The sequence below is a fragment of the Ammodytes marinus genome (assembly GCF_949987685.1).
Source record: "Ammodytes marinus genome assembly, chromosome: 16".
In the NCBI taxonomy this organism is placed as follows: domain Eukaryota; kingdom Metazoa; phylum Chordata; class Actinopteri; order Uranoscopiformes; family Ammodytidae; genus Ammodytes; species Ammodytes marinus.
The window spans coordinates 24,018,935-24,091,023 of record NC_137220.1 but is presented as its reverse complement, the minus strand read 5'-3'; the positions used below and the strand labels follow the sequence as shown (position 1 = coordinate 24,091,023).

General features: G+C 43.8%; 2 protein-coding genes across 3 annotated transcripts in view; both read right to left on the bottom strand.

Annotated features, from left to right (window-relative positions):
* Window positions 1–40,991: 40,991 nt before the first annotated feature.
* On the bottom strand, window positions 40,992–61,635 carry tbc1d16 (TBC1 domain family, member 16; the record flags this gene model as incomplete). Its single annotated transcript, XM_080043143.1, has 12 exons — window positions 40,992–41,954; window positions 43,025–43,171; window positions 45,077–45,256; window positions 45,822–46,008; window positions 47,123–47,257; window positions 51,929–52,077; window positions 52,760–52,924; window positions 53,078–53,225; window positions 53,328–53,522; window positions 59,334–59,669; window positions 60,177–60,339; window positions 61,455–61,635. The coding sequence occupies 12 exons, from the start codon at window positions 61,633–61,635 to the stop codon at window positions 41,655–41,657; spliced, it is 2,286 nt and encodes a 761-aa protein (XP_079899269.1). The 3' UTR covers window positions 40,992–41,654.
* A 5,493-nt stretch (window positions 61,636–67,128) lies between these two features.
* The window catches only part of gaa (alpha glucosidase), a 9,317-nt gene continuing 4,356 nt past the window's right edge, over window positions 67,129–72,089 (bottom strand). The window contains exons 9-19 of one of the 2 annotated variants that reach the window (XM_080044348.1): window positions 72,059–72,089; window positions 71,455–71,539; window positions 71,132–71,249; window positions 70,405–70,538; window positions 69,662–69,813; window positions 69,345–69,493; window positions 69,080–69,221; window positions 68,718–68,816; window positions 68,092–68,256; window positions 67,732–67,884; window positions 67,129–67,509 (exon numbers count right to left, since the gene is read on the bottom strand). The exon at window positions 72,059–72,089 is cut by the window's right edge and continues 83 nt beyond it. In XM_080044348.1, the coding sequence (XP_079900474.1) occupies window positions 67,444–67,509; window positions 67,732–67,884; window positions 68,092–68,256; window positions 68,718–68,816; window positions 69,080–69,221; window positions 69,345–69,493; window positions 69,662–69,813; window positions 70,405–70,538; window positions 71,132–71,249; window positions 71,455–71,539; window positions 72,059–72,089 (1,294 nt within the window). In that variant the 3' untranslated portion in view covers window positions 67,129–67,443. The remainder of the gene's footprint in view (window positions 67,510–67,731; window positions 67,885–68,091; window positions 68,257–68,717; window positions 68,817–69,079; window positions 69,222–69,344; window positions 69,494–69,661; window positions 69,814–70,404; window positions 70,539–71,131; window positions 71,250–71,454; window positions 71,540–72,058) is intronic. The other variant, XM_080044349.1, reaches the window with a different exon arrangement.

The window sequence follows — 72,089 nt, the reverse complement described above, 5'->3', positions numbered from 1 at the left end:
AGATTTGGAGGGGAGGGGACGGCCTGTGAAAAACCATGCATGTAATCATCTCTCTTCCCCTCTCGGTTTATCTGCGAAGGATTTGGAGGAGGCTTTGGTTTGCCCACCCACCCCTCCCTGCCTCTCAACCTCCCCCCTGTACCACACATTAATATTCATAGAGAAGATTCTCTGTCTGTTGCTGCCTGTAGCCCCACAGACTTGGCTTATTAGGAATCAAAAAATATGGCTAGCAGAGTCTCTGTTGGGAGAGAGGCTATTGTGCGTTGGATAGAGCGCCTGTGTGGACTGATAATGTGAAGTGGATACACTTCCCGATCCATGTCACCAATCCACCAGCGTCTGTATTGTTGTCATTTCTTTTTTGTCAATACTTATTTGCAGATTTTAGACTGTATTTGCCCTTATTGGCGTGTTGTGTGTTTGTTCACAGGCTGACCAGTTGATTTTTGTGGCTTGTTTTAGTCCAAGCCGCGGTGTGGTGGAGTGAGTCAGAGTGAAACTGAATGCTCCACTTTGCCTTTCCTGCTCTGTTTGGTGATGCACTTCAAAGGGTGAGAGAAGGAGGTGACTCATGCCTCCTGTAAACAGCCCCAGTAATGACATGCTTAAAGTCATTAAGTCCACCTTTACAGACCTCGGAACAACAAACTCCACACCGACTATACACATTACAGCATTTCCTTTCCTCTCTGGCGCACCGCCATGTAGTGTTATTCAAATTCCCACACTGATTTAATATAAAGAGTGTCTCTCATTTCCAGGTTCACCACTCTCCTCCACATCTCTCTCTTGCTCAGAGGATCAGGTGTGACAGGGTGCCAGATGTTGGCCTACATGCAGTATGCAAAACTTCCACCTGTCTCACACTGACAAGTGTCAGACAGGCATGCACACACGCATTCACGCACACACGCATTCACGCACACACACACACACACACACTATATGTGTATACAAATGGATACCAAGAAGATCTACATTTTTAGATATAAAGCAAACATTTTAGTCATGGTACACTCCCATGAATACAATTTATAGGATTTTTTCAAAGCTAGTTTTGTGGTTTTACAGGAAACTCGTGATGACAAAGTGTGCGTCTCAAACCACAAGCAACAAGAATGCACTGCACAAACATACACGCCTTCATGCACACTTATGGACAAGGCACATGTATTTCATTCCATTAAAATTGCATTAAAATATGACATGCCGATAGCACACATCGATGTACAACATACTCAACTGGTCAAATTGTTGGTCAATGCTCCTGCAAACATTTGCCTGTGCCTCGTCTGACCCTCTTCTCAGTTATACACTAAACTGAGCTGAGTGCAACAGAGTGCAGTCTCTCTCTCTCTCTCTCTCTCTCTCTCCTCTTTCACATGGAAATCAGTCTTTAATCTCCGCTGTTCTAATAGACAACCATGGCAACGGAGGCAGGCCTAATGAGGCAGAGGCGCAGGTTAAAATACAAACCATTGGCACGATCAACAGTTTAAATGCACACACACTCACTCAGGCGCACGCACAACTTCTCACATGCAAACACACACAAGCGAACATTGCACACATGCATATGTTCACTCTTGCATGGTATCTCCGCACAAGATAATTACAGTTTAAATGAACCTATCACTTACATGCATGGTGAACTTCTTATGCTGATAGCTATATTAACAGAAAAAAAAACTCATCAGAAAGGGGCAAAAAGATTCCATCCTTATTAAGTCTCTGCTTATGAACTGGGGGGAAAAGGGCAATGCAGACAGGTTGAGGTTGACATTCACAGCAGGAGCCTTGACAAGCTACATGTGTTGTGATGAACAATTAAACAATCCATTCAAATCAAGCTCAGAGTTAATCATAGACTGATCCGTATGAAACTGAGGATGACATGGAAGAAATCATGAGAGCAAGTCACTTTAAGAATACACACACACACACACACACACACACACACAAGCACACAAACACACACACACACACACACACACACACACACACACACACACACACCATAGATAAAGCATTGAATACGGTGTTAAAAGGCACTCGAGTAAAGCTCATTTCCATGTGAGTGTTAGGCCTACTGATGCTCCAGCACTCTGTTGGCTGTAATTTACAGCCATATTAAATCAATTAGACCAACACGTGTTTTTCAGAAGAGCTCTACCCACAGACAAGCTTTCCTGCGCGCGGCAGGCCCAAACCTCAAGCACAGAGACACATGCTTTGCATATAGGCGACGAGTAAAGAAGAATGTGTGTGACGTGTGCGTGTTGGGCTGAGAGCTACATTAGATGTTTTTATCCGCCATGCACTGGTTTTATGGGAAGATGTTTGTTGGTCTTAACTTGAAAATCTTGTTCTACAGGTTACTTGTGGAACATTGTGGGTTAGCTGCAGAAAATTCCTGACGGTCACATGCCACACACAGACGCACAAACACATGTTTTAAGTACATTAAGGTCATCTTGTAAAAGACCATGTCTGCAGCACAGTGATCCAATTGTGCTCTGGGAACATGACATATCCTAATAAATTGGTGGTTTTCAAAGCTGACGCATGTGCTGAGGACAAATGTTGCCATGGGCTTTCCCCAAACATTGCATTAGTTCAGGGATTCCTCTAGCCAAATCCGCATCAGCATTGTATTTAACACACATGTGTGTGCGTACGACGTCAAGCCGGCCGCATAGTGTAGTGGGCGAGACAATAAGTGGCTTCACTGTGTTGATTAGCTATTATTGTCTTATAATACCCAAATAATCGGCAAAATGCCAAATATCGGTCAGGCCGATAATTGGTTTGGCCCATAATATTTATAGAAGCTTTGTTTTAAACTTGTTCTGGAGAAATCTGTAAACTTGGTCATATAAATTAGAAAAATAATAATATTTTTTGAGAAGCTTACTTATATAAACACAATTGATAAACTTAAGTTACTTCTTAATACAAGTTGAAAATAATTAGTATTTCATACTCAGCCAACTTGATTCGCAGTAAAAAATGATAATCCAAGTTCAGCCAACATCTTTTATAGTTCTCCTGAATTATTTATTATTATTTTCGGATAATTTGACATATTAAGTTGAGTCACAAACAATATGTCAGATCAACACATTTCTTTGAGCGTAGTAGACGAGACACTTTATGTTGACTAACTTGACTCAGTCAAAGCAACAAGATGAGTAGACCCAGTAATCCCATCCCAAGTGTATGCAAAATGTGGTATAAAACATAGATACAGTATTTAAATGACACAGCTTACATGAAGTAACACAGGTAGTTATTGTAGAGGCTTCTCTGTCAAGGAATGACAATGCTGTTTATTAGGAAAGGGCGTATACAGTGAAACATTTTTCTCATTTTTTCTTTAGAAATCCACTGTACTGCAGAAGGGCAGTTTCCAAAATGCACTGTAAATGGTCTTGTATAGCGCTATATCTCCGTTTATCACAGACTCAAAGCGCTTTACATTGTTTTTGTACACATTCACCCAGTCACACACACATTCATACACCGATAGCAGCAGCTACCACGCAGGGTAGGCTTAGCACTACGGTGCTAAGCTAACTAAGCTAACTATCGGGAGCAATTCGGGGTTCAGTGTCTTGCCCAGGGACACTTCGACAGAGGCGGGGAGATGGGGGATCGAACCTCCGACCCTGCACACCAGAGGCGCGCTCCCTACCCACTTCGCCACTGCCGCCCAACTGTGCCAACAAGTACAACCTGACACATTTGTGAGCATTTCTCTCACAAAGCTGTTCAACCACACGGGGAGCAGATGTCGATGTGCTCCTACAACACCTTTCAATGTAATTATTCTGTGTACACCGACACAGTGCTATCACCTCACCCAGGGGTCTGTTGCTACACTGGCCTAATTAGCAATTAATAGTCATATAGTCATGAAAACACTGTCTGTTGGGGGATACAGGCTGATACTATGAAAATGGAAGAACATTTGAAAAAGAACAGTAGGTGTATTTTCCATAATGTATATACTATACAATGAGGAGGAGTCATTTCTTCATTAACAACAGAGACACTGTTATGTGTGTTTTGTTACCCTAACATGATGGTGTCGTTTTGTCTTGATAGAGAGGCGAAGGCTGCTGAAAGACAGAGCACACTTTGTCTCTCTGTCTTTGGTGCAATGTTATTTTTGCCCTAAGGCCCAACACAATTAACACCTACTGCCAACTGGTAAGGCTGTGTGTGTGTGTGTGTGTGTGTGTGTGTGTGTGTGTGTGTGTGTGTGTGTGTGTGTGTGTGTGTGTGTGTGTGTGTGTGTGTGTGTGTGTGTGTGCGTGCGTGTGTGTGCCAGTGTGTGTGTGTGTGTGTGTGTTTGTGTGTGTTTGTGCATTGCATGTGTGTGCTTTCATGTGTCTGCTCTAGATACATAAACTGCTTTAATGTGTTTACTTATTCAAGCAAAAACGTCTGTTGTTTTAATTTTTTCTGACAAATTGTGTGTTTTGCCGTGATTACCAATGCGCATTACATAGATGCAGAAGCACCATGAGTGTTGTGGTCACAGCAGCCCGCTGTGTTTTCCTCGTCTGTATCTGCCACTCCCCCTGTCTGTCTCACTTCACACCTGGTCCTCATCTGCAATCACGCTCACCTGGTCTTCACCTCCAATCAACTCCCCTTCATAACCCGTGGATTCCTCGCTGTTGGCGCCGGATCGTCCTATGCGCTACCGTGGTAACTATAACGTACCTGGCTCCAGTTTTCTGTTCCCTCGCTCTCGCTTACTCGTCTCTGGTTTCTTGTTGCCTGTAGCTGTTGACCACAACCTAACTTTTTGTTTTCCTCTGCCTGCAGTATCCGGACCACTCTCTCCAGCTTCCCGGCTTTGGTCTCCCCCTGGCTCCCTCACCCACTACCTGCTTCCCCTCACCCTATATATAATAAACCTTTTTTATATATATAAATCCTACTTCGTCTCTGTCTGCTCTTGGGTCCAGCATCGTATCATAACAGAACGATCCGGCCAAGATGGACCCAGCGGACATCGGAAACATTCGTGGAGCTCTCGCCGCCCAAGGCACTCAGGTGGCGGAGCACAGCCAAGCTCTCCGGGACGCTATGGAGGCTTTTAAGAATCTCGCTACCCGAGTCACACAGATGGGTGACCAATTGGACTTACTGGTACCTCCCACCACAGCGCCTCCACTACCAGCGGCACCCCCGCCTGCTCTCACTTCCCCGTTACACCTGCCACGAGCTCGTGAGCCATTTATTCCTGCGCCAGAGCGCTATGCTGGGGACATGGGTACGTGCAGAGACTTTTTGATTCAGTGTTTCCTAGTTTTCAGTCAGCAGCCTCTCACCTATCCCACAGAAAAGGCTAAGATCGCTTACATTATGGGGTCACTTAAGGGTAATGCACTAGCGTGGGCTTCAGCATTATGGGACAGTGATTCCCCAGCTAATGACAATTTTGACCTTTTTGTAGCAGAGATGAGGAAAGTGTTTGACCATCCAGTAGAGGGAGGGGACGCCGCCAAGCGGCTTATTTCTTTACGTCAGGGCTCCCGCAGTGTAGCTGAGTTCTCCGTTGAGTTCAGGACCTATGCAGCCAGGTCAGGCTGGAACGACAAGTCACTACGTGGGCTTTTTCTTTCCGGTCTCAGTGAGACAATCAAGGATGAGCTGGCTACTAGGGAGGAAGCTGACACTCTCGATGAAATAATTTCCCTCTCTATCCGGCTGGATAATCGCCTACGAGAGCGGCGTAGGGAGAAGGCGGGCAGCTCCGTGCCTCCGGTTTTCGCTGCTTCCTGTTCCCCACTCTTCCCTAAGACTGCCCTCTCTGCCCCCGTGACGCGTGCTGTCACTGAAGAGGAGCCCATGCAGCTGGGTCGCACACGTCTCACCCAGGCAGAGCGGCTTCATCGGATTAGGACCGGAGTGTGTCTGTACTGTGCGCTGCCCGGGCATCTCATCTCCACCTGTCCGTCACTGCCAAAAGACAGGGCTCGGCAGTGAGGCTCGGGGCCCTGCTGAGCCACGCCCCCTCCGTCCCCGATTCTCACTGTTCTCGCTCACTGCTGGATGCCACTCTCCTGTCCCTCGGGCATTCCTTTCCTGTGTCAGCCCTGGTGGATTCTGGAGCGGATGAGAACTTCATTGATGCGGGCTTCGCGTCTCAGGTTGGCATTAAATTGGAACAATTACCCTCTCCCTTAAATGCTAACGCCTTAGACGGCCGTCACCTGGCCCTTATTACCCACCGTACTAAGCCCCTTGAATTAATTGTTTCTGGCAATCACCACGAGATACTTCAGTTTCATGTCATCCTGTCTCCCCTCACTCCCCTGGTGCTGGGGTACCCCTGGCTCAAGCTTCACAATCCCCAATTTGACTGGTCTTCTGGCAAGGTGGTGAGTTGGAGCACGTTTTGTCATTCCACCTGCTTACAGTCTGCCCTGTCTCCGGCAGTGGGAGATGTTCTCTTGCCCAAGGAACCTCCCGACCTCTCCTTGGTTCCCCAAATTTATCATGACCTGGGAGAGGTATTTAGTAAGTGTCGTGCGCTCACCCTGCCTCCTCATCGCCCCTATGACTGTGCCATTGATCTCCTCCCCGGCGCCCCTTTGCCCAGTAGTCGCCTTTATAACTTGTCCCGTCCTGAGAGGGAGGCCATGGAGAAGTACATTAAGGATTCTCTTTCGGCTGGCCTCATGAGACCCTCCTCTTCTCCTGTTGGTGCAGGTTTCTTTTTTGTGGCCAAGAAGGACAAGTCACTTCGCCCATGCATTGATTTCAGGGGTCTCAATAACATTACTGTGAAGAACAAGTATGCATTGCCCCTCATCAGTTCCGCATTCGAGCCACTGCAGGGCGCCACAGTCTTCTCCAAATTGGACCTACGTAATGCCTATCATCTGGTGCGCATCCGTGAAGGCGATGAGTGGAAGACGGCCTTTAACACCCCCCTCGGCCATTTTGAGTATCTCGTCATGCCTTTCGGCCTAACTAATGCCCCTGCTGTGTTCCAGAACCTGGTTAACGACGTCCTCCGGGACTTTCTCAACCGCTCAGTTTTTGTCTATTTAGACGACATCCTGATTTTTTCCCGCAATCAGAAGGAACACGTCCAGCATGTCCGGCAAGTTCTTCAACGGCTGTTGGAGAACAAGCTATATGTGAAGGCCGAGAAGTGTGAGTTCAGTGTCACCTCTGTATCCTTCCTGGGGTTCATCATTGAGAGCGGGCAAGTGAGGACCTGCCCCGAGAAGGTCATTGCAGTGACTGACTGGCCCATCCCCGATTCCCGCAAGAAACTGCAGCAGTTTCTGGGGTTTGCCAATTTTTACCGGAGGTTCATCCGTGACTACAGCAGGGTGGCAGCCCCTCTCACTCACCTCACCTCCCCTGCCCGCCCTTTTGCCTGGACGCCTGAAGCGGAGGCTGCCTTCTCTAGGCTTAAGGAGCTTTTTTCGTCTGCCCCCATTCTCATCCAACCGGATCCCTCCAGGCAGTTCATTGTGGAGGTTGATGCATCTGACACTGGGGTGGGGGCGGTCCTGTCCCAGCGCTCGGCCTCGGATGAGAAGATTCACCCCTGCGCTTTTTTCTCTCGCCGGCTGGTTCCTGCTGAGCGGAATTATGATGTGGGTAACAGAGAGCTGCTGGCTGTGAAACTGGCGTTGGAGGAATGGCGGCACTGGCTTGAGGGGTCAGAACAGCCGTTCGTGGTATTGACTGACCACAAGAATTTGTCTTACATCCAGACAGCCAAGCGATTGAATTCCCGCCAAGCCCGGTGGTCCCTGTTTTTTGGGCGTTTCAATTTCTCCCTCACCTACCGGCCCGGTTCCCGTAACGTCAAACCTGACGCCCTCTCCCGCCAGTTTGGCACTGTGGACACACCGGGTCCCCCTGACACCATCCTCTCTCCTTCCTGTCTCAGGGTGGCTGCGGTTACCTGGGAGATAGAGTCCCTCATCCGGGAGGCCCAAATCACTGAACCAGACCCGGGCAACGGCCCTCCTAACCGCCTCTTTGTCCCCAGTTCGGTGCGCTCCCAGGTTCTGGTGTGGGGTCACACATCGCGTTTTGCCTGTCACCCTGGCGTGGGTCGCACCCTGTCACTCCTTAAGAGGTACTTTTGGTGGCCAGCGATGGACGCTGACACCCGGGCTTTCGTGCTGGCCTGCACGGTTTGTGCTCGGGCCAAGTCCTCCCATCAACCCCCTGCCGGCCTGCTTCGCCCGCTTCCTGTTCCTGGTCGGCCCTGGTCTCATATTGGCCTGGATTTCGTCACTGGTCTTCCCCCCTCTAATGGCCATACAGTCATCCTCACAGTTGTGGATAGGTTCTCTAAGGCTGTTCATTTCATTGCCCTCCCAAAGCTCCCCTCTGCCACCGAGACTGCCCAGCTGCTCGTGCAGCATGTGTTCCGCCTCCACGGGATTCCCACGGACCTCGTCTCCGACCGCGGCCCCCAATTCATCTCCCAGGTGTGGAAAGCCTTCTGCCGTGCGCTGGGGGCCTCTGTCAGCCTGTCATCAGGGTACCAGCCGCAGACTAATGGGCAGGCGGAGAGAGCGAATCAGGATCTTGGAACCGCGCTGCGTTGTGTGGCTGCCCGCAACCCCTCTGCCTGGAGCGACCATCTCTCTTGGATCGAGTATGCCCACAACTCCATGTCCTGTGCAGCCACCGGCATGTCCCCGTTTGAATGTTCCCTGGGGTACCAACCGCCCTTGTTTCCGGCTCAGGAGGACGACATCTCCGTTCCCTCAGTACAGCACCATCTCCGCCGCTGCCGCAGGGTGTGGAAGGGCGCGCGCACCGCTCTGCTGCGCTCCGCTGAGCAGAACCGGCGCACGGCTGATCGCCACCGGGCTCCCGCTCCTGCCTATCGGGTGGGTCAGCAGGTGTGGTTGTCCTCCAAGGACCTTCCCTTACAGACTGGCTCTAAGAAGTTAACCCCTCGTTTTGTGGGGCCCTTCCCTATTGTCTCCGTCATCAACCCCTCTGCGGTCACACTCAAGCTGCCCCCAGCCATGCACGTCCACCCAACCTTCCATGTCTCTCGTCTAAAGCCAGTCTCCACCAGCCCTCTCTCCCCCCCGGCCGTTGCCCCCCCTCCTCCCCGGGTGATTGACAACCACCCAGCATACACCGTCCGGCGGTTGCTGGACATTCGGCGTCGGGGCAGAGGGCATCAGTACCTCGTGGATTGGGAGGGTTACGGTCCGGAGGAAAGGAGCTGGGTTTCGCGGGGTCTCATTCTCGACCCCTCCCTCATCCGGGATTTCCATCTGGCTCATCCAGAGAAGCTTAGGCCGCCTGGAGGCGTCCATTGAGGGGAGGGTACTGTTGTGGTCACAGCAGCCCGCTGTGTTTTCCTCGTCTGTATCTGCCACTCCCCCTGTCTGTCTCACTTCACACCTGGTCCTCATCTGCAATCACGCTCACCTGGTCTTCACCTCCAATCAACTCCCCTTCATAACCCGTGGATTCCTTGCTGTTGGCGCCGGATCGTCCTATGCGCTACCGTGGTAACTATAACGTACCTGGCTCCAGTTTTCTGTTCCCTCGCTCTCGCTTACTCGTCTCTGGTTTCTTGTTGCCTGTAGCTGTTGACCACAACCTAACTTTTTGTTTTCCTCTGCCTGCAGTATCCGGACCACTCTCTCCAGCTTCCCGGCTTTGGTCTCCCCCTGGCTCCCTCACCCACTACCTGCTTCCCCTCACCCTATATATAATAAACCTTTTTTATATATATAAATCCTACTTCGTCTCTGTCTGCTCTTGGGTCCAGCATCGTATCATAACAATGAGGGGAAATTTCAGTTTGATTGATTTGGAAATATTCATCATTTCCGGCCCTCCTAATTAATTGCTCTTCAGAAGTTAATTTCTCGGTAAATGTAAAATAAACACGCGATAAAGCTTTGTTTAATTTGGCACACAAAGGAGAAAATTACAGGGTAACACTTTACAATAAGGTACACAAAATTGTAGTAGCTACTACATACCTACTACATAGTTTTTTTTTTTTTGTGCTACCTATGTGTTAGGTAGCACAAAAAAAAAACCCCTATGTGTTAGGTAGCACATAGGGTTTTTTTTTTTTGTGCTACCTATGTGTTAGGTAGCACAAAAAAAAAAACCTTATGTGTTACCTACTACATAGTTTTTTTTTTTTTGCGCTACCTATGTGTTAGGTAGCACAAAAAAAAAAACCCCTATGTGTTAGGTAGCACATAGGTTTTTTTTTTTTTTGTGCTACCTATGTGTTAGGTAGCACAAAAAAAAAACCCCTATGTGTTACCTACTACATAGTTTTTTTTTTTGTGCTACCTATGTGTTAGGTAGCACAAAAAAAAAAAACCCTATGTGTTAGGTAGCACATAGGGTTTTTTTTTTTTTGTGCTACCTATGTGTTAGGTAGCACAAAAAAAAAACCCCTATGTGTTACCTACTACATAGTTTTTTTTTTTGTGCTACCTATGTGTTAGGTAGCACAAAAAAAAAAAACCCTATGTGTTAGGTAGCACATAGGGTTTTTTTTTTTTGTGCTACCTATGTGTTAGGTAGCACAAAAAAAAAAACCTTATGTGTTACCTACTACATAGTTTTTTTTTTTTGCGCTACCTATGTGTTAGGTAGCACAAAAAAAAAAAACCCTATGTGTTAGGTAGCACATAGGGTTTTTTTTTTTTGTGCTACCTATGTGTTAGTTAGCACAAAAAAAAAAACCCTATGTGTTACCTACTACATAGTTTTTTTTTTTTTGTGCTACCTATGTGTTAGTTAGCACAAAAAAAAAACCCTATGTGTTACCTACTACATAGTTTTTTTTTTTTTGCGCTACCTATGTGTTAGGTAGCACAAAAAAAAAACCCCTATGTGTTAGGTAGCACATAGGGTTTTTTTTTTTTTGTGCTACCTATGTGTTAGTTAGCACAAAAAAAAACCCCTATGTGTTACCTACTACATAGTTTTTTTTTTTTTGTGCTACCTATGTGTTAGTTAGCACAAAAAAAAAAACCCCTATGTGTTACCTACTACATAGTTTTTTTTTTTTTGCGCTACCTATGTGTTAGGTAGCACAAAAAAAAAAACCCTATGTGTTACCTACTACATAGTTTTTTTTTTGTGCTACCTATGTGTTAGTTAGCACAAAAAAAAAAACCCTATGTGTTACCTACTACATAGTTTTTTTTTTTGCGCTACCTATGTGTTAGGTAGCACAAAAAAAAAAACCCTATGTGTTAGGTAGCACATAGGGTTTTTTTTTTTTGTGCTACCTATGTGTTAGTTAGCACAAAAAAAAAACCCTATGTGTTACCTACTACATAGTTTTTTTTTTTTTGTGCTACCTATGTGTTAGTTAGCACAAAAAAAAACCCTATGTGTTACCTACTACATAGTTTTTTTTTTTTTGCGCTACCTATGTGTTAGGTAGCACAAAAAAAAACCCTATGTGTTAGGTAGCACATAGGGTTTTTTTTTTGTGCTACCTATGTGTTAGGTAGCACATAGGGGTTTTTTTTTTTGTGCTACCTATGTGTTAGTTAGCACAAAAAAAAAACCCCTATGTGTTACCTACTACATAGTTTTTTTTTTTTGTGCTACCTATGTGTTAGTTAGCACACAAAAAAAAAACCTTATGTGTTACCTACTACATAGTTTTTTTTTTTTTGCGCTACCTATGTGTTAGGTAGCACAAAAAAAAACCCCTATGTGTTAGGTAGCACATAGGGTTTTTTTTTTTTGTGCTACCTATGTGTTAGTTAGCACAAAAAAAAAAAACCCTATGTGTTACCTACTACATAGTTTTTTTATGTAGTAGGTAACACATAGGGGTTTTTTTTTGTGCTAACTAACACATAGGTAGCACAAAAAAAAAAACCCTATGTGCTACCTAACACATAGGTAGCACAAAAAAAAAACCCTATGTGCTACCTAACACATAGGGTTTTTTTTTTGTGCTACCTAACACATAGGTAGCGCAAAAAAAAAAAAACTATGTAGTAGGTAACACATAGGGTTTTTTTTTTGTGCTAACTAACACATAGGTAGCACAAAAAAAAAAAAACTATGTAGTAGGTAACACATAGGGGTTTTTTTTTTTGTGCTAACTAACACATAGGTAGCACAAAAAAAAAAAACCCTATGTGCTACCTAACACATAGGGGTTTTTTTTTTGTGCTACCTAACACATAGGTAGCGCAAAAAAAAACAACTATGTAGTAGGTAACACATAGGGTTTTTTTTTTTTGTGCTAACTAACACATAGGTAGCACAAAAAAAAAAACTATGTAGTAGGTAACACATAGGGTTTTTTTTTTGTGCTACCTAACACATAGGTAGCGCAAAAAAAAAAAAACTATGTAGTAGGTAACACATAGGGGTTTTTTTTTTGTGCTAACTAACACATAGGTAGCACAAAAAAAAAAACTATGTAGTAGGTAACACATAGGGTTTTTTTTTTTGTGCTAACTAACACATAGGTAGCACAAAAAAAAAAACTATGTAGTAGGTAACACATAGGGGTTTTTTTTTTTGTGCTAACTAACACATAGGTAGCACAAAAAAAAAAAACCCTATGTGCTACCTAACACATAGGGTTTTTTTTTTTGTGCTACCTAACACATAGGTAGCACAAAAAAAAAAAACCCTATGTGCTACCTAACACATAAGGTTTTTTTTTTGTGCTACCTAACACATAGGTAGCACAAAAAAAAAAAACCCTATGTGCTACTTAACACATAGGGTTTTTTTTTTTTTGTGCTACCTAACACATAGGTAGCACAAAAAAAAAAAAACTATGTAGTAGGTAACACATAGGGGTTTTTTTTTTGTGCTACCTAACACATAGGTAGCGCAAAAAAAAAAAAACTATGTAGTAGGTAACACATAGGGTTTTTTTTTTTGTGCTAACTAACACATAGGTAGCACAAAAAAAAAAACTATGTAGTAGGTAACACATAGGGTTTTTTTTTTTTGTGCTAACTAACACATAGGTAGCACAAAAAAAAAAACTATGTAGTAGGTAACACATAGGGTTTTTTTTTTTTGTGCTAACTAACACATAGGTAGCACAAAAAAAAACCCTATGTGCTACCTAACACATAGGGGTTTTTTTTTTGTGCTACCTAACACATAGGTAGCGCAAAAAAAAAAAAACTATGTAGTAGGTAACACATAAGGTTTTTTTTTTTGTGCTACCTAACACATAGGTAGCACAAAAAAAAAACCCTATGTGCTACCTAACACATAGGGGTTTTTTTTTTTGTGCTACCTAACACATAGGTAGCACAAAAAAAAAAAACTATGTAGTAGGTAACACATAGGGGTTTTTTTTTTGTGCTACCTAACACATAGGTAGCACAAAAAAAAAAAAAACCTATGTGCTACCTAACACATAGGGTTTTTTTTTTTTGTGCTACCTAACACATAGGTAGCGCAAAAAAAAAAAAACTATGTAGTAGGTAACACATAAGGTTTTTTTTTTTTGTGCTACCTAACACATAGGTAGCACAAAAAAAAAAAACCCTATGTGCTACCTAACACATAGGGTTTTTTTTTTTTGTGCTACCTAACACATAGGTAGCACAAAAAAAAAAAAACTATGTAGTAGGTATGTAGTAGCTACTACAATTTTGTGTACCTTATTGTAAAGTGTTACCAATTACAGCAACTCACACACACACACACATACACACACACACACACACACACACACACACACACACACACGCGCGCGCACACGCACAGCAACACAAACAAAACATGCTCCACTTGTCATTCCGCATCTGTTAAAGAAAGAAAAACGCAAATCTCCTCAGATTGATCGCTCAAAAGCAAATCAATGGCGTTTGGACATTTTGGAATGTATCAGTAAATCAATTCAACCCCCTGCAACAAGAAACCATAAACCTTTCTTCAGTGGTAATAAAAGAGTGCAGCCCATTCCATTAATTTATTGACCCCCTGTGTGTGTGTGTGTGTGTGTGTGTGTGTGTGTGTGTGTGTGTGTGTGTGTGTGTGTGTGTGTGTGTGTGTGTGTGTGTGTGTGTGTGTGTGTGTGTGTGTGTGTGTGTGTGTGTGTGTGTGTGTGTGTGTGTGTGTGTGTGTGTGTGTGTGTGTGTGTGTGTGTTCTTGAGTGCAGAGATGAAATATGAGTGGATAATCACACAGGCCAGGAATTCTTCCGGCGGTCCAGCAGGCAGGTCGGAATGCCGTGCGGAAGAATGCGGAACTCGCTGTGTCAAAACAATGTTGTTGGGTAAAATGGAACGAGGGGAAAAATGACGAAAGGGAGTGAGGAGGAGAGAGAGAGAGAGAGAGAGAGAGAGAGAGAGAGGGGGGGATAAAGCAGTGTGGCCCAGAAGTGGAGGAGGAATGAAGGTTTGTGTATCACTCTGGAATGAAAAGGTTCCCCACCATCTTCGCAGCATCCACATCTGTCAAAAGTAATGGGAGAGCTATAGGATTTAAGACATAGCTTTAGAGTTTAGACACGTCATAGAGCCAATCTTTTTTTTCTTTTTAAAATAAATCCAACCCGCCTTGACTGAACAGGCTTTTCAGGAACCAAAATACGTACAAAGGGCTCTGTTTAGGTGATCTGTTTATTATGAGGCTCCAAAAATCCCCCTATATGAAAAGGGGTTTACCACAATAATCACTCCCCCCCCCAACCCACACCCCATCTTCCCTCATGCCTCAAACCTCATCCATGTCAGAGCCTCCCCATGCACCATCCAGAATTGCTCCAAATCTGTGTAAATAAGGAAAATTCTCCCATTTGGATGCGTGCCCCGCTAAAAGGAAAGATGCATGAAAAGATGCGTGAGCCCCCCCCTTAACACAATACGATTCAGAGGTGTGGAAATCTCCCCTCCGTAATCCAGAAATCAGTGCTGTGGAAAGAGGGATTTGGGGCTGTCACTTGCTGCTAAGCTTGCTTGTCCCTGGTGTATTATTGGAGCCGTGTGACACTTATAGAGGAGAAACACTGGAGTAAGGATGACGTACGCCCCTCACTGCATTGTAAACAGGTTTCAGTGTTTGGGATATAAGCGTCTTGCCACCATCACCAAATATTTCCAGGAGCAACGTGGTGGGAAGAATGATGGCATCACTGTTATCTCTGTGCTGCATCTGCGCTACGTACAAGCAGCTTCTAAATGCAAACGCTGACTGCTCAACCGCAATCTCAAAATGAGTGTTGTGTTGGGAGTCTGTTGGGGGGGAAAAGTGGGAGTAAATTGTGAGCAGAATGCAAGTGAACGCAATTATTTATTAGAAGTGTCACACTTTGTATCACCTTTTTTTTCTTTAAGCTGGTGAGCCGAGATGATGCACATCGTCACCTGAGAGAGAGAGAGAGAGAGACACCCACTTTCAGACACGTAAGATAAACAAACTGCGTGCCTGTTAATTAACTGGGAGTTGTGTTGATGTGTGAAGATTTGAGGGCTCTATTTTTACTTACAGTGCTCCAAAAACAGTGTTAACATTGTTTGGAGCACTGTAAAAATAGAGCCCTCGAATCTTCACATTCAAAAAGCATTATCAGACACTTCAATTGGTGTGCAATCCCCTAAACTATTCAGGATTTCTCCACCTTACATACATATATATATATATATATTTTTGGAAACTAGATGTCGTAGCAGAACTACAGGCGAGTAAATAGAGCTTGAGAGATTCTACACGCAGGAGCGATGCATAAGACATGAGCTATGTCAGGGAGGTGAGTGGGTCGCTGTGTGCTATTCATAGACTCTGCCGATAACAGGTTGACTTCTCTGGGAAAGCAGCAGGGAAAAGGGGAGAGGGGAGAGTGGGGAGGGGGGGGTGGTATAGACCAGAGACAAAGGAGCGAGGGAGGCAGGAGAATTCACCTGTGAGAGAGAGAGAGGGGGGGGGGGGGTATATGCTTTAGGGTTGAAAAGCAAAAGTGTCAAACGGAGGATATTGACGAAGACGAAGCAGCGAAGAATTGGATGGATTTTGATGGAGGTGCAGAGGAAATAATGAAAAAGAAATGGGGGGAGACTGGAGGGTTTCCAACCAAGCCAACAATATACATCAGTTTCATTTCAGCATGTAGGCCAGGAGGAAAGGAAAACGTAAAAAATTTGGAATGTTTTCCCCCGACGCTGTATGATGTATGAGAAGTGAGGTAGGCCGAGGACAAACGTAAATAGGCATGTCACGTCAAACTGGCCTAATTCATATTGCATGAGGCAGAAGTCACGTTGGCCTATAGTGTGACTAACTACAATCGTGTTATCTGAAAACCCTGTGATTACACCATGTCTGTCCGTTAGCTGCAATTTTGCACACATTATCACACCCTTTATCTTAAAGCTAAATGAAGACACGGAAAAGAGAGATGGAACCACGTCTTTCTGTCCCCTCTAGCAGTGTCAGAAGCGCAAAGGTAGGTGATTGTCTGGGGTTCAAAGCTAACAGTGTTTACCAAGTGGCCAATCATTAAATAATACAATTATGTTTGGTCATTAATCAGTCTTTCTAACAATACAGACGTTAAAATGGCATCAGGATGCTCTCAGCTTTATAGGTCAAAAAAATGGAATCGGCAAACAAAAAAACTTAATATTTGAGGAAGCATGGAGGAAAACCAAAAAGAAAATGAGTTACACATGGGTCTTTCTAGATAAAGGCATTGAAAAAAGGGGAAGAAGGAGGGATGTGTGGGGGGGGGGGCATGTCTGCATCTGCCTTAGGTCCACAAAATGACTAAATCCGCCCCTGAGCAGCATCATCTACAAGCCAAGATGTCTTCCTTCCTGTTTACTGTCCTTCACTTTTACTCTGCTGATCTGCTGTGTGCTTCTTCCTATGTTACAGTAAGAGAGTGGGACTTTCTCTGTGGCCTCTAACCTAGTAAAGATTTTGAACCTTGAATGTTATCTCTCTAACCGTACATCTGCTGTATTGTGCCTCCTCAATAGAGGAAATCCTCTAATATTATCTTGATTCCTTTTACCACTGCAGTGAGCTCCATATGGCAGTGCCCACGGTCATTGAGGAAGCTCTGCCAACGTAACACCGAAACCCCTTCATGCCAACGGAAAGGTCTGCCTCTCCATTTAGCTGAACCGGCTGCATTCCTCTTCGCCTAAAAAACAAAGCGTTTGCTGTTCACCATATTAAGGCGATCTTGCAACAGATACCAGGCCCATGTTGAAATGGATTCTAATCCCTCTTTTCATGCCGGCCCCCCTTGGTCCTCATCCAGTCCAATTGAAGACTGAACCCCCCCTCCCCCCACCCCCACCCCTCAGGCGTGCGCAATCTCATTTTTGCCGGCCTTATAATAATTATAGCGATAATGCATTTTTTATAAATAACACATGTTTCATTAAATGCTAAAATCTCAAAGGGGAACTAGGGGGACACAGAGTAATCCAAAGCAGGTAAAAACAACAAGGGGAAGGGCATAAATTAAAGCCGAGGGATAAGGACTAGCGCTTAGCATTTTTAGTAATAATTTATAAAGAAATGTTTGAGGATTTCTTTAAATGACTCCAGTGCCTGATGTGCCCTTAGGTGGTCAGGAAGTGTGTTCAAGACCTACAAAGCTCCTGATGTTCATACTAGACCTGGAGGCCTAAATCCAAAGGGTGCAAATTGAGTAAAAAATACAGTTGTTTTCCTCCTTCTCAATGTATACATGTTTCACTCTCATTTCCCTTTTTCTCGCTCAGTTTCCTTCCTCTATCTCTCTCGTCCTCTCCTACTACTTCTCTCTCTCTCTCTCTCTCTGTCTCTCTCTCTCTCTCTCTCTCTCTCTCTCTCTCTCTCTCTCTCTCTCTCTCTGCCTGAGCCTGCCCTGACCCAGACGTCTGTTCCCCGTCTGAGCTCCTGCCAGATTCCTGCAAGGGGAGGAATGCACAACAGAGAGAGAGAGAGAGAGAGAGAGAGGGCCTCGCCATGCCAAGCCACAATTAACATTTCGTCGCTGCTTCGCCCACACCTATGGTAGGGTGCTTAATGATGGCATATTCATGAAACGCAAATATTTGCACAGAAACGCCGTCTCCCGGGGCAGCAGCGGCCGCCCAGAGGTATAGGGGAGAAGGTAATTGAAAGGAAAGCTTTGCGGCACTTCTTTGAAAAAAAAAGGCGAAAAGGGGGGAGATAAAAAAGGGCTGGGCTTTAAAGAGACTGTTGTTAGCCAGAGGATATACCTTGTGAGGAGTGTGTGGTGACAGGAGAAACCCCCTCACTGTAGGGGAGGTGGGGGGGGGGGATAGTGGCACATGCTGAGAGGGCACCAGCAACAGTGAAAGAAATCCCGGCAATACCAAACGTCATGGAGGGAGATGGGGAGAACATGGAGGAGATAGAGAGGTGGTGGGAGAGGAGGGGAGGGGAGGGGAGGGGAGGGGGGTGACAGGTAGAGTGGAAGAATTTTTTCGCCCCCGTACAAATCAGATCCAGTGAAACAGAGATGGGTTTAAAATGGAGAGAAGAAATTCACAGTTGACAAAGGACAGAGAGAGAGAGAGAGACACGGAGAGAACGATACACGGATGGGTTTTCCAAGAGGAGCAGACTGCATACCGTCCTCCATTTCCCCAAAGAACATCCCTCCCCACTGCTGCCCCCAGCTGGGAGCGCGCTCACACACACACACACGCACACACACACACACACACATGCACACACACACACACACGCGCGCACACACACACACACACACGCACGCACGCACACACACGCACACACACACACACACACATCCAGCCCGGCTGTCTGGTTGGGGGAAGGGGAACACTGAGATGCAGGGAGACGGCGAGGGATAGTGATGGAGAGGAGAGAGAGAGAGAGAAGAGCAACAGAGAAGGATGCAACAAGAAGGAAGGGAGAGAAAGACGGGGGGTCGGAGGGGAGGACTAAAGAGACAGAGGAGAGGAAAAAGACAAGAGAGGAAGTGGAATAAAAACAGAAAAAGAAGAAAATAAATTGTGTTTGCTCTTCCACCTGTGCTGCAATGCTTGTAAATCACCCACCTGACTCAGCATCCCACTCTGCGTACACACACACACACACACACACACACACACACACACACACATACACACACACACACACACACACACACACACACACACACACACACACACACACACACACACACACACACACACACACACACACACACACGTATACATTCAGACTCACACACACACCCCACCTATCATCCATGTTCTCCTGCATGCTACCACACACATACACACACACACAAAATTCCAACAAAATCCCCCCGTAGAGAAGTAATTCAGGAGTCAATAACACTGTACACATGCACTCACTCACCCACAAGCCCCCCCTTGAAAACACACTTACACACGCACACATACGCACACACGCACGCACGCGCGCACACACACACACACACAAACATGCGTGCGCGCACACACACACACATGCGCGCGCGCGCACACACACACACACACACCATCCCCCCCTTCTACAGGCACACACATATACACATACTGTATACATGCACACACATGCAGCCCTAAACGAGACAGCTGGAGCTATCAAACCAAAGCCTGGGAGAGCCAGCTTTCTTCAGATGGATCTGAGATGTGGGCTTTACCGTCTCATCTGCCAGCACGCTGCTGGGAATGAGACGTCACATTCATAACAGCCTACTGCCTTATAAGGCAATTATCTCTCTCTCCCTCTCTCTCTCTCTCTCTCTCTCTCTCTCTCTCCCTCTGTCTCTCTCTGTCTCCCTTTCAGTGGGGGGAGGGATGAGTGGTTTCAATTATGTGCGACAAAGACCAAATTAGGCACCTGGCAATTTCAATATGGCCTCTTTCTGTGCATTAGGTTGATAGGATGTGGTTTTGATGGGGAGGGAATGTGGTTGCGTGCATCTCGTTCTCATGGGTGAACACATGCATTTGTTTGCACCGGGGTAAACAGATCACTGTCCAATGAACATCATTTCCAAACCTTGCAGCATCTCGCAGGAAAATAACAGTTGACAAAAAATCCTGCCAGAAAAGGAAAAAGAAAATGAGATGTTCTTTTGTTCTTATCAAAGACAGCAAACCACCTTGCTAACGTGCACATTCCATTATGCCGGTCAAACAAAGGCTCATCAGCAGGCCATGATCGATCCGCCCGCGGCAGTTTTGAGAGGGCACGTTGAGACTCATCTCTCATTGACTACTTCACGATCAATACTAGCTGATTATTGGCTGGAGAAACTGGGCCGGGGTATCTGCTCTTACTGCTGCTGTGATCCGTTTCACACACAAACCACAATGAACACTATATATACAAATGAAACTAGTTGCTGCTCTCAAACAACCCTTCTCTTCCACCAGCACGTAACAAACTGTATAAGAAAAAAATGCACATCCACACAGAGGATGGCAGGTTGCAGCTGTATAGAAGACGAGCTATATATATATACGGCCTGCACACAGAGCCGTCAGATGGATTCCAGTGCAGAACATACATACCATAATACATCTTATTTTTTTTAAACTACCTTTACCCTCAATTTAGTTTAGCACCATCCATCCGCGAAGCCACTCATTATCTCGTGACACCATATTTGAACGTCCCCAAGTGAAGAATGGAAATATTAACTCCTCATAGAGTGTGTGTGTGTGTGTGTATACGTGTATGAGTGTGCACTCAACCATCCCCCTGTTTCCATCTCCATGTATGGTGGTGCAGTGTGTCTGTGAGGGAACCGCTCCTCTCTGGTGTGTGTGCACCTCTCAGGCAGCTCGCTGGCCATCGCCACCCGCTCTAATCCACTGAGCTGCTGGGGACAGAGTGCTGACGCTGCCCTTTTCCCAGCGACTATCTGCTAATCCAGCTGGCTGCGGGTCTGTGGAGAATAATCCCGGATTAGGGAGTCCTCCCCATGGAGCGGCCTTTGGGGTCCCTCACAGGGGCCCCCAGCGGCACAGTCAGCCCTGCCTGAGGCGCCGCGCCTTTTCACGTGCTGAGGGAACATTACAGCCAAACCAAAAACAGGCAAACAGTGTCTGATTAGGATTGAATTACATCAAACCTCGCCCGTGTCGCCCCGAGGGCTAGCAGCCGTGCTTACCAAAGATGAATAATAGTAAAGAGGGATAATGGTGGATAGGCCCTTGTCATGTTACAAGTGCTTTTCATTTGAGGTGACAAAGAATTTTGGATTGGAGAACAGCAGGATTTGAGCTCCTCCCCTCTGACAAAAGCACTTTGTCAGCACAGGATACATTGTAAAGGGTTGCATTGTTGGAAATGACAGCTTTTAGTCTTAATGAGGACCCTGATCACCTTCCCTAACACAACCATCCCTAACAGAGGAGGGGTGTTATCACAGCCACACATGTGCAGCTAAGACACAAGCAATGAATGGTTGTCAAAAGGTTGCATCGGCTCTAAATGGATCTCAGGGACATGAAAGAACTCATGACAAAGCCATGACATATAATTCTGCATATGTTCAGCCAAATAAGTCAAAAAAAATATCCACATATCTGGTTCACAGATGAACAAGGCACAAACACAGATACAGATGATTTGTTCACAGTCAAAGCCAATTGTCCGCTAGGCTATAGGAAACTCAAAATATTCCCATACATTAGGCAGTGACAAATAATCCATGTTTCACAGAGGTTGATCCAGCACCGAATATAAACACAAGGTCTTCCAAACCACTGTAAATCACAGAACAGGCACACAGTATAGACATACTGAATAGACATACTGTTACAACATAAATAGCAGGAGAGTTTCAATGTATTCAAATTGATCAGTGATTAAGGTGAACGACTGTTGATATCACCACCTCTATTGAAATCAATGAAATACATTATGGATGTCGTTAAATACAAATGAAATATTCCAGTGTTTTGCATTAAAGATCGATCCAGATTCTCAGCTCGAAGGCAGAGAGCCTGGACCATGATGAGGCGTTATTAGCGCGACTATAGCCGATCAGTAATAACCAGGCTTATTCACCATGTGCACGCTTTGTACTCCCTCAGCTGCGCACAGTTTATTTACCTTACACGGTCGGCCGCCCAGGAGAGACTGGAGCTTGCGTCAGAGCGCGCATGTTCCACGGCCCCCCGACGAAGCATGCACGGCAGGGAAGGGGACCAGCAGGGGAGAGTACCAGCAGGGGAGGCCTATAATTCACCGAGCGCGCGCGGACACAACATGGCAACATCACTAATGGTTGTCACGATGGCTTTCAGCAGCACCCAGCTTCGGATTTCATCAGCAGCAAACTGATTGTTATTACAGGTAAAAGTGATTTGTCCCATGCTTCTTGTTACTGTGTGTGATGGACATTGGAAAGCTTACACCAAATGATAGATCAGATGAGATCATGTTATTTTACTGGCTCATCCCATCACCTCACATTGAAGCCATGTGCTATTGATGAAGTACAAGACCAGTGCTATTGCTGTCCACACAGATCAAATGAAAAAGATGTTTCAGTACATCTCAGTTTTTGCTGAATTTCTTTATCTTGTCTGTGGCAGTCCAAAGTCCAAAGGCCATTCACTCCCACTGAAGACATGATTCATACATATCATGGCTCATGAATATAGAAATGAATTATTTTAAAAATGTCTCAGTAATTTTATGGAAAGCAGCTGGGTTGTTACTCAAACAAGAACACATATCGTTGATTTGCTGTACTAATCTTGCTATCATAGAATAAGGCATTATTCTTTAATGTTTATTTCTTGTAATTATTCAATAGTTTATACTCTCAATACTTGTGGACCTTCTTATACTGTCTTGAGCACTCTGTCTCATACTCAATGGTTCTATCAAAGATGTAAATCTCTTAAATCAGCTCATGAACATGCCATCATCTGAAACAGCCAGGCAGTGTAGTTTTTGGCAAACGTTCAAAATAAATAAAGATAAATAGTTCATTTGTTGGGGAATATTTTTAGCTGTGGAACAACACATTTTTTGGTGCAAGGGTGAGTTTTTACAGCAGCCAGACGGTGTGTGTGTGTGTGTGTGTGTGTGTGTGTGTGTGTGTGTGTGTGTGTGTGTGTGTGTGTGTGTGTGTGTGTGTGTGAGTGTGGAACTGAGTCAAAATAAAATTAAAAGTGCCGATGTTCTTCATATATAAGTCACTGTTGGTCATGAAAATATTCCATAAGCTGAGGTTAAGATGCAAAAAGAGTAGTCTCAATCTTCTATGAATCTTGGAGCTTTTATAATAAGAGAACAAATGCAAAGCAAAGCTGGGTCTGAGTCATTCATTTCCTCCTGTGTCCTCCAACACACACACACACACACACACACACACACACACACACACACACACACACACACACACACACACACACACACACCAGCAGGAAGACCGATTGGGCAAGGGAGATGATCTGAAATATCAACATGCACAATAATGCAGATGTGAGTTTGCATTCATAAGCACACACCCACACACCTGCGCTCTGCCTCTCTCCCTCTCTCCCTCACACACACACACACACACACACACACACACACACACACACACACACACACACACACACACACACACACACTTTATGTGTAATAAAATAAAATAAAATAAAATAAAATAAAATAAAATAAAAATAAACGGGGATGGGGGTGAGAAAGTGAGAGGGGATATTACATTTATTGCACATACAGTATATAGCTCTTTGCTAGTCCTACTGGAAAACTCAAATTACTATACAGGTCCTTCTCATATAATTAGCATATTGTGATAAAGTTAAATATTTTCTGTAATGTACTGATAAACATTAGACTTTCATATATTTTAGATTCATTACACACAACTGAAGTAGTTCAAGCCTTTTATTGTTTTAATATTGATGATTTTGGCAAAAAAGTAAAGAAAAACCAAAAATCCCTATCTCAAAAAATTAGCATATTTCATCCGACCAATAAAAGAAAAGTGTTTTTAATACAAAAAAGTCAACCTTCAAATAATTATGTTCAGTTATGCACTCAATACTTGGTCGGGAATCCTTTCGCAGAAATGACTGCTTCAATGCGGCGTGGCATGGAGGCAATCAGCCTGTGGCACTGCTGAGGTGTTATGGAGGCCCAGGATGCTTCGATAGCGGCCTTAAGCTCATCCACAGTGTTGGGTCTGGTGTCTCTCAACTTCCTCTTCACAATATCCCACAGATTCTCTATGGGGTTCAGGTCAGGAGAGTTGGCAGGCCAATTGAGCACAGTAATACCATGGTCAGTAAACCATTTACCAGTGGTTTTGGCACTGTGAGCAGGTGCCAGGTCTTGTTGAAAAATTAAATCTTCATCTCCATAAAGCTTTTCAGCAGATGGAAGCATGAAGTGCTCCAAAATCTCCTGATAGCTAGCTGCATTGACCCTGCCTTTGATAAAACACAGTGGACCAACACCAGCAGCTGACATGGCACCCCAGACCATCACTGACTGTGGGTACTTGACACTGGACTTCAGGCATTTTGGCATTTCCTTCTCCCCAGTCTTCCTCCAGACTCTGGCACCTTGATTTCCGAATGACATGCAAAATTTGCTTCCATCCGAAAAAAGTACTTTGGACCACTGAGCAACAGTCCAGTGCTGCTTCTCTGTAGCCCAGGTCAGGCGCTTCTGCCGCTGTTTCTGGTTCAAAAGTGGCTTGACCTGGGGAATGCGGCACCTGTAGCCCATTTCCTGCACACGCCTGTGCACAGTGGCTCTGGATGTTTCTACTCCAGACTCAGTCCACTGCTTCCGCAGGTCCCCCAAGGTCTGGAATCGGCCCTTCTCCACAATCCTCCTCAGGGTCCGGTCACCTCTTCTGGTTGTGCAGCGTTTTCTGCCACACTTTTTCCTTCCCACAGACTTCCCACTGAGGTGCCTTGATACAGCACTCTGGGAACAGCCTATTCGCTCAGAAATTTCTTTCTGTGTCTTACCCTCTTGCTTGAGGGTGTCAATGATGGCCTTCTGGACAGCAGTCAGGTCGGCAGTCTTACCCATGATTGCGGTTTTGAGTAATGAACCAGGCTGGGAGTTTTTAAAAGCCTCAGGAGTCTTTTGCAGGTGTTTAGAGTTAATTAGTTGATTCAGATGATTAGGTTAAGAGCTCGTTTAGAGTACCTTTTCATGATATGCTAATTTTTTGAGATAGGAATTTGGGGTTTTCATGAGCTGTATGCCAAAATCATCAGTATTAAAACAACAAAAGACCTGAAATATTTCAGTTGGTGTGCAATGAATCTAAAATATATGAAAGTTCAATTATTATCATTACATTATGGAAAATAATCAACTTTATCACAATATGCTAATTATATGAGAAGGACCTGTATATGGCTGTCACATTCACACACACACATTCACACAGTTAAGTTAAGGTGGTAAGCAATGGTAGGATGTCCCTATGCCAGAGGATAAAGGGGGCCTCCCAGTAACCATGAGGTCGCTGGTTGGAATCCCCCACCATCTCTACCATTGTGTTCCTGAGCAAGGCACTGTGTCAGGGCCAACGCAGTGCTATGGCTGACCCCGTGCTCTGACCCCCTCCCCAGTGTGCTAAATACTGGAGAGGGGGTCTGCTCAGAGACAAGGAAAACAAAAACCCCACCTTAACTTAACGGTGAATGGACTGACTTACATATAAAGTACACAGCGCTTTGCTAGTCAGAAGACCACTCAAATTGCTGTATACCGCAGTCCACTCACCCATTCACACACACATTCAGACATCAGTTATGCTAATGTTTTATAAACTGGACTAAGGGGGTAGGAACTATATAAGGGGCTAGGGCATATACTAAGGGGGTAGGATTGAAGCTTAGGGGGTAAGGGGGGCTATGGGCTACACTAAGGGGGTAAGGGGAGACAGGAGTGGGTAAGTAAGGTGGCAGGGAAAGGGGTAAGGGTAGGTTTGGGGTTGGAATAAAAAACTACAAATAAAAATCTCACTAAATAAAATAAAAAGTTGAATTCAGTAAATGGTTGGAAGGAGGAAGGACGGGTGTCTCTCATTTTCTGAAGCAGAAAATTCTCTTGAGTAGAGATGGAATGTGTTTCTTTACGGCCTCATTTTCCTTCTTGCTCTGTTAAGGGAAGAATTGCAAATAAAACAAAGTTAGTACTAAGATAATATAGAGAAAAAAACCTGTGTAGAAATCAAACAGTAATGTAATGCATGTAGTAAAGGACTTGAGGTGCTCTGAGGAACTTTCAGTTTGTGTTAATTCTAGCGCTCCCCTTTGGACTAAAAGTGGTAGAGTTTTTTACCACGCCAGCTGTTGTTCCTGGGTGAGTGTGTACCCATGACAAAGGCAGTTAGAAAAACTATATAAAAATAGCATTCTTTGCACTGATGGTCTCGTTTGCTGTAATGTGTAATTTATGATCATCAGAGGAAATGTGTTTGTTTTAGAAATATTTAAAAGTTCCTCGGTGCACCTTTGACGGTATACTCTCATACAGCTCTGGAAAAAATGAAGAGACCACTACGAATGTTCAGTGTGTGTCTGTCTGTCTGTCTGTCTGTCTGTGTATGTGTCTCTCTAACATTTTTACTTCCATACCATTTCACGCGGAGACAGTTCACATTTCCTCTCTGTCGACAGGTTACCTATGGCTCTCCTCATTTCATCCTCAGACACAGGTTGAACCTTGCTCTTCAGTAGACATCTTTTGACACGGGTCCACCAGCTCAATTTACTTCTGGGTCTGTTTGCAATTTCGCTTTCGAGGCCGTCAAAATCGCTGTCCCACGATAAAGAGTCTGTCCCGTTTATTGAGGTAAGTGTAGGGACTGAGGGGCACTTGGGTGAAGGTGTGCAGGGTGTTTTAATGGTAGATTTGATGGCTTTTTCTGGGCATTCCTCTTCTGCATTCTCTGGCATTAACAAAGGGCTGGTTGGGCCGCTGTGGTCTTCTGTATATGTTATGTCCGAATGGTTTGGTTTCTCTTGCTCAACGCTCTCCCTGCTTTTCACATGAATGCGAATTGTGCCAGAGAGAGATGGAGAATGTCTCTGTGTAAAGGGGAAAGAGAATTAATAAAAACATCACACACACACACACACACACACACACACACACACACACACACACACACACACACACGCACGCACGCACACACACACACACACACACACACACACAAGCATGCAAGCGCACACACACAAACACACACACACACACAAACACAAGCACACGCACACACACACACACACACACACACACTCACACACACACACACACAGATGAAAGGGTCCTGTATACATTGCAACCATTTAGAAATGTTTTGATATCAACAAGTTATCACTGAATTTAAAGGAATAGTTAAAAAACAAAACTACTTTTTTTAGCTTGTTGCTTCCTTTTCGGGTTTTGTTTAAAGGTGCTCTGAGGAACTTTCAGTCCGTGTTAATTCTAGCGCCCCCTTTGGACAAAAGCGGTAGTGTTTTTTTAAGAATATTTTTGGCATTTTTAAGCTTTATTAGACAGTAAAGAGTTGAAATGTGGAGACAGAGAGAGAGGGGGGATGACCTGCAGGAAAGGTCCACGGGTCGGATTCGAACCCGCGACCACTGCAACGAAGGCCGGAGCCAATATGGTACGCGCTCTAACCACTACGCCACTGGAGCGCCCAAAAAGCAGTAGTGTTTTACCACGCCAGCTGTTGTTCCTGGGTGAGCGTATACCCATGACATATGCATAAAGAAAAACTATATAAAAATAGCACTCTTTGCACTGATGGTCTCGTTTACTGTTACATGTAATTCATGATCATCAGAGAAGAACATTTTTTGAAATATTTAAAAGTTCCTCGTAGCACCTTTTTAATAACACATTTACACACTCCACTTTCTTACAGTTAAAGTAGGGGAAGGTGGGGTGATTTGTGCAACTTTTTACTCAAAGTGATTTTAAAGTGAGGCCTTGACAGTTATGTCTCCAACTCAAATATGTACATATATTTCAGGATGTTGTGCATCCCTGGCAATAAAAACTTTGGATCTGGAATAAACTGTTTAAGAAATATAGCTTTCGGAAAAAAAGTTGTCTTGACGCACAAATCACCCCACGTAGTGGGGTGATTTGTGCGTCATTGTGTCACAATGACAAAGTCACCATCATCATCTTTCTGGCCATCTGAACTCTCATCAGTGGTGTCGTTAAGTGGAATTGAGATGTCACTCTCTTCTGAGCTACTGTAGACAATCACTTTCTTTTGGTGACCAGCGTATACAGCCATGCCACTGGCACAACTCTCAGAAATGTACTTTGCACTAGTTGCTCCGTGCTTGTGGAACCAACTGCCACCTGACAAATGTGATTCCCCCTACATTTCTGCCTTTAAAACAAGGCTCAAAACCCATATGTACACCCTGGTGTTTCCTCCCCATTAACTATCTTACCTCTGCACTACTATCTGTGTTTATGTGGATGTATGGGCTTTACGTCTTTTATTTTGGTTATTGTTATTGTACCTTCATTGTTTACCTACTGAATGCACTATGTACAGCACTTTGGACAGTGCAAACTGTCATAAATGTGCTTTTATAAATACATTTTACTTACTTACTTACTTATAACTCACCCAGGCCCTTGCGCACAAATCACCCCATCCCCAGAATTTTGGATAATAGGCATGATGCAGCAATTTAGGGTTGACATTGTGCTAACTATATAGACTCAAAGTGTAGCATACCAAAGCACTAAACATGTGTCAAATGTTTTCAAACGTGTCTATAATTGTTCAGACACAATAATCAAAAAACCTTGATCATGGAAATTTTACTTTGAAAGGCAAAACACAGTTTTTTGAGCTTAAATGTGCTTATATCTTATTCCTTGTGTCTCCCTTCTTTACAGGATGAGTCAAATGGATGGCTCTTCTTAAATATGTGGTCACATTTCCAATTTCTTCCACGGTTTTCTAGAAACAAGGGGTTTTGCATCTTCCAAAATGCACAAATCACCCCACCTTCCCCTATAATAATTACCAGTGTGTCAGCATCTGTCTCATCCATCAAGAAATTAATTTGGACGCTGGAGGAAGAGGCTATGAGACTTGGAGAGATGGAAATCACGTCTGTCTCAACAACTTTCTTCTCAGAGTCCATGTTTAAGCCACAGTCCAGTGTCGGTGTGATGGTTGGCTCCCAGGCCTCTGTCTGTTTGTCTGTCTTGTCTACATCACAGGTATGACTGTGTGTAGATGGATGGAACATGGGGCCCTGTAAAGCGCTTTGAGTGCCTTGGAAAAAAGCGCTAGATAAGTCCAATCCATTATTATAGTCTTCTCCCTTCTGCTTGTGAGGGCTCGGAGGGTCTGTGTGTGTGTCTGTGAATGTGTCTGTGTGTGTGTGTGTGTCTGTGTGTGTGTGAGGGCTCAGAGGGCGAGGGGAGGGTGGGGGGGAGGGTGTGGGGTTGTACAAATCTTCCTCCTCTTCCATTACAATTCGTAATCTGTCTTTTGACCGACCGTCTTTAGAGATGTACAGTGGACGGAAGAACTTTTCTTTTCGACCGTATCTACTCCTGAATTTAATCGGAGATGGTGTTTGGGGCGTTTTAAAGAGAGCCAGAAGTTCTCGGTCACTGTCCAACTGTACAATTTGAAAACAGTAGATAAACAGACAGATAAAGAGACAGACAGACAGACAGACAGACAGACAGACAGACAGACAGACAGACAGACAGACAGATAGATAGTCCTCTTCACAGCAGACCCCGGTTAGAATCCAGCCCGGGTCGTGCTCTGCATGTCATTCCCCTCTGAGACCCATTTCATCTCTGTCTCTACACAACGGTCTAATAAAGCATGAGAATGGAAAAATGCCCCCAAAAAATTATCTTAAAACATTAAATAAAAAACACAACTCCTCACCATATATTCCTGTGTTGGAGATGAGGGGCAGAGTGTTTGTTCTTCAATATTTTCTCTGGTGACTTCAACATTGCAATCCAGCCTCTCCATTTCCTCCACTGCTGATGAAAAAATACGTATATGAGATTTCTGGGAAAGCAGACAAGTTTAAACAGATGTCAGCCTTTCCTGGACTATATAACAGTACTGAAGCGACCTACATGACACCGACCTTGTCGACTTTTTATTTTCTATTAAACATTTGCCTTTAGTCTAAACAATGTTCAGAAACTTGTAGAGTTGGTTGTTTATTTTGTAGAGTTGGTTGTTTATTTTGTCTTTCGTTGTTGTTTTTGTGTTAAAATTTTCATTTGTGTGTGTCTGTGATTATGTATCTGTCTGTCTGTCTGTCTGTCTGTCTGTCTGTCTGTCTGTCTGTCTGTCTGTCTGTCTGTCTGTCTGTCTGTCTGTCAGTCAGTCTCTGTCTGTGTGAGTGTTCATTGAAAAATAAATAAATAATTCAAACCTGGTGTTGCTGTGTGTCCCTCCTCCTCCTCCTCCTCCTCCTCCTCCTCCTCCTCCTCCTCCTCTTCACTCTCCCAGTCAGGAGTGTATGACCCAGAATCACTGTCACTCAAACCGCTCCATGGTCTACGAGACATTTCTATGTCTCCGTTGTTGTATTTATCCTCCCTCGTTTCTTCCATGAGGGTCTTGAAATGTATGGAATTAAATCAGTCTCAATATTAATGAACGCACAGAGAAGGATTCACACTTGTATTTTGTGATTTATATATAAATGTCTCTCTTCTCACAAATACATTTCAATGCACACACAAATGAAAACCGTCATATATAAATGTAAAATAAATCCATCTATAAGAAAAACGTTTCACAAACACATTTCCGATCCACACACAAATGTGTATTGTTTTAAATAAATGTTATATAAATCCATAAATATATTAATTTAAAAAAGATTTGCAATTTTCATCAAAAATGTGTTTGGATGTTGTTACATTTATATACAAACTGTTACATTTGAATTTACAAAATGCTTTTAATTTGTGAACTTCCTTGCATTCATGTGTGAATTGGTCTGTATTTGTGTGTGGAATTTTATCTTAAATCTTTACTTACTACCGACCCCGTGCTGATTGCCGATCATGTAAGTCACTTATCAGCTTAGCTGTACATTACATTTTATTGTCTCATTAGCTTTAGTTATGCTACTACAGTGTATTTCACTTGTGTGTGTTGCTAACATTTAGCCCTAGGCCCAGTGTTTGAAGCTAACGTAGCTAACGTTGTTATCATAGTAGCCTACTACCGAATGTTTATTTATAGCAGGTCATGCTAGCTACCTTGATGACAATCACACAAAATATAGCCACTGAATTAAGAATTGTATTATACCCTAACAGAATATCTCTGTATTACAGCATTACAGACAGCCTATGCCAGAGTGAATGCCATGTGTTGAGGGCTAATGCAACATTGAGCCTGAACCTCTCATCTCAACCCGGGACCCTGGAAGACAGACGATGTGACCTACACATGCAGTAGTTAAAGAACCATGGAGACGAAAAGGAACAGAGGTATGATGAAGAATCTTCTCATGCTAATGTAATTAAAGATATCCTAAACTGCATAGAACTCTCTGTATATTATATTTGATTGTTTCACTTAATAAGCTTATTAGGTGAACAGGCAGACTGCATTTATTCTTCTCATAAGGACTGTTTTCTTCAGTGTCATCATTGTAAATATATTCAATTTCTTCTTAAAAGCAGAAACAAGGTTTTACTCAAAGACATCTCGAAGTGCATCTTCACAATCTCACAAAACTATTCATACCCCTTAGATCTTTCCACATGGATAAATCACACGTACATTTATTTTATTGGGATTTCATGTAATAAACCAACACAGCATTGCTTATAATTGTGATGTGATGATAAATAGTTTTACATTTTTTATATTTAAATAAATAAATAAAACTGAAAAGTGTGGCTTGTAAAATAAGTTCAAGTGGTATGAATACTTTTGCAACCCACTGTAGATCATTTGACAACAGTTAGCCAGGCCTGTGTGTGTTAACCATAAGCAAACCTTTACCTATTTTCTGTCCCTGTGCTTTTGTGTTGCAGTTATCAAGAACTGGACGAGAAAGGACAAAGTGTTTTTGTGGAAGTGTCCTGCTCAAAGACCTACTGACTTCAAACTCTTTAAATAAAGCCTCACATATTTTCATTCAACGCTGTGTGCATGTGTATTTATGCATTTTAAAATAATTATTTTGATTATAATATAATTGAAGTGTAATAAATGATGAAGCATTTTCAAATAGTAGATACAGTATTATTGAAGAATGATGGATATTGAGTTATCTAGTAAGCTGCTTTCCCTCTCAAAGGCAGGGTTCCATAATGTGCCCTGTAGAGCAGCTTCTAAGGCATAAGGGTTGAGAAACATTTGGTTCAAGGCCTTGAAGAAGCGTCCTGCACCTTGGAGGCTCCTGAAGCACCTCGTTCCTGACCTGGAGAAAGTATTATTGTACAGGGACATGCACTGGTACAGCAACAATGTTTTTCATAGTAAAAGTAATTTAGTTTATGCTCCTTCAGCCAAGGTAAGTCATCACAGAATATAGATAAAGAGATTTGAGAGGTATAATACATTTATTATTTACTGCACACCAATGTTACAAACTGCGACATACAATTTCAAATAGTTACTGTCGTCGTCTGGCACTCCACGGGAACACCTGCAAGTACAATATGTTGTTTGTTAATTGTTTATTGGGCATTTATTGTACATACACTATAAGATTAGCATATGTATTCATAAGTACCTGATCTGCATCCAAAGAAAATGAGACAACCAGAGGACACTCCTGGACAACACCTTGACAACTTCCAAGTTGGAGGTCTGGTACAGTGGGCTGAGCTTCAAGATGTCTTTGAGTAAAACCTTGTTTCTGCTTTTAAGAAGAAATTGAATATATTTACAATGATGACACTGAAGAAAACAGTCCTTATGAGAAGAATAAATGCAGTCTGCTTGTTCACCTAATAAGCTTATTAAGTGAAACAATCAAATATAATATACAGAGAGTTCTATGCAGTTTAGGATATCTTTAATTACATTAGCATGAGTAGATTCTTCATCATACCTCTGTTCCTTTTCGTCTCCATGGTTCTTTAACTACTGCATGTGTAGGTCACATCGTCTGTCTTCCAGGGTCCCGGGTTGAGATGAGAGGTTCAGGCTCAATGTCGCATTAGCCCTCAACACTAGCATTCACTATGGCACAGGCTGGCTGTAATGCTGTAATACAGAGATATTCTGTTAGGGTATAATATAATTCTTAATTCAGTGGTTATATTTTGTGTGATTGTCATCAAGGTAGCTAGCATGACCTGCTAAAAATAAACATTTGGTAGTAGGCTACTATGATAACAACGTTAGCTACGTTAGCTTCAAACACTGGGCCTAGGGCTAAATGTTAGCAACACACACAAGTGAAATACACTGTAGTAGCATAACTAAAGCTAATGAGACAATAAAATGTAATGTACAGCTAAGCTGATAAGTGACTTACATGATTGGCAATCAGCACGGGGTCGGTAGTAAGTAAAGAAAGGCAGCTCCAGCAGGCATCAGCTAGACATAGCTGCTCTGCAAAGCCAGCAGCCTTCTAGCCAAAGTTACTAAACTCTTCTTTGGAGAAATGGACGCTGCAAATGCTGGAATTTTTGGTGACTCGTTTATGATTCACCAAAAACGTGGTCCACTGCGGCAAATCAACTCCACGGCAGTTTTAAAAATAATGCATTGAGGTTGAGCTCATTCAGTCGTGCCGTACCGGTACCGTCCTCTGTCTCTGGGCGTAAACGGACCCTTGTGAGACTGCGCTCATGTGATTGGCTAAAAACGAGGAAGACATCCGATTGGCTAAAGGTAGTTCCTGGTTGAAAAAAACACATTTGTGAAACCAGCGACGTCAGGGGAGTCTCAAAATTCCACACACAAATACAGACCAATTCACACATGAATGCAAGGAAGTTCACAAATTAAAAGCATTTTGTAAATTCAAATGTAACAGTTTGTATATAAATGTAACAACATCCAAACACATTTTTGATGAAAATTGCAAATCTTTTTTAAATTAATATATTTATGGATTTATATAACATTTATTTAAAACAATACACATTTGTGTGTGGATCGGAAATGTGTTTGTGAAACGTTTTTCTTATAGATGGATTTATTTTACATTTATATATGACGGTTTTCATTTGTGTGTGCACTGAAATGTATTTGTGAGAAGAGAGTCATTTATATATAAATCACAAAATACAAGTGTGAATCCTTCTCTGTGCATTCATTAATATTGAGACTGATTTAATTCCATACATTTCCAACATATAGCCACTAATGTTAATCTAAAAGTTTCTAAAAAACTCACACACACACACACACACACACACACACACACACACACACACACACACAGACAGAGATAGACAGACATGTTGCTAGCTATGGAGGGCACCCTTTGGTTTCAACAATAAAAAATCACCACCGGATGTATGACATTTGGGTATTTTTCTGCATGCTGCATCTGACATCATGTATTGGGACAAAGTAAATCTGTTTCTACCAAACTAAAAAGCAGGGAATTCTGGGGACTGGAACATAAACACATGAACACATAAACACACACACACATGCACACACACACACACACACACACACACACACACACACACACACACACACACACACACACACACACACACACACACACACACACACACACACACACACACACCAGCAGGAAGACCGATGGGGCAAGGGAGGTGATCTGAAATATATAGATGCACAATAATACAGATGTGAGTTTGCATTCATAAGCAAACACCCACACACCTGCTCTCTGCCTCCCTCACACTCACACACTCTCTCTCTCACACACACACACAAGCACACAATATAAACCAATTGCAGAGTTAACGCGGCACATAGCTCCCTCTCCGATCCATCACCACACCTGTGACATCTCAGAAGCATTCAGCACGGCAAAGACAGAAAACAAACCCGCTGAGCTCCCCAGTACACAGAAAGTCAGAACGTATATCTTCACCCCCTGTCACCCTCAATCCAGCCGCTACCAGCTTTTCCCCCCCTGCAGCTATTTTCGAGAGGTGCCTCATTTTCATTTCAATCTCCTGTATCATACTGAGCACACGGCTGCCATAAACCCACTCCTTTCACCTAAACAGTTGAATAATGGAGTGCAGGCTTGATGCTTAGAGGGAGCCACTATTGTAATGATAAGGGGGGGCAATCTGTTTGCATTCAAGGGTGAAAAGACATCTATTTTTGTGTCTCCTCTTTAAGGCGAGGGCGCAGGCAACATGAAAGCAGTGATCTAAGCGTGTCTTCTGTCATACTTGATCGCCTTCTATGCATGAAGATATGAGGGGGCCTACAAGGATATGACATGCTACATGAAGAGTAGAATTTCTATGAGCAAACTATGTTTTTTCTTTTAATGCTGCACCTTTTTCTGCAGATATATTGGGTTGAATATTGTCAGTTTCGACCTAAACAGATAAACAGAGCAATGTGGCATGCCTTCAAGGGTAATTGTAGGTGCACAGTGGTACATATACACTATAGGTTTTAAGTGTTTTCTTTCGTTCTTTTATTTACTGTCTTTTGGGAGTAAAGTATCACAATGTTTGACTATTATAGTCCCAAATACGTTTACATTTCCAAAAACAACAACAAAACTACCCGTTCGATAAAGCAACTCGATGGTGTCAACAGTGACATTGTTTTTGTTTTTATGAATCTCTTATGGACCTACAAGTAATGACATCATTGTTTCTGGATTTCAAGAAGCGATTTTGAAATTCATGTGAGAGCTTAAAGGTTCAAAGCTTTGAAATGGAACATGAGAGATGATCAATTTGACTCCTCAGATAATGAGAAATAATGTAACATCTATCCTTTAAATAAGTATTCACATCCCGCCGACAATGCAGCACCAAGCTCTCTCTCTCTCTCTCTCTCTCTCTCTCTCTCTCTCTCTCTCTCTCTCTCTCTCTCTCTCTCTCTCTCTTATCAGAGCCTCTGATAGATCAGGCTGCTGACTGTATTACCCCATGGAAGGCCCATTAACACCTCCAGAGGGTAGAGACCAGCCCCCTCCATAAACAGCCCAGCCGGAGGTCCATTCTAATGGGCTAGGCTCATTCCCAGCCCTGGCCTGCTCCAGGTGTGGAAGCAGAGCCCTGTAATTGATAATTAGGGGGGCAATAACCCAGCGTTCAATGCAGGCCTCACGACAGCAGAGTAGCCAGGCCCCACACTGTCATTCAGTCAGGGGGAAGGGGGAGGGGGGACGGACGGACGAGAGGATTGAGGGGGAGGGGGAAGTGGAAGTGTGTGTGGAGGGTGGGTGGGGGCCATAATTCAACAAGGGAAGCTATTGGGGGGTGTTGAAGGGCGGGAGAATAAAAGGTGCTTTCTAGGACATAACACATGTACGCACAGGCCCAGGTTTTGGCGTGTGATGCACATGTGGAGACTGATAGCAGAGCATAGCAGCAGAGTCCGGCACAAAGAGCCACCTTCACATAGGCTCCATGGCTTTTTTGCGTATAGGTTGCTGATAGTGACGCCTTGTGATTCCGTACAGCAGGCAGCAGCAGTGTGAGGTTGTAAACACACCAGGGGATAACAGGTTGGGCATATCATTCCTCACACACAGTCTCTGTCTCACCGTTGAACCACACTTATCAGAGCTCATCATCCATGATTACGCGCAATAAAAGTTCTCTAATCTAACGGCGCGTCGAAAATAAGCAAAGCACCTTCAACGAGCGCCGGCGGCTGGGTGAAGTTCAAGGCAGCCTTCAATCCCAGTGTGTTGGTCCATCATTCACACACACAGTCATTTGGTTTTTCTCTCTTGTGGATAGGAACTGCATTAGTCTCTCAACTAGACGCAGAGAGCCCAAAGATTTGAGTAATCAGAAGTGGCGTTTTATTCATTTATGTATTTATTGTCATTTTCCCCTCTAGCTTGTATTGTGCTGCGGCGATGCATTAGCCCTCAGAGAAGCTATCAATCAGGGGGCTAATGGGTTGTAATTGCAGGCAGGCAGGCAGGGCCCCCACATCAGAGGCAGCGGGGTCTCCGGATGGCAGAATAATCACACGTACAGTAGAGAATTGCTCTCAATGGATTAGGTCCCTGGGCGATCTCGGGGTACAGGTTACGGTAATTTCCCAGTCATTTTCCTATTGAAAGCCATTATACTCATCCTTGTGATGTCCTGCATTAATCACAGAGGTTAATACAGTGAGGGCTTGAAACAGAGAGAGAGACGAGAAGTGAGAAATGAGAGGGAGTTCCAGACGGCTGGTTAGTAACTGGATGCAAGAAGAAGTTGAAAAAAAAAAGTCTCTCATAATGTGTTTTTCCTGGAAGCAGAATCCCGGCACTGCCAGAGCCTGGGTGACTGTCAACCCCAGTGTCTCTTGTGCTTTTCAAGGAGCCAGCCACCTGAGGATGGTGTCTGATGCTATCTCCACAGCTGTCCGTGACAGTCAGTTGATTGCTGTCAAATGCCTGAGCCATCACACAAACAGATACACGTACACACACGCACGTACATACACACACGTACACACACGCACACGCACACACACACACACACACACACACACACACACACACACACACACACACACACACCCTGTCAAACAGCCACAAACAAACAGCAGAGGCTGATAAGACTGTGCAAGATCATTTAGGTTTTAAACTCCGGGAAAGCCACCATCTGCTGTGCAGCCTTTTCTCATGGGAGGTTTTATACTGTTTGTCAGAAGCCTGGAATGCAGATCCCCTGTGAGGGAGAATTCACACCTTTCTGGTCTTTGCAGAATTAAAGCAAGACGCAGAACAAAACATCGTATCATATACTAAAGGGGAGTGACACTGCTTTTGATCAGAAATGCCACCAAAGCATGGTCAGGTGTTGTGGATTTCTGAGGTCTGGGAAGCAGAGTTTTAAGACGTAACTACAATTGTATTCAAAAATAGTATATTTAAGCTATACACACAGATTATTACCGTTTGTCACACATTTCCAGCCAGGAGCCCAACGTCTAGCAAATGAGCCTCTCTGCACAGGAAACCAGAGCATTTCATACGCTGAGGGGACTGCAGCTGCAGACAGAACATGCCTTCGGTTGTGACTTTTTCATAAATATTTGTAGAATTTGTAAAATGTGCCTTGGTTATTGAAATACTGCCTTGGTTATTGATTGAGAGCTGCTGGAAAAGCACATAAACAATATCAGGAAGTTGGACATATTTCTTTACAGTAAAGCTTCCAAACTTTCTAGAAAAACAGGTTGACAGAGCAGGCACTTAGTAATAGAAGAGGCATTGTTGTCATGCATGTCATGTTGTTGTTGGAGCTTCAAACTGCAGTTTAATTGACATGTTACAAGTCTCCTTACACGGTGTCAGCATGAGACAAATGCAGCAGCTGCTCCTTATTGTGGGAATGACTGAACGACTTCCTGGTTTGAAAAGTACTGCTCTGGTTTCCAGTTACAGGAGCATTATTGGTCTGTAGCCTACTTACTGGCTTCAGCGTCTTAAGACATTGGAATTTTCCCTGGTGGATTTTCCATTAAAGATGGTAAGGGAATGCAAAAGAAAAAAAAAGAAGAAAAACCAAACACTTTTGTTGACTGGAGGCAATCCGAGTTGGCATTACAGTACGAAAAATATTGAGTGAAGGTCAAACCGATGGCTAAATTACCATTATTATTATAAAACAAAATGGTCTTATCTTTGCTTCTGCTGATTTTTTCTGTATAATGTTCCAATAAAATGAACCCAACCAAATACAGATGCATTGATATTTTTTGTTATTTAACGAATGCATTTAATTTAAATGAGTGATTAATGATACATTTATTAACATTACATAAATCATTTATATTATAAGCATCTTTGTATGTCAGTCCTGCTGATATCCTTGACTATTAATTAATACATTAAAAAATACACAGACTTCATGCTATAGTATTCAAGCAGTGTTTAATGATGAAAAGTACTGGTGGTGGTGGTACAGTGTAAATCCCAGCTTAGTTTGTACTTGGTATCAGATCACAATCACAAGTCAGTTGTTGTCAGAAAGGCATTTTCATGAATTGTATGATCTTTACATTTTGGTGTTCGGTCAACAGTTGTTTGCTAAAAGTATAACTGTCGTTGTATTGTTAAATACCCAGACATTTGAGCAGGCTCTTGTTTAGCTCTTGTTTTCTGTGACGTGCACAGGAATACATTGACAAATCATGGAGGATTAGTAGCAACGTTAAACATTCAGTGGTGACTGATCAAAAGGGAGTTCACCCCTTTAAATAGGAGTAGACCTTGATCAGGGCTTGTGAGTTGAAGTGCCTGTGCAGACAAGGTGATTTCAATGAGGATTTGATTTTGAAGACATTTCATGAGTTCGTAGAAGCGCCCACACACACCAAACACACGCACGCACGAATGCACGCACGAATGCACGCACGAATGCACGCACGCACGCACGCACGCACGCACGCACGCACGCACGCACGCACGCACGCACGCACGCACGCACGCACGCACGCACGCACGCACCACACACACACACACACACACACACACACACACACACACACACACACACACACACACACACACACACACACACAGTTCGATTACTTTCCCATCGTGCTTCCCTGACTTCGCTCATTTTTTACGCAGCCACCCAATCTCTGAAATGTGGTTATTTCCATCAAGCAGCTGCACATGATAACTAATAGGAAAAAAAAAGCAGTTATGAATGCCATTTGAAGATACTGCTTGCTGAGTGAGAGAGAAAGAGAGACAGACAGACAGAGAGAGAGAGGGAGGGAGGGAGGGAGGGGGCTGATTGAAGGTCTTACATTTTAGCAGCAATTTGAAGATGTTTTCACCCCCCCCCCCCCCCCCCTGGGAGTGTCACTCAAAAGCTCTCGGGGAAAAACACTCGAAGACCATCTTTACATCTGGGACTGGCAAATCACAAAGGCAGGATCACTACATTTCCCTAAATTGTCCCCTTTTCAAACCCCATCTCTCTTGTTTACCTTCTATCTTTCTTTTTTTTTTTACACCCACTGGAGTAAAAGCCAGACAGCTTTACTTTCTTTCTTCTTTCTCTCCTGGTTCAACCCATGATGGCTGCGATAATTAAGGAGAGTGGTCGGGGAGGGGGTGAGAGAGAGAGAGCGAGAGAGAGGAGAAGGAGAGAGTGGGAAAGAGAGAGTGAGAGAGAGTGAGAGAGAGACAGGCCTACCACGGCTGTTCTCCAACTCATTACCAGATGTTCAGAGGTCACTCCAGTTTATACACACAGACACCCACACACACACACACACACACACACACACACCCGCGGAGGCCTTTCACACTGTTCTTGTCGAGTGGTGAAAGTAATAGAAGACACAGGTACATTCATGTGGACTGATTCTCAGTGTTGATAGTGCGTGTGTCAATCATGTTCAGGTGACACTGAAGTGGAAGGGGAAGAAAAAAAACACAGTAACACCGTGCTGACGATTTGTCACAAACCCTGTCTAAACGTTGATAGTCGTAGTGGTGCGTAAATGATTAAGCTCCTATTGCACGACAGGTAAAATGGACGTCCCTGCCTGACTTTTATCAGAAGGAAACATATGCCTAGCTTCCTCCTGCCTGTCGGGGGGGCGGGGGGGGGTGAGTGTGAGAGATGATGAGAATGTTCCTTACCACACATATCTGATGGGCTTTATATGCCGAGGAGGACCCATCACGAAAGCCAGTGTTTGTCATGAAAACACGTTCTATAAGCTCTGTTTTGGGCTGCGGTGTTTTCCCACAAACACCTTGTGCCCTTCTATACGTCAACGATCGCTCATGCAAGGATATAATATTGCTAAATATTTGACTTGACTGTTGATGCAAAAACAGAAACATCCACGTTGTTTGTAGAAACGAAATGAAACAAAAGCTTGAGAAAGTACCAGTCATTTGTTATAATCCCTTTCTTTTGGGGAGATTAAACCGTCATCGTTAACACAGAGGGGTTTGGATTTCATGTTTAAAAAAAACGTCCTGCACAGACTCTAGATATATGCACATATCATTTGATATCCACACAATTATTCCATTGTGAGAACACAGGAACGCTTTTTTTTTTTTAAGTTCAAGTTCAAGTGCTGTGAACGACTCTCCGGTTTAATTCCACCCCTCGGTCAGAGTCTGCACGAAAATTCATGCCGGCTTCCTCAGACCCTGATGTGACCCCCTGCCCCACAGAGCCTCATGGCAGTATGCCAAGCCAGCAGCAGACTCTAACCTGAAGTAACTCCAGACCGACAAAGAGGCCTGGTGATTGTCCTATACTGCTCAAAGAGGAGAAAGCAGCCTTTTAACTTTCCCAGACCAAAAAAGCCTTTCCTCATCGCAGATTAACGTGATACTGAACGTCTTAAACAACATTCTGGTAAGGCAGTGTTCCAGATTTGCACCACATGAAAGGATCAAGTGACAGAAAACTCCTCGGTATAGGACAGTGAAACTAAAGGCAGGGGGCTGTGTAGAGAGGAGTCACCGGGCAGAAAAAACACTTCAGGAATCCAAAGCTCTGCTGTGCCGACATGAGCCGAGACCAGCAAAGCTTCCCCTGTGGCCTCCCAGTCAGGACTGTTTCCGGAAGGTGAAAATATCCCGTGTTTTGGAGCCTCTCTTGCCCTCCGATGGAGGCGTGGGCGTGAGGTTAGGTGAGGGCAGGGGAGTAGAGGAGGGTGAGGGAGAGGAGGGCTGTGGGGTGGACGTGCCTCCATAGGGGCAACTCTCAGAGTCCTCGTGTTCACCGGAACACTCCACTGTGGGGATGTAGCGGCTGTCCCACATCCCCGGACCACACAGTTTACAGAGGTCGTGTAGGCTGCAGGGGATTCTGGGTAGGAGGCGGAACTGGTAGAGAAGGCTGCGGGCCTGGAAGGATGGAAAAAACAGAACACAAACAGTGCCAAGATGAACTTGAATATGTAAATGTGAAAGAGGGAAAGGAACTGATATCACGCAAACATTCAAATAAATCCCTACCGCTCGACTTCCAGCTAAAAATGCAAATCCAAACAATGTCAAGGTCATCATTGCGGTTGTGATACCTGAAGCAAAAAAAAGCCGGCGTGCGTAGCTATCAGGACAGTGGCGGCAAAGATCCCAGGCAACAACGGAAAAGGAGTGAACGCCAGCTGCATGCTAACGTGACCCTGTGGTTGCAGCAGCAGCGCTAACACAACATCCATAAACATGAGGACAAAGGCACAGACTCAGTAGCATGGAGGCAGATCATAAATCCTCCACACGGCACGGCACGGCATGGCAGCATCCCATTAAGCACCTCAAGGCCTCCGTGGGCAGGTTACGGTTTATCAGAGCTGCTTTGCTGCAGCATTGCGCAGGACTACTCTATGCAAACACAAATGTGGAGGAATTTCGATAAGCGTGGTCGTAAACCACAGTTAATTGTAATGTATTTAAGATTAAAAGATACCCACGAGCAGGACATTAAGGCAAGACACAGCAGGCAAAAACATTGGTTTTGTAAGCACTGGTACATTTTGAGATTTTTGGGTATTTTGCTGTATCTTTTAAAATAAGTAAATCTCAACTTCTAAATCAATCTTAGTTCTATTCTGAAGGTCATTACAGAAGAATTTGTTATGTTGTCAAGTGTCTAAATTATGATACTCTTTTTTTTAACATGCCGAAAATGCATTTTTAAGACAGGTATTCAGGTTTTTATTCATTTATAAAAAAATATTTTTCATATATTCTTTTCATTTCAACTATAAACAAAATAACAACCTGGCACTCTGTAATACCATAAAACCAAATAAAAAGATGTTGATTTAAAAAAAAAAGAAGCTGTATCCAAAGTCTGTTCTGTACAAACTTTGGACATGTTTGAAATGTGAACATGTTTTTTTTTACTCAGATATTGCCAATCTGGCTGAATATGTTGAAATTCCATGATGTTAAGTGTTTTACTGTGATACCTTGCGGAGCACCAGTTCTCCGTTCATGTGCATGGAGAGGTTGCTGAAGTGGAGCAACATTTGGTCTGTGGCTAGCTGCTGCTCCGTCACGTCCTCCCCATAGAGAACTATGATGGCCACACACAGGAAGAGGTGGAAGTAGTCCGTCTGGGAGGAGAGAGAGAGATGTTAGTGCATTTTATTTCGGTAATTTTAGGTTGCCTTTTTAATACCTGGCAGGGGACAACAGATGCAAACTAGCCTCTTAGGCTAACTCTGGCTCACTTACAGTCTGATTGTTTATTAGTGTGCAATGTCCCTCAAATAAACCAATAAATAAATAAATGAGGAGGAGGGGGATACTGGAAGTCAAATGCAGGTATATCAGAGGGGGGGGGTCTTCAAAAATGAAATGACATTGTGGTCTCACATCTCTGTATTAACTAGTGCCACCTTGCCCAATTCTTCAAGTTTGACACGGAACAAGGAAAAACAAAGAGCAAATGCAAATGTACATGGACATCCGGCTCGAGGAAAGATGCAAAACATGAGGATTAAAAGATGGAATGTGAATCAAAGGCTTATAGTTTGATCAGAGGAAACATGTACTTTTGTTGGGACGTAAGGTTGTTTATCATTTCTAAAGTTAGTTTCAGGTCACAGTTTGTATGCACCGCATACCTGGAACAAACTCCCAGAAAACTTGAGGTCTGCTGCAACTCTCGGCTCTTTTAGATCGAATCTGAAGACTTTTCCCTTTTAACCTGTAATTCTTATTTTTATTTTATTACTTTTTTAATGTCTATTCTATACTCGATGTATGTTAATCTTGATGTATTGTTATGCCCCTGTAAAGCACTTTGAATGGCCTTGTGTCTGAATTGTGCTATATCAATAAACTTGCCTTGCCAGTGAACAATAGATCTACTGTCAGTGACACACTATTACTGGATGCCGCCTCCCCCTTTCACAGAAAAATCAGATATCAATCAAAAATGTCTCGCTTCTGGTGCATCTGGTTTATGACATTTTAAACTGTCTTAACCTGAGGTTTCACACGGTTATCATCTCCATCAGCACCTGTGAGCTGAAGATTGAAGATCTGAACATCTAAAGCCGCGTGTCCACCTGCGTCAAGTTATCTGACGCGACGGCAAAGCCCATTCATTTCCTATGGAACTACGTCAGACGGCAGAAACGCCACCGCAAGGCATTATGGGGCACGTCGCGGCGAATGGTCGACAGCGGCGCGGCGAAAAAGTATTTCGCTGGATACTTTATGCAAATGAGAACGTCAAAAAGTGGGGCGGCAGCCAATGGAAACTCTGCGGCGAGAAATTGTTTATTGCCGTTGCTATGGTTTCATATCTAGAGATACATTTTCCCGCTGTCACCGTATAATGTCCAGCCCACAAACCCCCGCCCCCAAGCGGCGAATACGTCACCGCGTCGCGTCAGAACAAAATATGACTTGACGCAGGTGGACACGCGCCTTAACAGTGAGTGTGAGGCAGAGAGGCTGATGTATCTGAAGAGGTTTGAAGCTCGGTGAGAACAACACACAAACACAAGAGCTTAACAGTGCATCCATTTTTTTTTTAAGCTGAAAGGGCCTACTGCATTGACTGAAACATGTGGAATTGATTGTAAAACTGACTGCACCTGCTTCAGCCTCCATGCTTTCAGATACTAATATAAAAAGGTAATTACCGGTATTTGAAATAGTGCACGTGTCACCTACATCTCCGTCTCATCATCTACAACATTTTTGTTATTTGTTATTTTTGATGCTAGTGTATTGTGTGTATGTGTCTTTGTTTCGTTAAAAAAAAAAAAAAAAAAAAAAAAAAAAAAAAAGAGAATAAACTGAATGTATGGTACTTAACGTAATGTTGAATATTAACTGAAAGAATCTCTTTTCAACACCCCATCCAAACCAAAGAGTAATAAGACATTTTGGGGGTATTTAGGAGGATTACAATAGTCAACACCCTGGTGATGACACAGCTTTTTTTCTTTACAAAAACGTATTTAATATTCCAAAAGGAGCATGTTGGGAGCGTGTGCCCTGACCTGGTAGTGAGCCCAGCAGGCCTCCCACATGCGCAGGGCCTCAGTGTCGGGGAACTCTCTCTTGAAGCAGAGCAGGATCCAGCGGTGACAGAAGAGCAGCTGGAGGCCGTCCTCCCCCAGCCCGGTCAGGTGCTGGTGGAAGTGTGGCAGCATGAGACGCAGCAGCTCCCGGAGGTACATCTGTCATGAGTCAAACACAGTACAATCCCCTTTTTTCACCCTGGAATATTTTACCATTCTTATGGGCTGGGATTTTGCCTCAAATACACACAGGTGTTTTTATTTAAATTTTGTATACACAAACATGTATGGATTGGAAGTGTAACGCGTGTGTCTACGAATAAGAATCAATTTCACCCCGATAATATTTTAGTAGGACAGGTAAAATCATTTTGATATATTAAATGTAGATGGACCAAGCAATGTCAAGATTGGCAACAATATAAAGTGCCATGAACAGGAATGTATTTTTCTATGCTCTCCCAGAAGATTACTGTTGCAATCAGTTACCCATAACACCCTTCTCTGCTTTGGTCCGTTCATACATGTAGTTAGATTTTTCTGAAAAGTCATTTGTTTGTCTGACATATGACAGTGGAGAGGTGTGAGGGAATGTAGGACGTCTGAAGCTATTCAAACATTTCAACTCACACTTTTGATGAAGCATACTGGTGCATTTTTTTCTATTTTAAGAACACAACTTTACATTTGCCTAGCTCAAAGACAAAGACATAAAGACTGGTACCAGCTGCCTCTCCATGTCTTCATCGCGTGGCGAGCTGATGAAGATGGTGTTCTCCATGAGGCCCACAAAGCACCAGAAGGTGTCGCTTTCATCCTGGACCTCGGTGAGCAGGGGGGCCACCAGGTCAGACATGCCCTGGCAGTAGCCCATGTCCGCATTAAACACTGCGTAGTTGAGAAGAATCCGCCTGTGACGACAGCAACCACGGGCATGTTAATAATGGATTGGGTTTATATAGCGCTTTTCTAGGCAACTAGGAACATCTCAGCAGAAAACACACCATCTAAGACAAGTCAGCAGCAGAGTCTGATAAATGTTTCAGTTTTTAGCTTTTTTTTTGTTTTTTCTGGAAATCCGTAATGCAGAAATGGGGAAGACCCCAGCCAAACGTACCATGATCCCACCCTAGAAGACCCCAGCCAAACGTACCATGATCCCACCCTAGAAGACCCCAGCCAAACGTACCATGATCCCACCCTATCACGGAATGATCCAACATGTGATTGTGTGTAATGCCTGCAAAAATGGGACAAGCCCTGAATCAGCCGTTGCTATGCCAACTCCTCTGGTAACCAGGGAACTAATTAATGATCTTTCTTGTTTTTTTCCCCTCTTTTTTTGTATACCGATACACTACTGTGAAGTAGACTTCCCCTGTGGTCCCCCTGCATACGTAAGGATGTGTATAAACAAAGAGGAAAACCCAGAGGAGTGCGATGATTAACAATAAAAATGGAAGTCACTTAATTAAAAAAAACTAAGTGGAGATATTTTGGGGAAGCGGACTTTTCAGTGGTTTCTTGTTTGGAAATTTTATAAAGCTTAAAATGATCAAATGATGACGATATCTCAAATGAAAACCTAATACTGAAAGACAAAGAGAGAAATGAATGAGGTATCAGTGAATGTGAGATAACGCTCTACACATCTGGACACGTGAAGCGCTGGCATGGCCCCTGTCTCTGTCCCTGTCCCTTCCGCCAGTGTAAGGACGTAATACCTAGACAAATACCAGGAGCCTCCACGAGAGTCACTAAACTAATATGCTATTTTAATCCTCCTGCTCCTCGTTTAGAAAAGCCATTAGCTCTGAGTATGCGTCAAAAGTGCTCAGACGGCTTAGGCAGAGTCAATAAAGCATGAAACTCATTTGCCGCTCCCCCAGGGTTCGGAATATGAAATGAATAGGTACGCCGGTGTGTCGGGAATGGGGGGATGATAAGGATGGAATGGGAGGAGGAGAGGGACACAGATAGATAGATAAAGATGGGGATTGGAACCAGGGAGAGAATTGTTCCGACCTCATGATCTCCACATTGGGGTTATTCTCTCCTCTGAAGAAGTGGTTACTGCGGTCCGTCCTCACCACGTCTTTGTCCACGGTGAACTGGACCTTTCTCCAGAACTCGCTGTGCTCCTCGGGGCTCATGGACAATCTGGAAAATGGCACACAAACAGAAAATACAAAGATTAGAAAAGGGTACATTGGGGGCGCCTTTAGCTCAGTCGGTAAGGCGTCCCTCTCCCGGGTTCGATTCCCACCCGCGGTCGTTCTCTGCATGTCACTCCCCTCTCTGCCCCATTTCACCTCTGTCTCTCTGCACTATCAATAAAGCATAAAAATGCCCAAAAAATAAAAGAAAAGGATACATTAACAATAAGGGTACATTAATGAACTAATAGTTCACTAACTGTTAATGCTTAGTTGTTAACTGCTAGTTAATGCTAAGTTAACGCTTAATAATCATTAACGAAGCATTACTTTGATACCTGCTTAGGTAATGCTTAATCAGCCTAGTTAATGCCTAACAAGCATTAACTAGCCATTATGCTTAATAAATACTTAGCTAAGAAATGTTAACTAAGCATTCACTAACAGTTACCAACTAGGCATTAACAGTTAGTCAATGATTAACAAGCATTAACTGTGCATCAACTAACTGTTAACACACTGTTAATAGCATTAACTAAGCATTAACTAACAGTTAATTAAGTGTACCCTTATTTAAAAGTGTTACCGATTAAAAACAGATTTGTGTGGCTGTTCTCTTTAATAAGTCTAGTTTCCAAAGTTAAAATAGAGACAAGAGCAAGACAGAAACTTCATAAGGTTTTTAATATACAATCTCTCTAAGGAAATTTAGCTAATTAGGATAAAAATGAAATAAAGCCTTACCAAATAATCTTTACCTCAAATGTTACTCTGGTGTAAAACACTAATGGTTCTCTTTTAATGTGGGGGTGGGCCAGCAGTGGACTGAGGGGGGTGATTCTCCATAAAGCACTCCACTGAGGATAATACCACAACCATAAACCCCTCCCCCCCCCCCAATCTATCCTTATGAATGTTAGTGACCGTATTAGCAATGCACTCTTTGTATGGCACTAATGTACTCAAGTCCTAACAAGCAGAGGGGATTTAATTAACACTGTTTGTTTTCCATGTTGCCCCACCAGGAATAATGGGCGCACACCTGATGCAAGGCCACGCAACTGTTTAGTTTCAGAGCTGTGTGTTTGTGTCGTTGAACCCTCCGGGGTCATCTTTCTATCGGTCTGTCTCTCTCTCTGGAGGATGCTACTAAGGAGTTCAGGACATGTTTTCATCACTTTATATTTTGCAAGGCTGCCATGGTTGAGCTGAAATACAGCCGTAGAACATTGTCGTTTTAGCTTATTTATATTTATTTTCTTTAATGTTAGGTTACGTTTCTTTATTTGTCAATTTATACAAGGTATATCGAAATTCGCTCTTCGTGAATCCCCTCTCAAGTTACCACACTTCGGAGAGGGTCAGAGTGGTCAGCCATTATGGCACCCCTGGAGCAGGTTGGGGTTAAGTGCCTTGCTCAAGGACACAATGGTAGAGATGGTGGGCACATATCAGCCACCACTAGTTCTACAAAAAAACACCCTCCTGTTCGATGCCAGGGATTGAACCAGTGACCTTGTGGTTACTAGTCGGCCCCCTTTTCCTCTAGGCCAGGGGTGTCCAAACTTTTTTCACTGAGGGCCACATACAGAAAAATCTACGAAGGGCCGGGCCACTTTGCAAAAATAACACATTTATCAGGACATTCACGGCAACACTTTCCTTGCACATTAAACAGACACATTTCCCCTCTTGTTTATATGCCAATGATACACCCAGTGTTTTCTGCCTTTGCATCCAATGTCCAGCAGGGTGAAAATAGTATCCAGCCGAGGTCCCGACCCTCCTAGGGTGGTCCGGGGGTATGCCCCCCCGGGAGATTTTTTAAAGCTTTTAAAGTGAAATGCATGAATCTGGTGCACTTTGAGAGGGAAATTAAGAGGCTAAATCTGAAGAATTTTGTATGAAAAAAAATGGAGACACTGTGTCAGATGAATTAGAAGCTATTGGAGAAGGACACATAGATTTTCCATAATAATATTAATTTAAAATAAAATATTATGCAGGGTCCTCTGAGATGGGCTTGTTGCTCTTTTTCTTTTATGGGACATATTTCTCTGTAATATAATGAGTGCATTTAAATTATTTAAAAATTAAAAGCGCCATATTACATTATATTTTTAAAATGTGCCACGGGCCAATCAATCAGTGTTTGACACCCCTGCACTAGTGGGTTAACTAAGAAATGCAAAAAAAAAAAAATATATATATATATATTTTTTTTTCAAAGGGCCATATTACATTATATTTTTAAAATCGGCCGCGGGCCAATAAAAAGCGGACCGTTTGGACACCCCTGCTCTAGGCCATCCTACCATCCCGTTTGTTCTTGTAGGAACAAGTATAGAGCTTGGACCAATGCCACATACCACAGCATTTATAGTTGGTTGTTAGTGGGCCTTTAAAATACACAAATCTTAACAAGGAAATTCAACCAAAACGGCACAACGTACAAACAATGACATAATAAGATGAACATAACAACTCACTAACATGCACCGGTCCATGCATCACATTTATTACTCTCTAGCTCAATAAAACAGCCTAGTCTGAATGGACCTGAAACAGTAAAGAGCTTAGTCGAAAATCAACCAACACATATTTTGAATAATCAATTAATGGTTTAAGGGCAAACACTCTAGACATGCTCTGACTCCAGCCTCTCTATTTTGAGATATGTGTATTCATGCAAAGAATACTACAGTCCCAGGCCTGGTCTAAACATACGGTATGGGAAGGTACATTCATCAACAGAAGATAAGGTTACTGACAGAGAGAAGTCAACTTCCTCCTCTCTTCCCTTAAATCTAATAAAAATAGAGCCATTTCCTCACTGTCAAGCCAAAACAAATAAATACAAGCACTTCCTCTTCGAGGGCAGCCGCAGGGCAGAGGACATTTTTTCCCTTCATGACAAAATTCAGAAAAGCGTCGCCAACAAAAACTTTGAGATTCATCAGAACCCTAACCTGCTGTGTTTCAGTATAGCCCACAAAGACAGATGATCCCTGTAAGGACAATGCAGAAAACACACTCCGGGCATTATCTGGAATCTTCACCAATCAACTCTGTACTTTCTGATGAGGAAGAAATGCAGCTTACGTATAACAGCATCATGAACTAATGAGGTATATAGATTTTTTCACAACACTCTACAATAAGGGTACATAAAATAACTGTTAGGTAATGCTTAGTTAATGCTCAATAGGCATTAACTAGGCATTAACTAAGCATTAAGTTAAAGCTTAAGTCAAGTAAGCATAGTAAATGCTAAACATAGCCTTAACACTTACACTTAATAACTAAGCATCTACAGTTAGTTGATGCCTAATAAGCATGAACTACACAGTAATTAACCATTAATAGCATCAACTAACAGTTAAGTAATGTACCCTTATTGTAAAGTGTTACGGATTTATTTTTATTTTTTTTAGATTTTAGTGTTTTTTGCCTGTTGACCAACTGCAGTCACAGGCCTCTGGTTGGTCCCATGTCTGTCTGCTAGCTCCAGCTGCATTGCCTCCACTCAGCAGCTGCTTAGTGATCCCGGGCTGAGGGGAAGGACACATGGTTGGTTAGGAGGCGAGGAACAGAGAGCCACAGACGTGTAGCCTGGCTCCTAATGATCAACTAGTGGCCCCGGAGGCTGCTATAGTCAAACGCTCCTTAAAGGAATCCACATCACAGTCAGAACAAGGGCTCTAATTACCTGACTTCGATAAGACCTTCGGATGTACTCAAAATGTTAATAGGGCCATACACATGAAACCTGTCCAATTATGGTATTCATGATAGACGGAGCGCCGCGCGACGTGGGAAAATATGTGCACACTCAAACGTTGTGGTTGGGGGTGGAGAAGGAGCAAAGAATCAGAGAGATGTGCTCATATGCGTGTGTGTGTGTGTGTGTGTGTGTGTGTGTGTGTGTGTGTGTGTGTGTGTGTGTGTGTGTGTTTTCCCCCATCTGAAGAGAGAGTAGTATTATCTGATCAGTGCTGGCATGTTTTTTCTCTAGAGACCTTTTATTTCACACCCGGCACCTCCCTTTAACACTTCCCTGATTGTGCCTATTGATTGCTAAGCGCTTAGCGATGAGAAGCCGCAACCGACGCAACATATGGTTTCATGTTTGAGTGACTGAGTGTTTGGCAGCCGATATTACAGCCACGCGACAGTTTATGTGCTTTTTCACAGTGTTGCAAGAACATTGCTGTGTCTTTGGTCAGGTTTTTTCCCCCTGTTTTCCATCACATCAAATAAACCTTTAAACAAATCTAATTTTGAGGAAACATATGTTATCAGCAGGCAGTAAATCTCCCCACATTTCTCTGTAATAATAATAATAATAATGTGGGGCGACTGTGGCTCAGGTGGTAGAGCGGGTCGGCCAATGATCAAAGGGTTGGCGGTTCGATCCCCGCCCTGCCACTTGTGTCATGGTTGTGGGCAAGACACTTCACCCACCTTGCCTCGTGTGAGTGTCGATAGTTAGCCTGCTATCGGTGTATGAATGTGTGTGTGAATGGCAACGTGTCAATGGGAACAGGTCTCCCCAGTCTCAGTGGGATTCAACTGTATAGATAAAAGGTTAAAAAAAATAAAAATAAAATGTATAGTTTAAAAAACAATAACACACACGTTTCTTTTTCTTTTTTTCTCTCCCTTGGCCCCCTACCTCCTCTGCTGGATGTCATGATAGTGGGTGCGTTTTTGCAGTCTCCAGGCCTCCCGCTCCTGAGAGGCAGAGTCATAGCTGTAGTAGTGCAGCAGGAAGGGCCACACCTCGCCACGGATGGATGGGTCGATACCACCAAAGAAGATGGCCTGGTGGAGAGTGAAGGGAGGGGGGGGGGGGGGGGGGGGGCAAACAGAGGGCAAACAGGGGGCACGCATTGAGGGATCACATGAAGCAAACTGTATGCAAACATTCTATACTCAACCGTCCCCTGACTGAACCGCAGTGGATGTGTTATTTCACGGGTGTTGCTAAATGCTGCAAAACCGAAACCCCCTACCCCTTCAAAAAATAAATAAACACTTTATAATCTGCGTCTGCGTGTCCAGCTATAAAAACACTGCTCTTCTGTTCACGCATGTTGCGTTCTGACTGAGGAAAATGTATTGGTCACAGTCTAACTGCCACTGAGTCATTTCAGTAGCATGTTAAGTCAACCTCTAGACAACTCTATGAATGACTCAAACTGGGACACTTGCCAAGATCAACCATCTCTTTTATTTTACGGCCTGATTCAAACTGCAAGTGATGCACTGTGGGGATATAACTTTCAGAGTGACTTTCGGTTTGTGTGGTTCTGACGAAGAATGAAAAGAAAAATGTTTTGCTTCAGTGTATTGAAAATAGCAGCATGTGTGACTGATGGTGTAGGCCGACTTATTTTGTTTCTATTTTTTAAGATAATGCATGGGCGAAAACGCAAGCACACACACACACACACACACACACACACACACACACACACACACACACACACACTCGCAGGTATACCTTGCGTAGCTTATACTCCTCCTCCACCTGCCCGTTGTGGTTGAGGTGACGTAGCCAGGTGGTGACGTCCAGCCTCCGATAGAGCTTCTCCTCTGGGTGGGTCTCAGCCGATGGCAGGGTGGGCCTCTTGATGGAGAACTGCATGCAGGATTTATCAAGTGACACCTGAAGGAAAGACACATTTAAAAAGTAAAACCAATTAAACACAAACAATACAGGCGTTTGGATAGAGAATTGTGGAGGAAAAAGCTGGGCAAATGTTCTATCATTTCTGAATAAAACTAGATGCTCAAGAGGGTTTGGGATTGAGGGCCCGACCTGGTCTTTGAGCTGAGTTTCCCTGCAGCACTTCCACTGTTGAAAGACTTCGGCTAGCTTGTCCAGCCCAGCATGGTGGAAGTGGAGAATCTTATATTGGCTCTCTCTGCTGGCGATCACCAGCTGGCCACTGGTACACGCCTCATCACTAGAAACAGCACAATACAAGACCAGAATTTAATGAAGATAATTAAAAGAATGTGTTAAACCAAGATGAAGAATAAACCCCTTTTTTCAACACCTGACTGACCTGAAGAAGAGCCTCAGTGACCTCATGTGGCCCAGGTCCACCCTGAAAACCCCACACAGCTGCTCCAGGGCCAGCACCTTCTGATGCTCCTCCCACCGACCGCCCTGCCATTGGCCGCTGCTCTCCGAGGGGGCGTGGCTTTCGAGGCTGGAGGCGGAGCTGGCGGAGTGGGTCATGGATTCCTCGCACAGTTCCCTGGTGAAAAGAAGAAGAAACAAACAAACAGACAAAAATTCAAAAGAGAGGAGTTTTTATAGTTTAGGATTTCAGTTTTGGAGTTTGAATGGGCTAAAAGGGGCAACTTTTGTCGTTTTTTCCGTGAAATGAAAAGGAATGCACAAACATCTCCTCATTCTTGTGCATCGCATTCAAGTGAGGAGCCCTTCTTCTACAGTATGTGGATGTGCATTAATAATGAATAGCATGTAGACAGACATTGGCCAGTGATAAACGTGCAGACACAGAGGCTTATCCCGAGCTCAGTTCTGCCCCAGTTGTTTTGTGTTTCAATACGGTTTCACCAAAAAGGCTGAGAATGGGAGGAATGCATGGAGGGAGGCTTCTGAGGACACACACACACACACACACACACATACACACACACAAATCACACTGTCTGCCTGTCCAATTTCCCCTGTCATTCCCCCATGGCCAGCATGTTGTTCCCGGCACTGAAACCTGAGCCGAGGGTTCCTCAACTGCGGGAGGAGACACACTACACACACAGTACTGTATAGTATATGTACAGTGCAACACACACACACACACACAGTATGCATCATGTACCACAGCAAACACACAAGTTTTGAAGACTCAATTATTGGCATGTTCAGTGTCTTTCTCTCTATTCTCACACACACACACACACACACACACACACACACACACACACACACACACACACACACACACACACACACACACACACACACACACACACACACACACACACACACACACACACACACACACACACACACACACACACACACACACACACACACACACACACCATAGCTAATGACCATAATCCAGTCTCAAACACGTCTCTGGTCATGCTAATGCTGAGAAAAAGAAAACCGTTAAAACCCCATGACATTTGAGAAGCAGGCGTCCAAATGAAGTTATGTGCCTCCTACTTACTACCACCAACTGCTCTTATTGTCTACTTAGCACATTGAAACCTCAGAGCTCTATTTGAAATGTTTAGTTTGTTGTAAACCTTTCATATAAAATTTGTTCAAAAATACTACACGAACCGTTTGTCCCTCTGGGTTGAATGAATGTGTGAATTCAAAAGGTAATCTTTTTTTATTTTTATTATATTCAATAAGCCTGCTTTCTTCTCACCAAAAACCTTCCAGGTGAAGACAATTGGCGGGAAAAAGACGAGGGAGGCAGGCCAAGTCTAATCTATTTACAACCTGTTCCAATCATGTCCGAATAATCATTCTCCCCGTAAAGCAGATGGGGGGAAATAACAAGGCTGATCAATCCGATGTTGCCTGTGCTATGTTGTGATTAACTGCTCTCTGGTCTCTCCGCATCCCGCCACATATAACAGGGCAGACTGTGGAATACAAAGGAGACTGGCAGAGAGAGAGAGAGAGAGAGGGAGAGAGAGAGAGAGAGAGAGAGAGACAGAGAGAGAGAGAGAGAGAGAGAGAGACAGATGCACAGAGAAAGGGTGTGAAGCAATTTAAAATATGGAGGAGATATTTTTTTTTTAAATAGACTACTGCACTCACTCTTTTTACTTCCTTTTTTTTCATAATGGCAATGACTGTCAAGCTCGGGGTGTTAACAAGGCCGGCGACGAGCCAGTTTACAGCAGACGTTTCCCTAGTTCCACTTGCGTGCTCTTAAGTACATGTGCGGAAAACGTTTTTTTTTTTTTCTTGCATGGTGGTTTTCCACATGGAAATAAAAGTGCAAAAACCGTGGAAAACGTGGCAGGAGGCAGGGGAGGGTTTAAGCGCGTGATTTTTTGGCATTTAGAGCGCGGATCGTCAACTGGTGCTGCCTGCAACCCAGCGGAAACTCAACCCGTGATTAACAACTTCTGTCACAGTGTCAACAGCCCCCGATTGTGTTGGTGTAGTACTGTAAGGCAGCGGCCAGACCATTAAACTGCACAGTACAGAGAGAGAGAGAGAGAGAGAGAGAGAGTACATTACGTAAACAAGCTGTTTTGATGGAGTCAGGCTGCCACTACGGGCATTTCCCCACCAGGCCGGGGTGAGATCAAACTGCCCCGAGGCCCCTTCATAACACCTCTCTCTCTCTCTCCACACACACACACACAGGGAGGGCTTTACCCTGGGGGAAGGTGCTGCCAGGTCACCCTGAGAACCACCACCGAGTGCTACAGGTCTCTGGGGACTCACAGGCCCTTCAGCTAATCCCCAGAGGGAACAAGGAGGAGGGAGGGAGAGAGAGATGAGGGAAGGAGGGAGGGAGGGGTAGGGTGAAAGGGACTGGTGCTGGCTCTGCTGGCACACACTGGAAAGTGGTCAGCAAAGTGTGTGGAGTTTGGAGTGAAACCTTATTTTATTAATCATATGGTTATCAAGTCAGATGCATTCTTTTCCTCCAGAAAGGGGGTCAGGGGGTCCCAATGCCTCATCTTGTGAGCTCTTTAGATGAATGTGTGTGTGTGTGTGTGTGTGTGTGTGTGTGTGTGTGTGTGTGTGTGTGTGTGTGGGTGTGTGTGTGTGTGTGTGTGTGTGTGTGTGTGTGTGTGTGTGTGTGTGACTGTGTGTGGGGGGGGGGGGAGATTATTGCAGTGCCAATAAGAAGTATTCATGTTTTTCTATCTATTTAAATTCATTATAGATACCTGAACTGCCTGCACCAGAGTGTGGTGTGTTAAATGAGGGGTGAATACTTATTTTGTATTTCATATCTGTGCAGTTAATTTCAAATCACTCAGTAAGGATCTGTTTATTTTTTTATTTTTTTGGCATTTTTATGCTTTATTGATAGTGTAGAGACAGAGTTGAAATGGGGCAGAGAGGGGAGTGACATGCAGAGAACGACCGCGGGCTGGAATCGAACCCGGGTCCGCTGCTGGCCGAGGCCCATGGAGGGGGGGGGGGACGCCCTACCAACTGAGCTAAGGGCGCCCCGTAAGGATCTGTTTTCACTTTGACATTAAAATCTCCCTTTTGCTGTCCAATCACTGTTTGGCACTCAAACAGGATACTGCTGCTTCATCAACTTATTTTAACTGATCAGCTTCGTCTTCTTCAAATCTATACGAAACAGTTCTAAACACAGCAGTAGAAAAGGAAAACTGGTATGTAACCGTGGTGAAGTGGTTGCAAGCAGAAATTGCTTCGTTCTTGAAGCACCACAAGCCAACAAAAAAAATGTTCTTCTCCGAGATATAATCACGTGGTCAAATTCAGCAATAAAAAATAAAAGAGAAGAAAAGAAGGAAGGCAGACAGACAGACTGAGCACACTGACAGTCAACTGCGCGTCCCACAAAACTACTGTAAAAACTTGAAAGAAAGCTTGACGGAGATTGCTGTGGATTTCTCTCCCACAGCTCTCTCCTCCTTTCTCCCCCCCCCCCCTTTGCCCTTTTTCATCCGCTCTCACTCTCCCATTTCTCTTTGAATGATTCCAAGTGACATGCTTCCAGTTCCTGGCCCCTTAACAGTGTCAATTAAAGCAAGAGAGAGAGAGAGAAAGAGAGAGAAAGAGAGATTGAGTGGGTTCCAGGGTTTTGGCTAGCTGCTCGGGCTCTCTTCAGTCTCCCTAATCCGGAGAGCTGACATTCAGCCCAGCACAACAACCCCGGGAGCATTGGGAATCAAAGGGCTTCACACAGACTTTGGTCAGGGAGGGGGTGGGGCAGATATTTGAGAAGTGGGCAACACCGAAAAGAAACAGTATTGGAGGGGGGGTGAGTGAGAGGAAAAGATGCAACATAAAGAATGGACAGATAGGGGTCAGAGGAGGATCCATAGAGAAAGGGGGGGGGGGATAACAGGCAAAGGAGAGGAGAGATACGAGTGCCAGATCGCCGTGGAGAGAGGCTAACAGCGAGGAAGGGAAAGGACAGAGTAAAGGTTAGAAGCTGTGCAGCACAGAGTGCTGCCAAGTCACACACTGACTGCACTTACAGCAAAACTAAGGGTCTGAGAGTGCTTCAGAAAAAGGCTTATAAAACACACACACACACACACACCTCTCTCTCTCTCTCTCTCTCTCTCTCTCTCTCTCTCTGGCTCTATATACGTGACACACACTGACACAGGCTCACACATTCTGGGCAACATGTCAGGCCAAATAGCTGCGTGAGGAAACGACCACGGGGGGAATCGTAAAGTCAAGCGGCCGGCGGCGAGGTCCGAAAAACAGCGACTGTCCAGATGGCTCGCTTGATTAGGGAAACGGTCTCTGGAAGGCTGGAGGTTTGGGCTTTTTCTGTGGGATTTAGGGACTTATTTGGGGCCATCTGTGACTTTATAAATGATTTAGAATGGAGAGCTGATTTAACTCAGTGGAGCCATCTTGATACCGTGTCAGGCCTCACACTGAAGTGGTCTACCTGCCTTCCACTCCCCAGGGGCATTCAGATGCAGTGCAGTGAGCCACCATGTGGCCTCAGAGAGTACACTATCCCTCATGCAACCAATTATTTTCTTATTGGCTCCACCTTCTGGCAGCTTAGCGCAACTGAAAAATTAAAATTAAAAATTAAATTAAATTAAAAACACCCTCAATGTTATAACTTTTAATAAATAACCATCTGGGTTTCTCTGCTACAATTTGCTATTACAGCATAAGTTAGGCGTCTCAAGATGAAAAACAAATTATAAAAATTAATAAAACTGCTGGAATGTTCTGTCCTCCTTAGGGTACATTTGAATAATAATGTATGTGGCAGTATTGTGAATTCCACATAAAATCAAATATAAAGAAGCACATCTTAACTTTTCTTAACTATTTTTGTCACTCACCCTTAAACTAAGACGCACAACCTTGGATTTAATTTCCATATTCTCAAAATCTGTTAGCCAACAATAACCCAAAATGATGTTTTCCCTCGTTTGGTCTGTAAAATACTTCTGACGAGTCATAACATCGACATAGTCTTAACTACAGACCACTCAAATGGACCACAGTGGTACAACGCACAAGGCAAGAAGAAGCTAATACAAAGTTTAAGACTGGAACAGCTGACATCAGGTCTTCAGAGCTCCAACAGAGCTAATGTGCTACTTCAATGAATTCCCCAGGCTTGAAGAGGTGCAGTGACACCAGATAGTGTAGTTATTGGCTGAATTGCTGGTACATCACTCACAAATACTGCTAAAAGTATGAGATGATGTCATAGGGATTATAATATCAAAAAAAAGTATGGGATAACAACACGACAAAGAAGAACAGCAGCAGTCACAAACGCAAACGCTCTTGTTCAGTGCTAAATTTTTGCTAAACGAAACCACTGACAACAAGTTAAAGAATAAGCCTTATCAAAAGACAACGAAAACATCCCAATTCTTTTCAATTATTATTTCTTTGGATTTCTTTGTCTTGATTCAAAGCTGAAGCTATAAGGGCAAACAGGAAATGAGGGGAGAAAGATAGTATGCACCTTAACTTTTCATCTACCAGAGCGCACATCCTAACTTGTGTTAATATGTTTGACAGTAGTGGAGTTATTATGAGTGAGGTGGACAAGAAGGGAGCATAGAAGAAATAGTCACAATGGACTTTCCGGCAACATCGCTGGATGACAGAACAAAAGAAGGAACTTTACTCTGCTGTGTATAATAATTTTAATACTATCAATGGTAAATGGACCGATATCAGCAGCTACCGCGCGGGGTGCAAGCTAACTATCGGGAGCAACTTAGGGTTCAGTGTCTTGCCCAGGGACACTTGGACATGTGGTGGGGAAGACGGGGGTCCGAACCACCTGACCCTGCAACCCAGTGGACGACCGCCCTACCCACTTCACCACAGCCCCTAAAGAAACCTTCTCACTGACCTGCTTTCACTGTCCAGGAAGACAGAGCCAGAGCCGCTGCTTTCGCACAGGGCCTCGCTGACGGGGGACAGGCAGAACGGGGACGAGAAAGTGTCCGAGTCGGAGCCCATGGTGCTGTCACGGCTCACTTCGTCCGACAGCTCGTCTCCCTCCTCCCCTGTAGAAGGCTGCTGCTGCTGCTGCTGCTGCTGCTGCTGCTGCTGCTGCTGGTGGGGTGAGGGGGCATCTGCTCCGGCCTCCACCACCAGGCCCTGGCTCTCTGAGGAGGCACTGCTCGTTAGGTTTCTCTCCTCATCCTCCTCTTCCTCCTGGGTTACTGGGTGACGGGGGTGGGGTCTGTGGATCAAATCAAGTTTTATTAAAATTTATAAAAAAAAAGATTATTACAGTGCCTGTAAAAAGTATTCATGATTTTCTATTGATTTACATTGATTCTAGATACCTGAACTGCCTGCACCAGAGTGTGGTGTGTTAAATGAGGGGTGAATACTTATTTTGTATTTCATATTTTAGTGAATTTCAAATCACTCTGTAAGGATCTGTTTTCACTTTGACATTAAAATTCTCCCTTTTGCTGTCCCATAACTGTTTGGCACTTAAACAGAATACTGCTGCTTCATCTACTTATCTTAAATGATCACCATCTTCTTCAAATCTATAAAAAAAACAGTTCTAAATACAGCATATTAAATATACATAGTACAGTTTTTAGGCGTGTTCTTTGGACTATTATCATTATACTAACTTTTAAACCCATTCAAAACAATATCAATCTGTGGAAGACTTCATGGTTGACTGCTAATGAAACAACCTCTTTACAATGGCTTTATTTTGCCCTCCTACCGTCTGCCTCTGCGGCGTGCGTTCCTGCGTACAGGAGAGCTCTCTGGTGTGATGTAGCGCAGAGCCTCCTCATCGTGTCTCTGGATGCGGGAGTTTGGCACCCAGGTCAGGATCAGAGTGGTGCCCAGGCTCTCGTCCTTCTCCGTGTGCACACACAGGTAGCCTGCAGGGGGCGCCAGAAAACCACCGTCAAAGGAAGGAGTATTTATGGTAGAGAATTTTTAGGTAGTGTTAAGAGGAAATGGAAAGAGTTGAAAAAGTAGCCCGCAGCTGTGACCAAAAGATCAACATGAAAACTGAAGAGATACATAGATACACAAAGAGATGATGACGCAGAGGGAAACCTGACAGGTGAGTAGCAACCCTCGCAACACGCACACGCAACGGACAAAAATGAAGGATCACGGGAGATAAAAACTCAAAGAAATGCTGTTAGTGTTCATACCAGGGCTAGATAAAAATGTCAACTGGCATCACTGTTCACTAACACACATTTTACCACAACTTGGGACAGATTCACACATTCTTTACATGCAGAAATCAGGATTCATTTTACTGTGTTAGGAGGAATTCCTGCGTGTTTGACAATAGCAAAAGTGAGATTGCTGTATAAGCTAAAGGATACTGACAGCTATGTCAATATGGCATGTATTTAGGACTTTTTTAAATATTTGTTTTTGTTTTAACGTTTGACTTATTAAATATGTGTGCACCTTTTATTTGTCATTGTTTACTGTCTTTATGGATGGGAAGCTAGTGAAGGACTGTACTGCACAAGTTGTCTCATTGCAAACTGAAGCCTTTAAAAAGGTGCACTATGCAGTTTCAGTGGAGGGGGATTTGTTTTCATTTGCAGAGCCTGCAGTGAGTTTACAGAAAATATTTTCTCTTAGAGTAAATATTAGTATTGAATAATTCAATAATCATGAATCAAAATAAAATCATTTTAAAGGCACCTGGCTGGAACCAAATGTAAGACTAAAATATACTTGTTAACAAAACCGTGGGTCCTGCTGCTGTAAACAACAGTGAAACAGAAACTTTAAAAGGTACAGTAGCTTTCTAACTTGACAGTGTTCTCGTGATCCAATTTTCTTCTGAGGAAAATAGTTTATTCAGTTAAGAGAATATACCTTAGAAATGAGATCCCTTCTCTGACACACCCAAAGTTTCATAGTGCACCTTTAAAAGCTGGTCTGACTGTTTCACAACGCATTTCCATTCACGCCGAAAACAGAAGCGAGGTGGGACACTTTCTAAACATGGGTCCGGGCTAACCTGGGTGGTGCTCTGCCAGGCCTGGCAGTGGCTCTGGAGGGTGCACGCAAATATTGTTTTTGGAGAAGATGATCTCTCCGTCCAGGCCCGAGCGCAGCGCCGTGCCCCCCGCCCCGGGGTTAAAGGTCAGGAGGTCGGAGGCTTTGGAGGAGGCACGCCGCAGGAGCCGACCCAGAGACATCTCCTCAGGCGCAGGGACACTGGGCCCATCCTCTGGAAGGAGAGAAAAAGGGAGTTTTAGGCAGAGGAGGGGAGGAGGGGAGGATGGTCCATGATAGAAAGGGCATGGTGGAAGGACATAAGAAGAAAAATGTTTTAAACATGGCAGGGAAATATAGCAAGGACAGCACACATCCTCACCTACGCATCATCTTCTCTACATCACGTGTGTGCATGTATTTACTGCAGTGTCCTTACTGCAGAACCCTCTCTCCCCTCTTCTGCACTTGTTCAGCATTTCCCTGTGCCACATTCCCTTTGCCACACACCACATGCAGCTTCCAACACAAACACACTTACAGGATCTGTGGACATTATACTACTGTGTAACCAAGCGTGCTCCGCCTTCTGTAAACAACACACGCGCAACACACACAAAGCCCAAAGGCGTATGCAAACACTTCAATTCACCTGTGTGAAATTCAAAGCAGTTATCGGTAGCCAACAGATGCCATAAGCACCAGCATGTCACACCAACAAAGTCTCGTGGTGAGGAGACAAACTTTGATAGAAAAGTAGAGCAGCTATTCTTTTTTTTTTTTTAAGATATTTTTTTTGGCATTTTTATGCTTTATTGATAGTGTACAGACAGAGTTGAAATGGGGCAGAGAGGGGAGTGACATGCAGAGAACGACCGCGGGCTGGAATCGAACCCGGGTCCGCTGCTGGCCGAGGCCCATGGGGGGGGACGCCCTACCAACTGAGCTAAAGGCGCCCCCTCGAGCAGCTATTCTGAGGGGCTTTCCTCTTTGGAAAATGCCTGGAGGGAATCGGACTCTTAACTTTATCTATGATGCGTGTCTGTATCTGAGGGCCAGTTCATATGCGTAGTAGCCTTGTGTTTTCTTGTTGGCTGAACACTGACATGTACTCTCCCACACTCTATCTAAAGGAATGTTCCCCTCCTTTTCCCTCAGAGGACATGTTTACCTCCTCCTGATTAAGCAGGCACCCTATTTCCTGATGCCAGGGCCCAGACAGGAAGTCCGCATGGCACCAAATCCTGACATGACCTCGGAGAAGAGACTCAGATGTGGGCGACCATTTGGCTTACACTTTAAAAATGTTTTTGAATTGTTTTTTTTTTTTTTCGACTAGAGACTCGCCAGTCGTCTCGTGCAGTGCATTTTGTGAAAAGGGGTTCCAACTCAGTTATATGTTTTGATTGACGGTGTTGAAGATCTGAACATGGTCAAATTGGTTTTGAAGATGTCTTGTCCTAAACAGAAACACTTATTAAAGCTTGATGGAAGAGGACAGGACAATAGCACAAGTGAAACACAGTGTACTGCCACCCAATTCAGTCAATTCCTGAGATCAGTGTTTTATCCATGGTGCAGGCAAGATTTTATGACAATAACGGCATAGACGCATTATGGCATATCCAAATAAGGTTATTATAAGGATTTGTAAACATTCTATTGGATACTACTAAATCATAAACAAGTTATTATAGTGACCTACATAATGTTGTCTGTCTCTTCGCAATCTATAAGGGGCGTTAAGCATATGGATGTTTTGGGTTCCAAGCTGAACTCAGTGAGCTATAAATACAACCTTGGTTAACTTACTGGGGAGATGAGATCTTATCTGTACCGCCGACCTCACAGTGTTCTCTAACAGGAGGCAAAGTTGAACTATCGGCTAAGAGATAGAAAGACACACTAGATAGGCAAACATATTAATTGTTTAGTCCATCAAAAGAAAAAAAAATGCCATTCGGGACGCTTTCACTTGTTACAACAGTCCATTATCCAAAGATATTCCATTAAAAATGATGTAAACAAAACAAAACTAAATTCAGTCAACATTCGAAAAGCAAATATTTTTTTTAACTTAATAAATACAATTATTAATACCACCTAACAAAATGTAAGTTCTGTCAACTACAATAATTGCAAATGATTCGTGAGGTAGACAGCACTGACTTGATATGACACTGATATGTTTCAGACTCTCTTTTTTTTTTGGGGGGGGGGGGGGGGGGGCATATGATAATCGGAAACAGGGGGTGAGTATTTGCTTTAACAACAACAGCACTAAACAAATGCCACTGTAAACAAGCCTAAGAAAGGACTAACTCGGTTTCTTCTTTCAGACAGTGATTTCCGGAAAGAAACAGATGACATTTCTAGAAAAACACGCTAGGTTTACCTGAACATATTATTACATGATGACAGGCTGGGCTCTTAAAGGTGCAGTGTGTAATATGACATCATCAAGAAAGTTCTAGAAAGTTCTAGAATGCAACGCTCCCTGGCTAACCCCACCCCTTTTGAATAATAACAGAAGCTACAGTGGCCTTCAAGGACAAGAAGAACAATTCTAAATTCTAAACAATGCACCTGATGACATTCCAACCATGACGCTTCCAACATGGCGGCGCCAATGCCTTGGTCCATGGTATGGAGAAATATGGAGATATAAGAGACCCTTTCTAAAGGGAAAAAATTATAATTCAAAAAAAAAATTGTCAGCTATTATGCACTAAATTAAACGTACTTATGGATATTATAATTATTTTCTACAAAGTCTGCTAGGAAATAAAACCCAAAAGTATACACACTGCAGGTTTAACTATGTATAAACAACTCTAAAACAGGGAACACAGCTGTTTGCCAGTTGCCTTTCACAACGACAATAACATATTTGGCTGCTGTGCTATTATCAGAGGTTATTTTGGTCTGTGTGTGTGACTGCAGGGTGAGTTTGATAGGGCTTATTCAGACCACTCGTCCTCTCTCACTCCTCTTCATCTCTTATGCTGTCAACACCTAGCTGTGCTCACACTGATGACACACACTGCCTCTCCTCTCTGACCTTTCACTGTCATGTCAAAGGACTTCACGACATCTTGAACTCAAATCTCCTCTCTATGTTACCTGCCAAAAAATGTACTTTTAATAAGAACTTGAAACTTACACAGTGAGAAACTCTGCTGCAGGTATAAAATCCACCATCCAGGGTCTCAGTTTCTCACCTCTGGGCTACAATTAGGCTGTCACGATGACATTTGAATAGAGGAGCCAGTACTACTGAAAAGTGTGTGTGTGTGTGTGTGTGTGTGTGTGTGTGTGTGTGTGTGTGTGTGTGTGTGTGTGTGTGTGTGTGTGTGTGTCACCCCCCCAGCCCCTCCTTTAAACGTCTGCACTGTGTACTGACATGCCTGGGGCAGCTGAAGGGGAAACCGCCACAGAAGAAGCCTGATAAACAAGGTTTGTGTGGACTCAAAAGCGAAAGCTGGGGAAGTTACTAGAAAATGTTATGAGCGACTTAGTGGGAGTGTGTGTGTAGACGGGTTTGCTACATGAAGATATTTGTCTTCTAGGAATTTTTTTTATAAAGTAATACTTTGCACTTGGTGCCTTCTCTGAACAGTGGCATCCTTTTTTGTCAAGTTATTTAATACCCATGCCGCAACCACAAGGTGATATGACTTATGTTGTCATGACTTATCGATATTTTTGAAAACAGCATACATGTCAAATGATAAGAGATAAGAAATGCCTAGTGGAGGAACAGTGACACCATGATATGAAGTGTCAGACAGGTTTATTTTTCAGAAGTCTTTAATAAAGAATTTTCCATTAAAATAAAAAGTCCACACATCTCATATCTAACAGGTGCCACCATGAATGAAAATGTGGAAGGCCTGTTTATGGAAAAAATAAAATGTGTATGTTGTATTGAACTGCATTATAATTAGGCTATTAGCCTACATTTAATTGAAAGGGGGATTTAAGGTGGTCTTCCCCTGTCCTGGGAATGCCTCAGACTTAGTACCCTACTATAACCGTGCGGGCTGTGCAACAGAGGCGTGCCATAGTGCCGGGGTCTCTATCAGCTATCATTACACTAGTCAGACAGGCAGCATCCAACTGTCAGGGAGAGAGGGGAGGATGGGACAAGGATTTTGCCACTACAGCACAATTTACACCCAGGCCCGTATACTAATAGCCTACAGCTGCTGTATGTGTGACTATGTGTTTTGGCCCAAGCGGGGACTCTTATCAGAACCATCTTGACTATAAATATTTTAGTTCAGCTGCCAAGACAGACCATGGCTGAATCCCCCCTTGCTAGTAACATTTCGCAGCGTTAACGGGCAACTTTAAAGTTCTGTTGTATCCGACAGCAAAAGGGACGAAAGAACATTGTTGCATTTTATTCGCTCGAACCGGAGAAATGTGTTGACATAGCCTACACCTGTTCCAGCAGTGAGAGAAATGAATGAAGAGCAAGCGGCGTGTAGAGAGAAACAGGGGCCGTGGTGGGCTCACCTTCAGTCCCGCAGCAGCAGAAGTCTACAGCCCATGTCGGACATCCATGTCACCGTGCACCGGGGGACCAAGAGGGATGTACCGGTGTCGTTTCACCTCGCTTCTCCCGGATTTGGCTCAGTTTTTTCGGGATGTAGTCTGGTTTGTATCCCAGTGTTTTCCCAACAGTGACACCACACGTTTGACTGCTGTTCTCCCAACAGCAGAAAAAACTACACTTCCGGTTGTAACTTTCAAAATAAACTCTCCCTTTTTGATTGACATAGTGCTGGCGCCTTTGGGCAATTCACGGCGCTTTTTATTTTGCAAGGCGGACTTGTCTTACTTCCTCTAACAACTTGGTCTTATGTGTTTAACTTGACATAACGGCTCAATCCCCCCCAAAAAATTCCTTGCTTCCGTAATGTCAATGGCTTTATCCATCACCTAAACCGGGAATGTTATGCTGAAAACATGGAAGGACATCAAGGCATGACTGCACGTTACAATTCACACAAATATATTATACATTCGCCAAACACACCATCCGACCCAGACTACCTTAAAAATCTGACCCCTTTTTTCCATCAAACGTGACGTTTTAGAGGTCACGGGCAAAAGCTTGAACGCAGTTGGTCTCTCATCAGGACCAGAGCTGGAGTCAGAGCATGGCTGCTGCAGACTCTGCCTGTCTCGTTAGGCTTAGAGAATACATATCTCCTCACCACATTAATAGCATGCAACTTCCTGCCTACAGTGCATACATGTGTTGTGTATACTGTATATACACATTCAGTTTTTAAAAGGACATGGAATGTGAAATTCTCCTATTAACACTGACATTCAGTAATGAATACATTTATATTCTAAAAGAACTGTGCAATCATGGTGGTAAATGCAAATGTTATAGTTTAAAGATGGCATATTTACACTCTATACCCACTTTAATCTATGTAATATAATAAAGCCAATTCAGCAACAGTTGTAGGCATTGGCAAGTCATGGAATCTTTTTTTTTCTGTGCCAAATAAAAACCCTTTAATTTTGACAAGCTTTTATCTTGATAAAAAGTTATGACATAAGTGGAAATAAAATAAAAAATAAATTTTATTGAGAAAAACATGAAACAGTTGATGGCTCTTAGGAGGATCACAAATAAACAAGCATATTCAATTTTCACCGTTTCTATTTATTCAGTCACAAAGTTGGATGATCATTATTTAAAAAAAATACAAAGAGTTGTAAACAGTTCGAGAAATTCTGTACATTTGCAAGACATTACACATTGTCTTGATTCAGTGTTGCAGCTAGCAGCAAAAATGACCTACAGTATATTGAGATGAAGGCTCCCTTTGTTTTGTTTTTTTATATCACTTTAGAAAAAACAACCTGCTGCTTACAAAGCCCTACTCATTTGTAAGAGGAGTTGAAAGGTTCATCTTGAGCTCTGGGATAGAAACTAGTGTGCACTTTCAGCAGCAGCAGGTCATGGGTTACAATTAGTAGTTGCATCACAGAGCCCACTGGACCGTAAACACCTTTGACATGGGTAAGGCCAGGCCGGTCACTGTCAAAACCTACGGGAAGAGAAAAAAGACACATCCTGAGTTCAACTGGATGGTTAAAAAATGTTTGGCACAAAGACAGCCAACATGATGTGTAAGAAGTGGAGGACTACACATGGCAAATACATCCATAAACAGGAGACAATACGGACACTTATCTGCAGAATGACATCATTGACTTCCTGACGAAGACTGATGCCAAAGGGATATTGTGCTGAGTCATGCAGAACTCACCTTGGTATCACTGCGGTATGTGAAATCCCTGACTCTGTCCCCATTGGCTAATACGTACAGGGGTGGTGAGGGCACCCCGAAGACCCGCAGCCCTCCCAGCACCAGACCATCCAGGGCTCCATTCAGCCTGATAGGATCACTCACCACCTGACACTGAGGCACAAGCAGGCACAGTCACTCAGGGACAATTCATGTTTTTATTTCGTCTAACTACATCAGGACAAGAGACACTTAGCTGTAATTGTATAATACAGCAAAGAGACTCTTGAATCAAGTAGTAGCGGCAGCAGTAAAAAATGCAAAACACTGCCTGGTTCACTTCACCCCGATGATGCAAATATCACCGGTGTCTTCCCTTACCTGTCCAGCGATGAAGATAAGGTAACAGTCATTTCCCATTTCAAAGGTGTCGAGGCTTTCCCCGTCATCCCAGAACAGGTGGCCGCGGGCCCAGCCGCCTGCCGACAGCGCCACCGCCAGGAGGAAAGGGTTTGTGCGCGAGGCTGTGGTTGTCAGAGCGGGCTCCTTCATAAAAGAAGAGGCAGATCAAAGAAAGCACCATCAATTGGTACAATGAAATCTTCTCTCTGAAGTGTTTTTTTCGGCTGGTTTTCCACTTTGAGATGTCAGCCAGGAGGATGTCATGATAGTTATAGTTCAACATGCCCCCGTTACAACGTTTGATCATTATGCATTCATGTCCAAGCCATTTGACTGAGAACTAAGGTTAATACATGAACAAAGGGGTAACAGTTGTTTCAAGATTTTTCTCTTCCACTGAAGAGAGAGACTGTCAGTAGGACTTCTAAGTATTCCTTTCACCCGTTTCAATTATATATGATGGGGGTTTTTCCCTCCTGTCCTGGATTATTATAATGATTTTTATTAATAATTCATCTCCTGCAAGTTGCCCCCTAGTGAACCAAACGTATGAAGAGTGCCAGGCTCATCAAAGTGATGTAAATATTGACTGGGTGGACACCCACCTGCTGTGGGACGATGTGTCCCTCCCTTACGTGGACGTTGATGGTGTCTAGAGGGGCCGGCAGCAGCAGGTACTGACCCTTACTGTAGAAAGGCTGACCCTAGAGAAAGAGATAGAGAGAGAGACAGACAGACAGAGAGACAGAGAGAGAGAGAGAGAGAGAGAGAGAGAGAGAGAGAAAAAAACAGACCCCCAAGGGAAACAGGTGAACACTTCAGTCATGTGTATCCACAGAAAGCCTTCAAACATGGTGGCCTTCTCACAGTAAACAAACACAAATTGACTGAATCTTATTGATGGTACTGTATGGCTTCAGGCTCTGTCAGGGTCAGAAAGCTGAAAAGGGTTGATTGAGCGACTCACATTGTGTAGGCTGTACCATGTGCCAGGGGGCAGGTAAGCAGCCAGCTCTACTGCTCCTTGCTCTAAGACTGGGCTGATGAGAAGTGAACTCCCCCACAGAAACTGTCGGTCTATGGTCTGACAGTTAGGGTCAGAGGGAAACCTAAGAGGGAAGGACGGACAAGGAGCATTAGAAGAAAAAAAAAGATAAAAGAAAGTGACGCATGATGTCATAACCATTTCATGTATGACGGACAAAAGAATACAGAGAGAAAGAGAAACATACTCTGTGAAGAGAGGCCTGGCCACTGTGTCAGCAGAAGTGTGTGCTTGATGGAAGAGTGTGTAGAGGAACGGGAGGAGGGAGTACCGAAGGTTCAATGCACTCCGCATGGCTGCCTGGGCCTTCTGCCCAAATACATAGGGCTCCTGAGGCTGAGCGCAACAGACAACACAGAACACACACAGACAATGAGAAGATATAGAGTTACCTCTATTCATAATACATGAAGCAGATGGACCGCTCTAGACGTAGTGGAAAAATATACAGGGAAAACCCCTACATCTAAAAAAAACTAAACAAAAACAATGTATCAGTCTCACAGCGTTGGGCTTGTCATTGTGGTTCCTCATGAATGGGTAGAAGGCCCCGAGCTGCATCCATCGTACACACAGCTCCTCGCTGGTGTTGCCTCCAAAGCCACAGATGTCTGCACCCACCAGGGGCACCCCGAACAGGCTGAACTGCAGCACCGCTAGAGGAGGCGGGTCAAGGTACAAACGGTCAGTCTAAATCTATCAAATAATGTGGTGACTTAAAAATACACCAAAATAACTATTATGGATGTTAGAGCTTTTTATTTCTACCACATACAGCAGGGGTGTCCAAACTTTTTTCACTGAGGGCCACATACAGAAAAATCTACGAAGGGCCGGGTCACTTGACAAAAATAACACATTTATCAGAACATGTAGCTGCTCTGATGTTTAGTTTCATAGTGTCTTCGTAAATTGTAATCCTTCTTCACGGCAACACTTTCCTTGCAAATTAAACAGACACATTTCCCCTCAGAGCCGGCCGAAGCCTCCAAGGGGCCCTAAGCAGAATTTGATTAGGGGGCCCCTCTCCAATATCAGCGCTGACCAAATCATTTGACTATTGTTAAATGCCTTCAGACACCCAGTATTTTCTGCTATTGCCTCCAATGTCCACCTGGGTGAAAATAGTAGCCAGCCGGTAGTTTTGACACCCCTGACATACAGGATCTCATGCATTCATGTGAAAACATTTGAGCGTAGTAACTTCACACTATTGTAACCTCAGAGAATAGACTACACTTCCTCACCAGGGATAGAGTAGCGCAGCTGTTCCCAGTCACTCCTGACGTCTCCTGTCCACACCCCAGAGAAGCGTCCGATGCCGGGGTAGGACGAGCGGGACAGGACGAAGGGCCTCTTCCCTCGCACCTTCATCAGAGCACTGCAGTGTACAGCACAGAGGACAACTTGAGACATATAATCTGTGGTGTCACATAGGGCTCCAGTAAAATCAATTTAAAACCTACATGCCCTCCTAGGAAGTCACTATATTTTCTGAAGATGAACTGGCAATGACACAAGAGCAATGTGAATGTACATGGTTTATACCACTTATACCATACATACTGGACACTATATAATACTATATATGTCCTACTTTGAAGCTAGAAACTTGAGCTATATGAGTCGGTGGTAGTAACACCTCAATCGATTGGACTCTTTTGTTACAATCGTGTTTTAACACTGTCCTACAGTATAAAGCTCACCTTACCTAGGGGGCAAAACCCCTTTTTTTGGGGTTGTGATCCCCAGGTTGTGATCGTGGAAGGTCCTAGATGTCATTTTTGGTGAACAACCTTTTACAACGCTCCATGTCCATAAAATCACTTTGCCCCCTGTGTACCTAAGTTACCTTTTTTGCTAACTGCTACTATTATCTTATGGCTTCATTTTATTCTGCTACTCAAAGTGAAATCATCCAGCTCCTGCTAACACTAGTGGCGCAAACTGCATGTGTTCTCTGCGCGGTCTCACCTGTGCGTGGCGTAGGCTTCTGTCAGTCCGTACATGTTGTGCAGGTTGTAGTGAGTGGACAGGTTCTGTTGGCCCGACATGCAAAGAGTCGCCGAGTTCAGCTGGCCTCCCACCACCCCTGTTAGTATGACACACAGAGAGACACACACAGGCTACAAATGAAAGCAACATGTGCAGCAATGAACCAAGTTAGGGCATCTGTAGTGTCTCGTACAATACCCATATATGCACTTGTATGTATGAAATCCTTCTAATTATATAACCTGTAATGTTTTTATGCCTTTAAACCCTAATAAAGTGTGACACAGATCGAGTGCACTTACTGGGTGTGTAAGGAGGCTGCTCAAGATTACCGTCAGGACAGCCGTCCACTGAACCCTGCACAAAGCTGGATGGCTCATTCATATCCTGGATGGAGCACGGGAGAACAAAACCACAGTGGAATATTATAACTGACGGGATTGTAAGGTGCAAACAAAGTCAATAACACAGAACCACAAAGCCTGGGGTATGTATCAGAGGTGAAAACCTGACCAACCTGATTATCTTATAAATATAATACAAATAACCAGTACTCCTGTGTGTGTGTGTGTGTGTGTGTGTGTGTGTGTGTGTGTGTGTGTGTGTGTGTGTGTGTGTGTGTGTGTGTGTGTGTGTGTGTGTGTGTGTGTGTTTGTGTGTGTGTGTCTTGTCATCACTTTTAAAGCATCTTCAAACACAGGCATTGGTGCTGCTGCCGGACATGGACACACACACACTATTAAGGCATTTATTGTAAACATGCACCAGGCATTTTTTATGACGGTATCCACGGTAATTAAAGCAATACCTTTGCTATTTTTCAATACAGTAATACCTTAATACAGTACCTCCCAACCCTAGTATGTGTGTGCGCAAGTGTTTGTGTGTGTCTGCGTAAACACTCACAATCCACAGACCATCCACAGCAACTTTAGAA